Source organism: Akebia trifoliata, chromosome 15 (assembly GCF_017979445.1).
Source record: "Akebia trifoliata isolate Shusen 1 chromosome 15, ASM1797944v1, whole genome shotgun sequence".
Classification (NCBI taxonomy): domain Eukaryota; kingdom Viridiplantae; phylum Streptophyta; class Magnoliopsida; order Ranunculales; family Lardizabalaceae; genus Akebia; species Akebia trifoliata.
In genome coordinates, this window is record NC_141389.1 from 5,330,722 (window position 1) to 5,402,810 (window position 72,089).

The 72,089-nt window shown below is 35.8% G+C and overlaps 1 protein-coding gene and 2 long non-coding RNA genes across 25 annotated transcripts; 2 read left to right on the forward strand and 1 right to left on the reverse strand.

The window, feature by feature from the left end:
• The first annotated feature begins 26,284 nt into the window (after nucleotides 1-26,284).
• Nucleotides 26,285-32,757, forward strand: LOC147384064 (uncharacterized). 12 transcript variants are annotated; one of them, XR_015172765.1, is made up of 7 exons: nucleotides 26,285-27,402; nucleotides 29,553-29,622; nucleotides 30,058-30,263; nucleotides 30,993-31,079; nucleotides 31,191-31,275; nucleotides 31,417-31,512; nucleotides 32,479-32,757. It is a non-coding gene; the product is annotated as an uncharacterized LOC147384064 (long non-coding RNA). The 12 variants fall into 12 exon arrangements; XR_015172768.1 differs by having other exon boundaries at nucleotides 30,109-30,263; XR_015172766.1 differs by having other exon boundaries at nucleotides 26,285-30,108; nucleotides 30,204-30,263.
• Nucleotides 32,758-35,868: 3,111 nt separating this feature from the next.
• LOC147384065 (uncharacterized) lies at nucleotides 35,869-50,043 on the forward strand. The gene is made up of 3 exons (XM_086426284.1): nucleotides 35,869-37,215; nucleotides 46,710-49,440; nucleotides 49,535-50,043. The coding sequence occupies exons 1-3, from the start codon at nucleotides 36,589-36,591 to the stop codon at nucleotides 49,924-49,926; spliced, it is 3,750 nt and encodes a 1,249-aa protein (XP_086282410.1). The 5' UTR covers nucleotides 35,869-36,588; the 3' UTR covers nucleotides 49,927-50,043.
• A 2,160-nt stretch (nucleotides 50,044-52,203) lies between these two features.
• On the reverse strand, nucleotides 52,204-71,826 carry LOC147384066 (uncharacterized). Of its 12 annotated transcripts, none has more exons than XR_015172657.1 (6): nucleotides 61,060-61,206; nucleotides 59,345-59,507; nucleotides 58,712-58,787; nucleotides 56,196-56,262; nucleotides 55,564-55,634; nucleotides 52,204-53,018 (listed from the first exon to the last, which is right to left on the reverse strand). It is a non-coding gene; the product is annotated as an uncharacterized LOC147384066 (long non-coding RNA). The 12 variants fall into 12 exon arrangements; XR_015172661.1 differs by having other exon boundaries at nucleotides 59,345-59,434; nucleotides 61,060-61,205; XR_015172655.1 differs by having other exon boundaries at nucleotides 55,564-55,695; nucleotides 59,435-59,507; nucleotides 61,060-61,202.
• Nucleotides 71,827-72,089: the final 263 nt, after the last annotated feature.

Below are 72,089 nucleotides of genomic sequence, written 5' to 3' on the forward strand. Positions count from 1 at the left end.
TTTCGCCCTTGTAATAACTAATAATAGCCCAAACTGCTGGCATAATCAAATAGCATCTCCAATGTAACTTTCAGTTAGGTTATGTAGAGAAGAAAATGGTAACAAAAACCACACAATAATACAAGAAACCTAAGTAACAAGGAGATTGTGCTGGTACTCACATGCTGGACACATGTTTAGATACTTTGTTGAATAACCTCAATTTATCCATATTTTGTTTTCAGATATTATCTTTAGGGAGCGGATATTTCAACTGAACATTTAATGTGCAGTTGGTTTCAGCAAACAAATCAATGCATTCAATGACCGTGGCAATATAAACAGTATAGACATGTCAATTTATTGGATTTGTAGGAATCAGTGTGCCTTACACAACATCAACTAGGAATATCAAACTGATTCACCAAGTTTCTTAATAAGAAAGAAATGCATTTATGATTAAGAATATCTGTGTGAAGGAAGTCTCAGAAACATGGTTAAGGGAAAAATATAGTAATAAGTGATTCTTTGAGACTCAAGTCAGGAATTAATAACAGTAAGATAAATTACCTGACTTGTTTTCTCATTTAAGGATGCAACAGCTGCCAACTTCTTCAGCTCTTCAAAAGCATCCACTTCCACCAACTTTGCCTTTTCTTGTTCTGTGGCTTCTTTTGCAGCCTCTGTTTCAGACTCTTTGGCAATTTTTTCTGCCATCACATTCTGAAGAACCCGCTTATAGTCTCTGGGGATTACTTTAATAAACTTGAGTAGAAAACTCTCAAAGTCGGCAAGGACTTCCCTAGCTAACTTGCAAGAAGCCTTGAACATAATAGAAGATATGGATTGCAATAGCAATATGGACTCCACAGTCTCGTGATACACCTACATAAACATCCACTGTACCGAGAAGTCATAAATGAATTATCTTTCTCTTTCACATAGCAAAATAAATACTTGTTTAATAGACCTTACCATGATAGTTAGTCACAATGTATCCTTGTTGATCCCAAACAACTCCAGAACCATTTCCTTCAGGAATCTGGCCCAATTTAGAGAATGGTTAACAGATCACTATAGCATAAGCATGAAAAGATGTAAAAAGAGTTATTACGGTGGAAAAGAAAAAAGGAAAAAAATGGCAAGAGTTGGCACTTGTTTTGGCTTGTTGAAGCAAGCCAATGGTCATCCGGACTTGGGACCATTCTTTTCCCTCCTCTTTTATACAGGCTTGGGACCGGCAATGTAAAACATAAAAAGCAATAAAACAGAAACTGAAATCATGAAATGATGTATATATCTAGGGATGCCCAATTTAATCTAGTAGTTCTAACTCAACCATAATGGTGAAATGTCTGTTGTTTTAAATTTCCCTATCACTTGCTATGCAATTCTTTATTCTAGTTATTTTCCAGATCCTACTTCAACTCCCTTTGGTTTAGTGTTGAACTAGCTAGTTCTCATGTAAATGACATTCGCACATAAGAACAATTAACGACATTTTCCATCAAAGCAAACATAGTTTTAACAATAAAAAATACACCGTTTTGAATATAGCTTCTTACCTCATCCTTGGGAATATTCTTCTTCTCATAACCCCATTTCCTTGCCAATTTCAGGGTTGTTTCTACACCTTCAATACCAGTATTCATTGGTAGCACCATCTCATAACCAAACATGCTTTTCAGACTCTCCGCAAATACATGGAACTTATCATTATAAATTGTTCTAGAGATAAGAGTGAGTTTCTCTGCTTGTTTAACAAGAGCCTTTGTGACTTTCGGATGGCAATGTCCCTACAATATGTAAGTCATGGAATATAAATTAATTTCTAGTTATAATGTCAAGTAATTGGTCCCAACTCCAGCCCACCATTGATTCATGCAATTAGTTTAGCTAGAATAATGTTATGTGTATATATATGCCTAATCCAAACCTAGCCGTAAAACACGCATTTCTATTGTCTTTCCTTGTTTGACTTCAAAATCATCTAGGATGTTATGGGTCACGCAGAATGTTACGTTCATCCCAAATTGGACAAGAACATGTAGCTTTCTTGTTTTGCCATTCAGCTCCACAAGTATAGTAGAACTCATAACCACACCTGCAAAATCAATGGAGGTATGAGAGCTGTTATGAATATTGAAATACTTAAATACTTGTATTATAACTTGGGTTAATCTCCTAACCCTATTGGGATAAATGGGTTTTGGTTCCATGCTTACTCATTTGAACCTTATTATATTTTGGGAATAAACAGTTTTCTGCATTGCGAATTGGTTCCAATGGTTGGGATAGAGTTGACCAACTCATGCCAGACCCAATATGGGCCAATTTTGATTTGGGTTTGGAAACAAAGAAATAAAGACGAGCAAAATGCAAATATATCTAAAGGTGCCAACTTAGTAAGTTGGTGTTATGTGAGTAGTAACACCAAATAAATGGGCTATTACGATTTCGAGCAAGCCTTCCTAAAACTGAATTCTAGTAATAATGGGAGTATAAATGCTAGTTTTTTCTGCCTTGGTTTGAATTCCTTGTATGAACATTTGGTCACTAAAGAAAATTTGCTCATTACCTTAATCACACCACAGAAAAACAGCATCTGAGCTACTTCTTTAACAAATGGAAGCAGTCCCACATGGTGCACTCTGACAACACTCCGACAACCTACAATAAATATATCGAGATCAAATTCCTTGCTTCCATTCAAGTTCTGCTTTATCAATGTCACAATGACAGCAACCTTGTTTCACAACTGCAACAATAGATTGTTTCAATGGTGACAAACTGAACTTAAGAAAATACCCGACTAAGATTAAAAGGTGGACAACAAAATGTACCTCGTATGTAATTTGAAGTTTCTTCAAGGCTTCTACAACCTTACTAGTAGATCATTAGGCCTGGCAGATGAAAGAGTGACAATACTCAATTAGTAGATCATTAGCTAGATGGAGTGTCATCCAGAAAAATAGATGCACCATCTCTCCATCCAAATTGAAAGAGAATAATCTTGCATGATTCTATTGTAAATAAATGGACTTGACCAAATGTAACTTCAACATTGAAAACATTTCAGTATCACAGGTACATGCCAAGCAGATAATTTCAACTCCATGACACATGTAAAAATGGTTAGATATCATCGAAGTCTTTTAGAAAAAATTTGGGGTCTGCTACGTGGTTCGATAGCATGTAAATTTTAATTCAATGATAGAAAAGAAATGAAACAAGATAACGTGCAAACCTTGGTTTATAATAGATGGTGAACATGGTTCCGGTAGAGATGACATTTTTCCATTTTCACCTTTAAAAACCACAAACAATACCATATCAGACATGAATTGGAATTTGGTGCCACAGGAAGTGCAGGGTGTGGAGTAGATAACAAACCTGAGAAAAATAAATGCATCCCCTGCATTAAGCTTTTTGGAGCTAACAAAGACACTCCAACACGAAGTTCCCCATTTTCAATTACTCACTCTAAATCATCCACAATCAAAGATCAAAGCTACAATCTATTAACACCAAAACAAAAATAGTTGCAAGGGAGTCTAAAATGTATATAGAGGAAACTACATGTATAATAAAAGAATAATAAACATAGATGTTTTGCCAAACCAAAAAAAAAGAAATTTATGGTGGGAATCAAAATACTGGTACAAAGCACAATGACATCTCCTCAATGAGGCTAAAAATCATTATCTAGAACCTATGCTGGATAGTTATGCTACAGCCATGTAATAAATAACTTGAACGCCAATTATCCAAGGAATCGCAGGGATGACTCAGATTTTCTTTCTCTTTTGTTCATTTTCTTTTCTTGATATGCAAAACATAAACCATATGTTAAGACTTATACCCTTCTAAATATAGAGTTTTTATATGAACAAATGTTAGATCACATAAAGGCCTACATATTCTGTTATATAACTTTATTACCATTAAAAGGAAATAATAGTTATCATGTTATTGGCACTCCAAACATCCCAACTCTTAAATGTTTTTTTTATCTGTTCAACTTTTAAATGTTGATGTGATCGAATTTTATTGCTTGACCCTTTTTTTTAAAGTAAGATTTTATAATCGAGAATCTGCTATTATTAATCAATAATTACAAATCCAACTCTTTTCGTTGGTTATGCAATTGCAAGTTGTCATTTGATCTTTTAATCCTAGACTTCAAACATTGCTAAGATTGGCTCAAATTATAATCTCAACATTACCAACCATTACAACATCAAACAAATAATTTTAGTAGTTGTGGTGGCTTCAAATGTTAGTGGGAGCATCATTTTCCCCCCAAACCTTCACGCTACAATCATTGCACTTGATTAAGAATGCAATGCCATAGTAGATTTTATAATATAGCTTTTATGTCATAGTAGCTTACTAAGTTAGTTAGGCTATGTTTAACTCTTTAATATTGTGATATGAGTTGAGTCTACTCTATGTGTGAAACGCACTCCAACACTTCTTTAAAAAAATAATAAAAATGTAACAATTGAGCTACCCATAAAACTCACTTTGTTTGAAGTTCAGTGGGTATGATATACTCTGTTTGAGAACATGAGGTGGCATTTCTAATATCAATAAAAATCTAATTATGAGTCACTAATTTTTAATTACTTTTTTTTAGGAAGTTCAGTTGGCCCTACTAATTATCTCTACCCAAATTACTAAAAGAGGAGCACAAATCTTGAGAGAGAGAGAGAGAGAGATGTTCTTGGGCATCTAAACAGATGACAGTCAATAAAAAAATTAGAATAAACCATACCTATTTAGAATTCGATGAAGACAATGTTGAACATAATCAATCTTGGTTCTACTTATTCTAAAATTCATACATCGTCATAATTCTAATTTTGTGCTTACTTCCTTCATAATTTCACTAACTAACATACTCCAAGGTATTACGAATTTAGATTGAAGAAAAATAATCCAAAAAACACTAAAGTGGATACTTCTCATGCTTAAACGTTGGCAAGAAAAGAAAAATATATAAACAACATTGATAATAAGAGCTCAAATTTCAAGTATCACAAGTGACAAGGCTACCACCATATCCATCCCACTTAAACCCTATTGGAAACAAATAAGATCTTTCATTCAACAAATGAGAGAGAGAGGGAAATTTTTCTCTAAAATCCGTGGGCCTGTGGCCGTCAAATTTGAGTTTCCAAAATTCGTCGGGCCAAGCCCAACAAATTTTTACTTCAATTTACACGGTTTTCACGTAGTGATGTTCTACTATAAAAGTTGTTTGAAACTAGAATTTTCTAAGAAACCATAGTGTCATCAATACTGAAAGAGAATTCAATCCCCAAAGAAATAATGATACTCTTTCTTAAAAGAATGAGAAAATAATCTCAAACCCACCTTTTGTTAAAGAACAAGGGCAATAGAATCAAAACAAAAACAAACGCAAATACAGACAACACAAAGGTTTATGCGGTTCCCTAAAAATTGAGAAACATCCATGGATCACACCGATTCCATTACGAAGAGAAAAATCGTAATTATAAATTACACTATTTCACCGAAAAAATAAAATATGTACCTTAAGAAAATACAACTAGGTTTTACATAATAGTAATGAAATTACGAAAACACCATTTGCAACACCTATAATCTCAAATATCGATGAAACATTAGTAAAAGAATTGTGTTAAGTGATGAACAATACTCCTTATTGACCCGTACCATCAAACTCCACAATAATAAAATCTTTTGCAACACCCATAATCTGAAATCTATAATCTCTAGAAAAAGATTTGATACAAATTGAAGGACATGCAAATAGATCCAACCGTTTTATTTAAGAACCCACTTTTTGATGAGGCAGTCTTTGTAGTACTCTTCGCATCAAACGGTTAAGATCGTTCAATCATGGTGATTTATGATGTACTATTCCTTTATAAAGTGGGGTCAGTTAGATTAATGAAAATATAAATTATTTTAGGGTGCTTATGTTGCAGTGATTTTGAATTAGCATAAATCGGATGTATGTGATCACATCTTAACAAGACTTTCGTTCCTCAATAATTCAATATAATAGAAATAATGCCGTGTGGGGCCTCTGTTAAGTAATTATTTGCTTTATCTGAACGAGGGCACGGAACTGTTGAACTGTCAATACCGACAAATTTGATCACAGCGTACCGTTACTGCATTCTATCAAATCCAGCCTGTAAATAAGGGAGTAAAGAATAATTAATTAAGTGTGGAGGGAGGAGAAATAAATGGAAAAGGTTGGTTTGAATTAATCCGTATCTATCTGTTATTGTACACTGAAAGGACACTAAACAACACTGTCTAACTTGCCCAATCCAATTTTCATATGATTTAACTAAAGGGAAAAACAAATGACTATAGGGGCGTTAGACAAATTAGTAATAGACTAATTGCACACCACCTATGACTGGTTTCAAGAAAAAAAAAATACTTATAAAAGAGTCAATCTTGAATTTCACAAAATCTCAGATCGATCAATCACATGAATCCACTTGTATTGTACGTGGCATGCTCAATATACAAAACTATCCGTTAGGCTTCATGTGATTGGTCAATCGATAATCTATGAAATCCCATATAAATTTTTTTGTGAGTAAAAGAATCTCAACCGATTGCTTCCCATCACTTGTAACATCAAGAAAACAATTAGTCGCACTCCATTTTCAAAAATATCATTTTGATTCATTTTGAATCGATCGTTTATTAAAGTTGAAGAGGATGGTGCAAAGTTCTACCCAAAGGATGGAGTAAAATTTATGAACAATCTGTCTTTGAATCTATATTTCCTGAATATATATATATATATATATGGGAAATGTTCAGCAACAAACATTTTGACAAACATTTTGGCAAAACATTTTTCAAAATATGGGTTAGAGGTTTTGGAATGGGCTGATTTTTGGTGAGGATGATCTCTACGGTGAGGAGATCATCATCACCAAAAATCAGCCCATTCCAAAACCTCTTACCCATCAAAAATGGCTTACAAAAAATGGACGGTCCACGATTTCCCAACTTGTAAACATGGGGTTAGAAGTTTTGGAATGGGCTGATTTTTGATGAGGATGATCTCATCACCATAGAGATCATGCTCATCAAAAATCAGCCCATTCCAAAATCTCTAACCCATGTTTTGAAAAATGTTTTGCCAAAATGTTTGCCAAAATGTTTGTTGCTGAAAGGGACCCTATATATATATATATATATATGGGTCCCGTTCGCCACCATTAGTTTTACCACACACTTTAACAAACGCGTTTTGTCTTACATGAGTTAGAAGTTTCGGAATGAGCTGATTTTTGGTGAGGATGATCTCTATGGTGAGGAGATCATCCTCACCAAAAATCAGCTCATTCCAAAACTTCTAACCCCATCAAAATTGATTTACAAAAAATGGACGGTCCACGATTTTTCAACGTGTAAACATGGGGCTAAACATTTCGGAATGGGCTGATTTTTGGGGAGGATGATCTTCTAATCATAGAGATCATCCTCACCAAAAATCAACTCATTCCAAAACTTCTAACCCATGTAGGACAAAAAACGTTTGTTAAAGTGTGTGGTAAAGCTTAGGGTGCTGAACATTTCCCTATATATATATATATGAATTTTCCATTTTGTGCATAAAGTGACCAAATTGCAAATTTCCAAGCTTTTGAAAATTGGAACAAATAAAGCTTGAATAAAATTCAAAAATTAATGAATTTAACACTTTGAAATCAAAAAAAAAAAAAAAATAGAAAAGCTAATATCCCAAGTGCCCAATTTATGATTTTGACATCCAAAGAAGCAATGAATTTATTAATTGGTATAAAAAAATATGAACCGTTTGATTGCTCTTTCAAGATGATACATGATCTATTATCCCTCTATATAGTGAGGTCGTCAACTAGATTAATAAAAATATGGACAGTTGATGGTGTTAATGTCTTAGTGGTTTTGAATTACCATAGAACCTGATGTACGTGATCATATCCAAAGAAGACTTTCGTACTTAAATAATGGGATTAGTAACAAAACAAAATTAGTTTTGTTAATTACTATCCAAATGTAATATTTTTTAACATAGTACTAAAAAGGATTTAAAACGATGGAGCCTGAACAATCCAACGTTTTTAGCCACCCATCTTTTTTTTTTTTTAACACTTTCCTTACTAACTTAGTGAGATTTGAAATCTCACTAAGAGTTGTTGAGCTGAAATGGATTGTGAGATTGGCAATCCAACACCACATCCCTCTAGATTTCATTGTAAAACTCATATTCAAAAAACTTTCACGGAACTCTCAAATTTAAAATTAAAAATATTTTACGAAAAATATATTTTTTTTAATTTTTATTCTAAGTTCATAGAATATTGTCGTGTACAGACATGTTAATAGAGATAATCAGATGTTCTCAACTGCTAGACTTAGTCTTTCAGATCAGATTGTATTATTCAAATATATTTAACTATAATTAGTTGTTATCCATAGATATAGGATTCCGTTTGTAACCTTCCTAGTTTGTAGGATCTTCAACCATTCTTTGTTATCTCTGATGTATTTATACGATTGATTAATCAATAAGAAATCATCAGTTTTACATTATGGTATCAGAGCAAAACCAGAGATAACAAATTCAAAATTTTTTTTTCCATTCCCCTTCTCTCTTCAATCTCAAATAGCAATGGCTACCTCTTCCACCTCCATTCTCAACACCAATGAATCCCACAACACCCTTATCAGCATTAATGTTGCTGCCCAAACCCCTCTAAAACTCACCTCCAACAATTACCTTTCATGGAAATTGCAATTTCACACACTCTTCATTGGCTATGACCTCCTAGGCTATGTAGATGGCTCAAAGCCATGTCCCTCAGCCACTCTCACACAAAATGAAACAACCAGATCCAACCCTGCTCACACCCTCTGGATCCGACAGGACCAGTTAATCTTGAATGCAATCATTGGCTCCATCTCCCACACCATCATACCATTCATTGCACAAGCCAAGACCTCCCGTGAAGCATGGACTATCCTAGCAACCACCTACGCCAAGCCTTCTCGTGGCTGCATCAAACAGGTTAAAAGCCAACTCAAGATGATCACCAAAGGCTCTAACAGTGTCACAGCGTTCCTGCAATCCATCAAAGCAAAGGCTGATGAGCTTGCACTACTTGGAGCACCATTAGATGCAGAAGATCTCACCGACAAGATACTTGATGGCCTTGGCGATGAATACAAAGAACTAACACGTGCTGTCCAAGCCAGAGATATGCCTATATCCTTTGAGGAACTACATGAAAAGTTGCTCAATTTTGAAGCTTCGGTGCTCACCACCAAACCAGACCCCCTTCACTTTCCTGCCACTGCTAATCCCACGAGCAGGACTCCAGCACCTTTGCGATCACCTGGACCCTCAAGCACTACCAATCATTCATGGTGCTCCTCCAACAACCACCAAACCAAGTATCCTACTACACAAAACAGTGGCCAACTCACAACACCCAGTTATCGCCCATCGCAGCCATACCTGGGTTATTGCCAAATTTGCAGGATACAAGGACATACAGCAAAACGGTGTCCCTCGTTTCGGCTAGTCCCAGTTAACACATCCAACAGTCCTTCCCCTGCTTCGAACAATCACTCTGCTACCCCATGGCAACCAAAGGCTCATTATGCTTCCAACACTCCCATTAATACATCTTGGCTCCTGGACAGTGGAGCCTCTCACCATGTTACAGCTGATCTAAACAATCTCTCCATGCATGCTCCATACAATGGCTCAGATGACATTATGATCGGTGATGGTTCGGGTCTCTCCATCACTCATACCGGTTCTTCCTCTCTCCACACAACTCATAACACTTTTCAATTGAACAATGTCCTCTGTGTTCCTGCTATGAAAAAGAATCTCATTTCAATTTCTCAATTTTGTATTTCAAATAGTGTCTCCATTGAATTCTTACCAACTGCTTTTCTTGTCAAAGACATTCACACGGGGGCAACACTTCTGAAGGGCAAAACTAAAGATGGCGTTTATGAGTGGCCAGTATCTCCACCCTTGCTTGCATTTTCCAGCATCAAAACAACCTTATCCGAGTGGCATCAAAGATTAGGACACCCAGCTTTCCACATTCTGAAAAAGATTGTTTCCCAGAATAAACTTGATTTCTCTTCTTCATTATCCAATAATTTTTCATGTAATGCTTGTCTAAGTAATAAAAGCCACAAATTGTCATTCTCTCAATCTACAATTATCTCTTCTCAACCCCTTGAAATCATCTTTTCTGATGTTTGGACTTCTCCAATTATATCAATCAATGGATTTAAATATTATCTCATTTTTGTGGATCATTTCACCAGATATATTTGGTTCTATCCTCTTAAACAAAAGTCAGAAGTCAAAGAAATTTTTACAAGATTTAAAGCCATTGTTGAAAAACACTTTGATAAAACCATCAAAACATTATACTCTGACAATGGCGGTGAATATATTGCACTTGCCAATTTTCTTTCAACAAATGGTATTTCTCATCTCACTACACCACCTCACACACCTGAACACAATGGCTTTTCTGAACGTAGACATCTTCATATTGTAGAAACTGGACTAGCATTACTCTCTCATGCCTCTCTTCCTTTAAGTTATTGGACTTATGCCTTAGCCACAACAGTCTATTTAATAAATCGCATGCCCACAGCCACACTAAACCTTTCCTCTCCATATGAAAATTTTTTTACAACAGCCCCTAATTACTCAAAACTCAAAATTTTTGGTTGTTTATACTATCCCTGGCTTAGACCATATACAACCAACAAACTAGACACTTGATCCAAACCATGTGTCTTCCTTGGATACTCTTTAACTCAGAGTGCCTACTACTGCCTTGATCCATCCACTTCCAAAATATATGTCTCTAGGCATGTTAGATTTGTTGAGTCTGTTTTTCCCTTTCGTCATCTCTCTACTCCGTCCTCTTGTCCTCAATCAGATTCCATTGCTACTTGGATTCCACCACCTCTTCGAATTCCTACCTTGCCTTTGGTACCACCACTCAATACGTCATCTGAAGTGGACGCCCAACAGCAATCCCCCAGTGAAGCTTCACCACCACCAGACCTAGCCTCCACCTCTATTCCACCACCATCACATGCACCTTCAAGTACAAGCAATCCCCAACAACCATCACCACATATAAAATCACCCCAGCCTCAGCCACAACCCACCCACACCATGACTACTAGATCCAAAAATAATATTCGCAAACCCATCACCAAAATAAATCTTCACACCCAATTAACCAAAGGTGTTGATCATGAACCAACCACATTGACCCAAGCTCTCAAAGATCATAAGTGGCGTCGAGCCATGTCTGAAGAGTATGATGCTTTAGTTAAGAATGGAACATGGGCTCTAGTCCCACCAGATAGAAGTCAAAATCTGGTTGGATGTAAGTGGATTTTTAGAACTAAATGCAAATCTGATGGTTTTGTTGACAGGTTCAAGGCCCGATTGGTTGCAAAAGGATTCCATCAACGTCCTGGAATAGACTACCAAGACACATTTAGTCCAGTTGTAAAACCGACTACTGTCTGAATTGTGCTCAGTATAGCAATCAGCCGTGGCTGGTCCTTAAGACAACTTGATGTAAACAATGCCTTTCTTCAAGGACATCTATCAGAGAATGTATACATGTCCCAACCACCTGGATTTGTTGATAAAGACAACCCCTCATATGTCTGCAAACTCAACAAAGCAATATATGGCCTAAAACAAGCGCCACGGGCGTGGTACCATGAGCTCAGAACATTCCTTCTACAGTTTGGTTTTCAGAATTCATATGCTGATACATCCCTTTTTGTCTTTCATGCTGATGGTCACACTATGTATCTCCTTGTTTATGTTGATGATTTACTTCTCACAGGAGACAATGCTACCAAAGTTAATCACTTCATTGCCATTCTTGCTCAGCGATTTTCTATCAAAGACCTCGGCTTACTGACTTACTTTCTGGGTGTAGAAGTTGTACCAAACAAACATGGCATGTTACTCTCACAAAGGCGATATATTATGGATCTCCTCACTCAAACCAAGATGCAAGACGCTAAGACTGTACTTACTCCCATACCAACTAGTCCGACACTCATGTTAACCTCTGGATCTTCCCTATCTGATCCAACTGAGTATCGCCAAGTAGTTGGGAGCCTCCAATATTTACTAATAACAAGACCAGACATCGCCTTTGCTGTCAACAAACTGTCCCAATATATGCACTGCCCCACAACTGAATATTGGTCCTTTGCCAAACGACTACTACGTTATCTTGTTGGTACCATTAATGATGGTTTACAACTCTACAATGACTCAACTCTCAGTTTGCATGCTTTCTCAGACTCTTCTCTCAGTTTACAAGCATTTTCTGACGCAGATTGGGCAGGGGACAAGGACACTTTTTGCTCAACCAGTGCTTATGTTGTTTATCTTTGTAAAAATCCAATCTCTTGGAGTTCTAAAAAGCAACGGACTGTTGCTAGATCTTCCACTGAGGCAGAGTATCGCTCCGTTGCAAATACCGCTGCTGAACTTAATTTCATTTGTTCTCTTTTGACTGATCTTGGTATTTCGCTTCCCTCCTGCCCTGTCATTTATTGTGATAATATTGGAGCAACTCAGCCATGTTCCAATCCAATTTTTCATTCCCGAATGAAGCATGTTGCAATAGATTTTCATTTTATCCGGGATCAAGTTCAAAATGGTGCTCTCCGTGTAGCTCATGTCTCTTCTGAAGATCAGCTTGCTGATGCCCTTACCAAGCCACTTCCACGCCAACGTTTTCTACAACTTAAACACAAGATTGGACTTCTCTCCCGAGCTCCATCTTGAGGGGGCATAATAGAGATAATCAGATGTTCTCAACTGCTAGACTTAGTTGTACTCAATTGCTAGACTTAGTCTTTCAGATCAGATTGTATTATTCAAATATATTTAACTATAATTAGTTGTCATCCATAGATATAGGATTCAGTTTGTAACCTTCCTAGTTTGTAGGATCTTCAACCATTCTTTGTTATCTCTGATGTATTTATACGATTGATTAATCAATAAGAAATCATCAGTTTTACAATCATATTACATGTGACATCAGATCATGTTTTTACATGCCACAAGGTGAGGTCAATGATTCAACAATTTTACAAGGACCCGGACCGTGGTCATAGTTTCAAGTTTTAGATCCTTTTTGGTAAATTTTTAAAATTTAGTATTATTTTTATAATTAATAAGAAAAGCAATCCCGTTTCAGTAATTCTCCCTAAATAATTCAAGAGAACAGTAATATTGCCCTGTGGAGCCACTGAATCACAGACTGTCATTATATAGTACGATAAATGGGTTAAGTAATTATTTGCTTTGGTGGAAAGTAAAGCCATTTTTTATTCCAAAGCAAAGCCAATTGTTTAAGTGGAAAGCTCAAAGGACACTCCACGGTGTTGCGTAAAGAGTCAAATTCAGTTTTCTAATTTGTATTTACATTTTAAATAATAGATTTAAGTAAAGAAAAAAAAATTGATCATCATGGCATAAGTGTGGATGATTAGATAGATAATTCAAACCTTTTCCAATGGAGGTCCGCCGTGTGTTCAAGGAAGGCAATGGCCTTACGGATACATTGGCAAAATTAGCTGTCGCCGATTTTTTTTTCTTTTGTAAACTTACCTTTAATGGTAAAAACTTCGAAGGAGAGATAATTTGTCAGCCGTGGTGGAAACTCTGGTTAAGGTGAGGGGCTTGAAGTTATCCCCAAAACTAACGGGTGATTTAGAAAGAAGTCCCTCCCACAGTACACATGCATTAAGTAATCAAATCAAGTTTTTATTGGAACTCAATATTAAGATTCAGATCCAATCCATTAACAATCGGATTGGGCCCAAATTGTGCCAAACACGATTTTATATACAAGATCTAAATAAACTTCATACATCTCGACAAATATATAATATAATTTATATATTTTCTAACATATTAGCAAATTATATCTGAACATGATTGATCCATATCCGATCCAATAAGATATCAGATCAAAATCCGAAACATCTATCCAGACCCAAAGTTATCGGATCGGATTTTCCATTTGATCCAATCCGATCAGTTGACAACCCTAATTTAAATACCATTGCATCAATTTTGAAATTAAGGCAGTGTTTGTTTGCGCTATTTTTTAGCGCTTATTTTTGAAAAAAATTAAATTCAGCACTTCTTGTTAAAATAACGCGTTTGTTTACTTTATATTTTCAGCACTTATTACTGAAAATAAGTGAAAAAAAATCAGCACTATTTTGATGCTGAAAAAAAGTGTTGAAGCGGTTAGCACTTCGCTTTTTTCGATATGGACAAGTTTGCCTTTCATTTTTTTGAGTATGGACAAGTATACCCTTATTCTTAAATGGATATTACCACTTATATCCCATGGATAAGTATATAAGCACCCCACAAATTAATAAACCCACACCATGACTAAATTATTTTGTTTTATATGGGTTTAAAGTTTTGAAATGAGTTGATTTTTGATGAGGATGATCTCCTCATTAGTATATAAGCACCTCACAAATTAATAAACCCACACCATGACTAAATTATTTTATCTTATATGGATTAAAAGTTTTGGAATAAGTTGATTTTTTATGAGAATGATCTCTACAATGAGGAGATCATCCTCACCAAAAATCAGCACATCCTGAAATTTCTAACCCTATCAAAACAAGTTTAAGAATCGTAAATCGTCCTTTAAAAAAAAAAACTATTTTTAACGAGTTAGAAGTTACAAAATGGACTGATTTTTAGTGAGGATGATCTCTAGACCATATAAACCATCCTCACTAAAAATTTGCTCATTCCAAATACTTTAACCCATATAAAACAAAAAAAAATTGGCTATGATATGGATTGCCCTTATTAATTCATAGGGTACTTTTATAATTACACATCCTTCATTTCCATCGAAAATTATTCATCCAAAATTAAGTTCTTTTAATGTTGATTTCAAATTTTGGTTACTTGTATGACATTATTATTTTTAATTTTAAATTTGTGGGCTTTTATAAATAAAAATTATTATTTATAAATTGAAGATTTGAGTATTATTTATTATTTAAAAATGAATTGTATTTTAATTTTATAAGAAATAACATATTTTATTGTGTTTGATAAGAAATGGGCATTTGAAACATGTAAACAATGTATAATATGATTGTAAGGGTAAAAAAGACAATTTACCAGCTTCAACAATGTGTAACAAACATGATTTAGCATCTAAACAAACAACTTTTTCAGCACTTAAATTCAACACTTATAAGTTTTAGTGCTTAATGCTATTTAGCACTTATTTTTTTCAGTTTAACAAACAACACCTAATTATTTAATAGACCTGCAAAAAGATCCAACCGTCTTATTTAAGAGCCCACTTTTTGATGAGGTAATCTTTGTTGTACTCTTCACACTGAAATCGCCTCGACCCTTCTTCACTAAATAGTGGATAGGGGTCCGATTTATTAATGGGGGACTTTTGAAAAATAAGAGTCGCCACCTAGTTTAGGTCTAAGAACCATAAATGACTCCAAATGGATATGGGTCGATCCACGGATCAAAGAAATGGGTAAAGGGTCAGATTACAGGTTTTGGAACGAATCATGGACAGTACTCACAAGCCTTTGAATTCTTTGTGATCATCATTAGGAATTCACGGTAACCGGTTGATGAATTGTTAAATTAGGCAGATGTAAAAATGAGGTGTCTACAGATGCCCCTCTTTGACAGAAGGTGGAAGCAAACTAGATGGCCAATCTATTGTGATAGATAGTGCGACATCTGAATGCCAAAGCTAGTGATAACTCATTTTGCAGCTTGATTCGACAATTTGTCAATGCGTCCAGATCTTTGAAGGTAAGCTCTCATTAGACTAAAAATATCAGATCCTTGAATTTTGGAAAATTCTCCTTGACTGATACAAATGCATTGTGAGTGCATGTGTGTGCAATTGTGTAGTGATGATTTTGAAAAGGCGCATCTCCATTCTGCGCATTCATGTTGGGAGGATAACAAGCTTAACACTAAAAAATATGTGTAAACATAAAATCCGAGTAAACCCTGGGTATAATCCGAGAGAACCCTCGGCGGCATCTGAGTAAAATCTTAGCATACTCCGAGAAAACCCTCGGTGGTGTCTGAGCAAAATCTGAGCATAATCCAAGAAAACCCTCGGCGGCATCTGAGCATAATCCGAGAAAGCCCTCGGCATCATCTGAGCAAAATCTAAGCATAATCCGAGAAAGCCCTCAGTGGCATCTGAGCATAATCCGAGAACACCCTCAACGACATCTGAGCATAATCTGAGAATAATCCGAGAAAACCCTCAGCGGCATCTGAGCAAAATCTTAGGATAATCCGAGAAAGCCCTCGACAGCAATTGAGCATAATCCGAGAAAACCCTCGGCGGCATTTGAGCAAAATCTGAGCATAATCCGAGAACACCCTCGACGATATCTAAGCATAATCCGAGAACACCCTCGGTGGCATCTGAGCAAAAGTTGAATGTCTTACTGTACATACTCGGGGTGGAAGAGTAATGAATTATTTTGTGCGAAGCAACATTTTCAAATAAAAGTTGAATTTTATGAAGGTCCGGTCAACGTTTTAACTTTCTTTGAACCTCGGGTGTTTCAAAAAAATTACTATCAAGAGGGTAACATTTAATTTAGAGTGAACCTTATCCTTTGGAATCGAAATTGACCTAGCTTAAAAAAAATGCCCCTAGTTTGATGGGGAGCTTTGCATTGATGATAATTGAACATGTTTGAAAAAAGAAATGCCCCTAGTGTAGGGGGAAATATACTTCTAAAGAAGAAGGAATACCCCTCAATGTGAAAATTAGAAGTCTTAGACTACCACAAGTGCAATAAGGGTTTACTCTTAATTTCAACTTTATTGAAGACCATGAGTCGTGCTCAACTGTTGGAACCCAATATCCACTCTTGAGAATCATCTTGGAGATCACGTTCTTTTCCTTTTGGTTCGCTTAGGAAAATAAACTGTTCAGATCAATCGTAGACAAGATACATGTGATTTCTGAGTCATTGCTTGGTTTGAGCTGGGAATTGAGGCTTGGTCATTCGGATTTCTGATGTTTTAGTTCGCCTTACTCAATGGAGATTATTACTTTTTTTTATAACTCTAATTTTTGCCTAAATTGCCTTTTCAGGTTTTCAATCTAGCGAGCATGCTCTAGCTTTTGCCTAGATCTTCTTTTCAGGTTTTCGATCTAGCGAGCTTACAATTTTTTTTTGTTGCCAAGGCTGTCCTTTCGGATTTTCAACCTTGCGAGCTTGCCTTGATTTTTAACTAAGTCGCCCTCTCGGGTTTTCAACTGGCTTTATTTTCGCTTTTATTCCTTTTTGAACTTCTGGAGTTACTGTCTGATCACGCTTTGTTTCCTTCCTTGACTTTTTCGCACGGTACTTTGGAGGACTTTCATAGGTAAGCTTAGGACTGGGTATAAAAGAAAGCAATTTTGAGGCTCAAAACCCAAATGCCCCTTGTGTGGCATTTCTTTTAATTTTATTTTCTTTGAATTTTCTTCCCTATTTTGAAAATATCCTTTTTTGAATTTTTTTTTTATTTTTGGATTTTTTCTTTGTGGGGGAATCTATTTTTTTTTTATTTTGATGTGGTCGGGCCTGAAGTAACTTCTTAGGTTGCCTACGTAGCCCAGAATTTTGGGATCAGACCAAAACGTAGTTCGAGTATTCCCTCCCCTAGGTTGGGTAATCAGACTGAGAAAGAAAAAAAACATTATTATTTTTTCTAGAAATGCTGCAAAGGGCTGAGCAAGGAGATTTTTGAACTGTGTAACAGGAAAATTGGTTCAGCCAAAGATGGCCTCCTTAAATGTAGTACCGTTTGATCTGGTCAAGGGTCGTCGGTTCTGGTAATTTGACACCATCGTGATCTTGAAGTCTGACAGCTTTCCCAAGCAGTACCTCTTTAATGATGAAGTGATCTCCCCAATTTGGCTTGAATTTGTCTCTAGGATCGAAAATGGGTGCTCGATTCTCTTTAAGTACTAGATCCCTAATTTGCAAGTCGCGAACTTTAAATCTTTTATCAAACGCTCGAGCGACTCTTATTTGATAAGCTTGTACGTGGTACAGGACTCTAAGTCGCTTTTCATCAATTAAATGTAGCTCTTCGTACCGGTGATGAACCCATTCTACTTCTGATAATTGATTTTCCATTAGGATATTGAGAGAAGGGATTTCCATTTCAACCGGTAAGACAGCTTCCATTCCGTACACAAGTGAATACGAGGTGGCTCCAATGGAGGATCGTATCGAGGTACAGTACGCTTAGAGCGCAAATGGTAATTTTTCGGACCAATCCCTGTGCGATTGACACATTTTCCTAATGATCGTCTTGAGATTCTTGTTGGTTGTTTCCACTGCTCCATTAGTTTGAGGACGGTAGGGAGATAATTTGTGATGCCGGATCTTGAATTTTGAACACAGTGTAATGACTTCAGCTTTGAAATGTGACCCATTATCCGAAATCAGTTCAGAAGGTACCCCATATTGATTGATAATATGTGCTAGGATGAACTTGGCAACTTTAGATGCAGTGAGAACGGCGTACGAAGCGGCTTCTACTCATTTTGTGAAGTAATCAATGGCCACTAGGATGTACTCATGTTCATTCGATGCTTTAGGTGTGATTTTGCTAATTATATCAATTTCCCAGATAGAGAATGGTCATGGCGAAGTCAAACCAACTAGCTGAGATGGGGGAACGTGTATGAGGTTAGCGTGTATTTGACACTTATGACAGGTCTTCACCAAATGGTGACAATCTGTTTCCATTGTCAGCCAATAATACCCTTGCCTTATGATTCGTTTGATTAGCATTTTCCTATTCATGTGCGATCCACAATCCCCTGAATGTAGTTCTGACATTATCCGTTCAGCTTGATTTTCGTCAACACATGACAAATGGGTTCCGTCATATGATCTCTTATATAAATTCCCTGCACATAGTATGAACTGGGATGCGAATCTCTGTAGAGTTTGTCATTCTTACCTAGATGCTTCAATCGGGAACTCTTATTTTTCTAGGACTTTCTTGATGTCAGTATACCATGGCTTATCGTCAGGGAGTCGAGCAGCGATGTCGACCTGGTAGCAATATGCAGGTTTATCTTTGATTTCGATTGTGATGGGCCTTAGTTTCATGCCTAGAGGTAAATGGATCATTAAAGAGAGAGTAGGTAGGGCATCTGCGAATCTGTTATTTTCCCTTGCTAGATGTTGAAACAAGATGGTTTTGAATTTCCTTATCAGATTTAACGTATATTCATGATAAGGTTTCAGTTTCACATCCTTGGTTTTCCACTCTTCCAACGATTGATGTATGACCAAAGTCGAATCTCCAAATACTTTGATTTCTGTAATACCCAAATTCAATGCAACCTCAAGCCCGACGATACACGCTTCATATTCAGATGTATTATTCGTATTGTTAAAAGCCAGCTTAATAGCGATTGGAATGTGGCATCTTTCGGGAGATAACAAAACTGCCCCTATTCCATACCCATTTTGATTTGTAGCTCTATCGAAGTATAGTTACCATACTTGGTCTCGTGGTTCTTTTTCGAGGTTCAGGATATTTTCATATGGGAATTGATCAACAGGTCTTATTCCCTCTATTACGGGATGATCGGCCAAGTACTCTACTATTGCTCTTCCCTTGACAAACTTTTGTGTAACGTGCGTGATATCAAATTCTGATAACAGTAGTAACCATCGTGCAGTCCTTCCTGTCAATGTCGACTTTTCAAAGGGATATTTTAAGGGATCCATCCTAGATAACAAGATGACTGAATGGGAGAGCATGTAGTATCGAAGCCTTTGAGTAGCCCATACTAATGCTAGGCAGGTCTTTTCAAGAACTGAGTATTTCCGTTCGTATTCTAACATCTTTTTGCTGATGTAATAGATAACTCTTTCTTTGTGATTGTCTTTGTCATACTGTACCAACATACATCCCATAGCTTCTTCTGTGACTAACAGGTAAAGAAGAAGAGGTTCACCCAGGGTAGGCAGAACCAAAATAGGTAGATTCGCGAGATACTCTTTGACTTGATCAAAAACTTTTTGGCATTACTCATTCTATACTGTCGGTTCGTTCTTTTTGAGGATTTTCTTTAGTCCCGAGATTGACTAGTTCTGTTTCCTCCATTATAGGTTGAGCCCGGCGTTCATTCTCTTGCTCAAGTAATTTGATTAGTTCGATAGAGGTTTCTTCGTTAGAAGATTCCTCCTTCGAAGCGAGATTATTAGTTAAATCATTATTGCATTCGGGATAATCAGAAATTTTTTCTATTTCATTAAAGATGGATGGAGTGACAGGACTAACTACGGACTCAACGGACTTAGCAAGACTAACTTGACTAGACTCAACGTAAAGCAAAGGACTCATTACATGGTAATTAGAAAGAGACCCAACTACGGGTTTGATTACAGACTGTGGGCTTCGAGCACCACCTTCGACTGATATATTGACTTCTTCGAGGAACATTTGGGCGATGTTGAGTGAATTGATGGTTATTTGCCAATCGTCAGTTTCTTTTAGTTCTTTAGATGCCTTATCTTCTTTCTTGTCAGGCCAACTCATCCCAAAGAAGATTTCAAACCCTGGTTGGCGAGTACCCGTGAGGTGATTAATGAAAGGTTCTGGGAAACCACAGTAAGGAAAGTCTTCTCCTGCTTTCATGAAGTGCCCGTTAAGGGTTTTTCGATAGGACTTCATATTAATCAAATCGATGATATGCCCCTGTCTTTTCGCATTTGCTTTGACTCTCTTTATCTTCCAATATTATGCCCAATCTTCTTTGGTAGGTTCATACCCTAATCCAAAAGTCCCAACTACTTCTTGAATGATCGATACAGCTCTGATCCCTTGTTGTCTACGACCTAGGCCCATGCCCGAGAAGAATCTCATGTCTTTAAACATATTGGCCACGCAATAGCTGAATGTGTTATCGATAGGAACAAACTCTTTTGTAGGGTTATCCCATTGAACGACATGAATCTTTTCAAATTTGAATCTATTGAGCTGTATTTCTCGTTGCTCGGGTTGGATTTCGGGTAGCGACTTGTCCTTAGTTTCGATGTCATTGACAATTCCCATGATTTCAGCATCTTCATGAAGTGTGATCACTAAATCGTCCTTGATGAATTTAATCTTCTGATGTAGAGTAGACGGTACAACTTTGATCTGATGCAGCCATGGTCTCCCTAGTAATAAGTTAAATGATAACTGGATATCCAAGACTTGGAATTCCACAGGGAAGTCTGTTATACCTGTGGATATTCGTAGGTGCAAAGTTCCCAGTACTTCTCTTTTTGTATTGTCATAAGCTCTGACACCTTGGCTTGTTGGTTTGAAGTCTTCTGCCTTGAATCCGAGACAAGTTGCAGTCTTCAATGGACAAACATTTAATGTGCTTCCATTGTCTACCAAGACTAGAGGAACTCTCATTCCATTGCAGTCAACTATGATATGCAGCGACTTTGTATTGCTTGGTCCTTCTTTTGGGAGGTCTGAGTCTGAAAAAGACAAATTATTCTCAACATATGTTGTTCCTACTAGGTTGGACAATTGATCTGGGGAAGTATCGAGTGAAACTTGGGTCGTGCTTAATGCTTTGAGAACAGCTTCCCTATAAGCTGTGGAAGCCATAAGTAAACCCCAAACAGAAATGTTGGCACCTGCCCTTTTTAACTATTTTATTACGGCGACATCCTCTTCAATAGTTTCCTTGACATGGTCTACTTTCTCATTTCTTGCCAAGGCTGCAGGGTTGTCAACACTGAGTTCTGGTGGTTTAAAGACTCTTCCTCATTGGGTTACATGTCTGACTTCATCACAAGTGAGTGAAAATGGCTCATCCCCTTTGGCCAATAAGTAAGGGTCTTCACTTGTTAAGGATAATGCACTTTCTGGGACCATTTGTGCCAAGAGGTAACTGGTGTATGATGGGTTATCGTAGCGGGGTGGGGATAAGTAGTACGTCTCGTCCTCAGCTAGGTCAAATGGCTCATGGTTGGTGGCATAGACCTCGTCAGTGAAAGCTATTCCGATGAGGGGTTAACTGGGTGGCTTGATGTGGACTGGATAGATGAGGGAGACTGGGTCAAATGGTAATTGGGTTTTGGAGACCATATTCAGGGTAAGGGGAGGTTGATATACGGGTAGTGGATTGGTAGTGACGTTTGGTGGTGTTGAGGTAGGGACGGTGATCTTTTTGACGTCAATGAGGTTTTGGATGGCATGACGAAGGGTAATACACCGATCAGTATGACGACTAGGGTTTTGAAGAAATTCACAGAAGAGGTTAGGGTTATGCGACGTTGGTAGGGGATTTGGCAGAGGCCGAGGTTGAAGAGGAGTGAGAAGGCCTTTCCTCAATAGTTTTTGGAAAGCTACGGTGAAGGTCATTCCTAGATTCGTGAATTGTCGAAAGGGGGCTTTACATGAATTCGCCTGATTATTGGTTCGCGCTAGGGTTTGAACTATGGTAGTGGAAGTGTTGGCTATGTAGGCATTGTAAATACGTGGATTTCGTCATTACGATGACCACATCTACTAAGGTTAGGAGTTGCCACCATTCATATTGTAAGTGGGTGTGAATGGTCACCCGACGTGCATTTTTTTGAAAAAGTGACATTTTGGCGTTTAGTGACTCTCGATGGATAAGGTACGGATCAAATCTTGAGATTCGGGGTAAACGGCTTGGTTGGAGAAAAGGAAAGGTGTTAGACACCCTTTTCTCCCCGCCAAGTGGCGGTAACCTCAACTCAACTCGGTTATTTTGATTGAAAATACAAGAATAAAAATAAAGTTCCACGTGTGTGTATTTGTACCCTAAGTAGGGATTTACTTTCGGCTTGATCATAGGATCATCTCATTGAAAGAGATCATCCTAATGAATCATTTGCCTTGATGTCCATCCATCCTAAATTCATTTGAACAAAGTGAAGAGGAGAGGGGATGATAGAAGAGGGAGGAGGAGAGGGTGTAAAAGAGAAGGGTATTATTTTTGTTGCACCCACCTTGTATCTTCAATCTTTTTTTTTTTTTTTTTTCTTTGAGTCTTCTTGAGTTCTTAGTGATTTAAGAAAATACAACTCTTGTATGATTGAAGGAGTAGAGAATAGATGATGAAAAAGATGAGTGTAGTATATGATTTTTTTTTTGTGAGACTTGGGGAGGATTAGTGAGAGAGAATTGGTAAGATTTTTCTTAGTGAGAGTGGGGTTTTTTTTAGGAAGAGGAGGAGAAATGTATAATGGTATGGGATTTAAGAGAAATGTAGGGGTAAATTAGAGATGATTGAAGGGTATTTGTGTAAGAAGGATAAATGAGTTGTTTTACAACCCAAATGGGTTGGATCTTTCAACCCATTTGGGTTGAGTATTAGATGGAATAAAATAAATGAGAGTGGTTGAGAGAATGAGATTGTGTAAGAGAGTAATTAATTGGTGAAGTGAGTTGAGGGGATGTGATTTTAATTAAAATGAGGGTTGTGTAAGAGGATGGTTGATGATATTTTGGGAGGGTGTGGGAGATAATGTCATGTGTTAAAATGGGTAAAAATGAAGGATTGGGATGAATTGATGGGAGAGTATGAGTGTTTGATTTGAAATGAGAGGTGTGGGTTTAGATTGTAGGTATGGGTTTTGTAGGGAATGATGATGGTAGATTAGGGAGAGGTATAGGTTAGGGGTGTGGGTAGATTAGATTTTTTTAGAGAAAATGTGATGAATTGATGTGGGTAGATTAGGGATAGGTATAGGTTAGGGGTGTGGGTAGATTAGATTTTTTTAGAGAAAAGGTGATAGGTTGATGTAGGTAGATTAGGGGTAGGTATAGGTTAGGGGTGTGGGTAGATGATATTTAGAGAAATGGTGATGGGATAGGTTGGGGATGAGGGAGGTGAGTTGGGGTGGTGACATGTGTCCTACCTTGATGATTGTGGTGATTGGTTGTGATGTTGGGTTGGGTTGAGAATTAGACTTGGGTAATAAGTTAGGCTTGGGTAGAGTGTTGGGTAGATATAGTGTTGGATTGGGCTTAGGGGCATTGGGCTTGGGTTTTAGGAATTGGTTGGGATAATTTTGGATTGGATTATGAGGGTTTAGGTTGGTTTTAGATTTTAGGTGATGTGGGATTAAGTTTAGGTTAGGAGGGAAGGTGAGAGATTGATTTTGGAAGATTGAGGGTTTATGGGCCTTAAGGTATTTTCGAATTTTAGAAGTGGAGTGGTGGAGGGTAGAGGAGGTGGTAGGCGTCCCAAGTCTCTTTTTTAATTTTATTCATTTTTTTTAGGTTTTGAAAATCATTGGTTTGATCAGAATGCCACATGTTGGCAAATCGAACTTTTTAGGCCCGCCGGATAATTTCATTGAGATTTCGTCATTTTCAATTTTGGGAATGGCACGGCGAATATTGGAAAAGCGTAAGGTAGGCCGAATCCTTTTGGTGGGCCTCCCAAACCATTAGGAGGTCTTAGGGGCCTTGATTCGATCAAAATGTCACTTTTCAATGACTTGGGCCTTTGAGGCCCGCTGGCCCATTTATTTGAAAAATCTGTATTTTTGGATCCTTTTGAGTAATAGCCCGTTCAAATTGAGGTGTCTATAGATGCCTTTCTTTGCAGGAATTGCATGCAAAGAATAGACTAAACCCCTATTTGTACGGGTCAAAAAAATTCTGTAAAAACGAGATCTTGAATTACCGATTGTATTGAAGATTTTTGTGGAACATGGCTATTCAAGCACGGGGTCTGACAGAGTTTTGCCTTATTAATACCTTGATCTCGATGGCGCGGAGCTCGTGTGAGATATTTAATTTTATGAAATTTTGATGAATTTAGAAATTCAGATATTTCTTCAGTTGCATTTTAACAAATTGGAATTGAGTGCAACTCGAAAGTTTTTTTTTTAAATCCTTCTTCATAAAACTGCATTACAAGAAAACAGTAAATCAGGAACAAAATTATAAAACGGATTTTATCCGTTTCTAATTAAAAACGGGTTTAAACCGTTTTACCTATTAAAGCCGTTTTAAACATCTCATTTCCCGTCTCATTATTGGAACGAACCACTTATTGTCATGGTTTTAAAACTCGTCCGAGACCGAGACGTATCGCCCGAGTTAACTCGGTATCAGCGGTGAATGAGACCAACTCACAATGAGTTATGAGACGAACGCGTCTCGTGAGTTATGCGAGTCGTCTCGGACGATATTTTCGCAAAACTCGTCCGAGACAAACGAAATATCCGAGATATTACAGATTTTACATTAACTCGCGAGACAAACGAGTTGTATCGGACGAGATTTTCAAAATCTCGTCCGAGTTAACCGAGACAACCGAGTTTTGTGAAAAAAAAAGTTAAAAATGAAAATTTCTATTTTATTTTTACAAGCAATAGCTATTGAGTGATATTATTACTTTCTTGTGATAAATACTTAAATGTATTTTTGATAATTTGTTTTATTTTTTCTTTAGAAGTTTTTGATGAAAATTTCAGTAGAAATTTATACTAATCTTTAGGAAACAAGTGTTTTATTTAATGGGTAGCATTCAATGACTAACTTTTTGGCAAAACATTTTTCAAAACATGAGTTAGAAGTTTTGGAATGGGCTGATTTTTGGTGAGGATTATCTCTATGGTGAGGAGATCATCCTCACAAAAAATCAGCCCAATCCAAAACTTCTAACCCATGTTTACAAGTTGCAAAATCGTGGACCGTCCATTTTTTGTAAACTATTTTTTATGGGGTTAGAAGTTTTGGATTGGACTGATTTTTGGTGATGATAATCTCCTCACCGTAGAGATCATCTTCACCAAAAATCAGCTCATTCCAAAACTTCTAACTCATGTTTTGAAAAATGTTTTGCCAAAAAGTTAGCCATTGAACGGGACCCTTATTTAATTACCTTGAATTTGATTGATAGGTATATTATAATTTTTTTTTTAATTTTATATTTTTTGAGGGGTTCATTTTTTTGATAGGAATCAATTCTGAATTTTTCCTGATTTTTTCAGATTTTTTAAATGGTTAAAAACCATTGTTTTAATGTTGAACGAGACGACTCGACGAGACGAGACGTATCGTCCGAGTCAACTCGGTATCGGAGGTGAACGAGACGAGACCAAATACCGAGTTTAAAAACCATGCTTATTGTCTCTCTCTCAGTTACTCTCTCTCCATTTCTCGTCGATCTCTCGCGCTCTTTCTCTTCTCTCTCTCTATCTCTTTCTCTCTCAGTCTGTCTCGCTCTCTCTCGATCTCAGTCGATCGCTCGCTCTCTCAATCGCTCTCTCTTGATCTCTCGCTCTCTCAGTCAATCTCTTGCTCTCTCAGTCACTCTCTCTCGATCTCTCTCTCAGCCTCTCTCTCTCTCTCGATCTCTCGCTCTCTCAGTCGAGAAGGCACATCTCGCTCTCTCACGGGTTAGATTTTCGTTTTATCGTTTTTTACATTTTGATATTCTACCGATAATTTCTAATCTGTAATTACGAATTTTTTTTTTTTGCATTAAAAACCCTAATTTTCCTCAAATTTTTGATTTTTTTGATGATCTGTGGATGATTAGTTGTAGATCCCCACCTCATACTTCAAAGCCATATCCGCTGCATGAGTTCTCTTTGTATGCCCTTGTTGTTCCTTGTTTTGGTGGTTTAGCAGGATTAAATTCTGCAGAATATTTTTGCTAATTTTGAACTGAATCACTATCTAAGCAGTGTCTTCCTTTCTCCCAATAATTCAATGTGAATTCCTATGTGCTTGCACACCAAAATTGACTCAGACAAAAAGGTATCCTTGATTGAAGCTTCTAGGAAGCACATATCTTGGCTTTTGCTCTCATTGAGTTTTGCTTTTAATCCCTGATTGCAACTAATTTATACTTGTGTGTGCACTCAATTTTGTGGCCTTCATATTTGTAAAAGAAAATGTTATCCCTACTACTACTTTACTTAAAGTCGCTCTCATTCGAAGGATTTCTGTTTCTTTTTGAAATATTTTAGTTGGACTTGGACCCATAGCTCACGATTGGCAGTCACATTGTAATGCAACTATGAGGTAGTTGGCTTCATAGCTAGGACCTAGGACTTTTGGAAGGTGTGCAATGAGTTTTGTAGGTATGGATGGTGGGAGATGGATTGTGCAACGAAGAATAGAAACGAGCACCAAAAGGAATGCTCTTCATCCCCTTTTCCTAATTTCCTCCCACTAAAACGCGCAAAGATTGTGTTTACCATCACACTCCAGCGATGATCACTCCAAAGGCTCTCGAGAACATCCACTCTTGTGAGGTTAGTAAGAAAATTATATAATATGAATTAGAACAGACCCTTAAATTTGGTGGTATCAAATCAAACCATTGAATTGTTTAATTTGATCATAACCCTCACAGAATTTGAGATATCACTTCAAACATCTAGTGCGAATTCCACTAGAAGAATGAGTATGGATGGGCACAGCAATGAACACATTCAAACTTGAATACCACTTCAGTCACAAATCACTGTTTAATAGCTTATAAATTTGGTCGATAATTCTTTTTCTATTTCAATGTATCTAATGCAATGTATTATTGGTTGTTCACTTGATCTGACATCCTTATTACATGTAATGCGATGACCAATTAAGCCAATATTTGTTTGTTTGCTTCTTTTATTTTATTTTATTTTTTTTAATTTAATTATTATTGTTATTATTATTATTTTAATGACTAGTAATTCGGTGCTAATGAGTAATGATCTTAATTCTATGGCATTGTCCCTCATAAATTTTACCAACGAAACTAGCTGGCACCTCCAACCAAGTCAACATTCGTATGTTGTGGCTTGAGTTCGACAAAAAAGAAAGAAAGAAAGAAAGAAAAAGTTTGGACCTTAATTTATGGTTGGATTTAGTTGTTGAATGGTTGGTTGTTAGAATTTGATAGCCATCGGCATCAATAATTGGTTGTCAGATGTTAGTCGCTTGCAAATGAGATTGACTATTGGATAGTGGATCGAATCACGACATTCCAAATTTGTTTTGGAAAGTGCATTGTTTCATTAATTGGGATTAAGCTTCCATATGATGGTTGGGGTGGAACAAGGATAAGCATGCAAACTTATGGTGTTGGTGTGCTCTTAAATAATCTGTCCAACACGCCTTTATTTTTGAGGTGTAATGAAAGAGCTATTAATAGCAAGAGGTATCCCAAGATACTTGTGGCATTGGAGTAGTAACAAGAGGTAATTTCGAAAGATTGTTATGAACTCAAGGTAACTAGAACAGGAAATCGATCTATAACGTAACTAAACCTGGTTGATGCAAATGAATTCGGAAGGTGAGATGAGCTTGGAGACTCTTCAGCTTTGAGTTTCTCCTAGGAAGTAAAAGGGGTCTCTTGTGAAGATGGACACTGTAATTGGATAATCAATTAGAGTCATATGTGTTGAGTGAAGGGGTGTTAAGGGCTTGGCAAATCGATCTCTCCAAGTTTAGATGAGAAAATTGGTCACTTGTGACTCAACTATATAGTATAATTTCTCAATTATTTGTATCTATGGACATACATATACTTGATTCATGATGGCGAACTTTGCAAGTTTGTGTTCTCTTTGTTGGTATTTACTACTCTCTCTCTCTATATATTATGTTACATTAGGCACTTGTTCGAGCTACTATTGGAAAAAATCTCATTGGTATTATAGCTGGGGTACTGGAATATCAAAGCTCTAATTTGGTTAAGGGCAAGTAAATTATTGGGCCTAGGAGTGGCATTATCTCAATGAAATAATTATCTTTGGATTTTGAGTACATTTTTTTTTTAATTGGTAAACCTGATTTTTCATTCATTAGAGAAATTCAAGTTGTACAATGACTTACTTGATGCTGTTTTCTAGGATTACTTAGCAAACAATATATGACACTCTTATGCTTGTTAGATACTTCGTCCTTGCAAGTAGTTTATTCTTTTTTATTATATTTCTTGAACAATTAGTGGCTTCTATTTGCTCGTTTACCATTGTGGCTTTACCCCTTGAGGCTAATGGTGGTTTTATAATGAGTGCAAGTCATAATCCTGGTGGGCCTGAATATAACTGGGGTATCAAGGTGAACTGCTAGTCAATGCTCATGCTACACACCCAAAAGGTTCCATTGACTTTTCTGAACCATAATCATTCAATAAAAATCTTACCTTTTTTTTTAATCCTATATTGCAGAAAAGCTGTGTAAGAAGACCTCATTCCAATATTTTTACCTTTTCTTAATTTTCAAAATATCTTGCTTTACAGCGATCTTGTTTGCAAAAATTCCCATTGTTATTACTGATATTTTTTAATGCAGCCTATTTGGAAGAGGAGTCATTTTAATCTTTCAGCATAAAATGTTTGTTGCACACATATTATGGTTTCAATTTGCAGCATTGTTGTGCTGCGATAGGTAATCCATCTACTCTTTATAGGTTGGATCTGGTTTGGTTTGGTGCAAATTGAAAGCTTTAAGAAAAGAGGAAGGTTGAAAATGGCATTGAGGTATTAAGAAATGATATTAAGGAACATTCTTTGATTGAAAACATTCTTTGGGGTTCAACTTCATTGCATTTCTGTTGGTGTGTAACACTAATCTCTATTAGTCTAAACACCTCTCGTTACAGACCAAGTTATTCAAATTATATCTTTGTTTTTAATCTTCAAGAGATAACCAACAATAGTATAGCAACAGGACTTGAAAATGATGGGTTACTTTCATTTCTTTGATAAATTTCTATTATGAGCAATAGTGTAGCAACATATTGCTTTGGTAGTTATGACAATAGTATAGTAGGATGGTTTTTGACTTTGTATCCCAATGTAACTTTTTCAAGTCAAAAGACTGGACCTGGCAGGTACTTAAAAAGTTCCTCTTTTCTTGAATGTGTATGCATAAAAATTCTTGATTTTCTATAACATGTTTCCTCCTGTGTGTAGCAACAGTTTAGAAATCTCCATGTGATGCTAATTCAGGCTATGATGCAATAGGTTTGGTTGATTAAGAGCATAGTGAGGATCCAAGTTTTTGTTGTCTCTATGTGTGATTCATTCTAACATTTGGCATGAAATTTATTTGGTGCTAGACAACATGACACGCTCGACGGGTGTATGTTGGTTGCATTTCTCCTACAACGAGTGAGCAGGTCATTCACCCTTATCTGGCTTATTGTGTTTTCTTCTTGCCATCATTTATTTGAGTATTGGACTGGAAAATTGTGTTTGTGCGACGTAAGATAAGCCTCTTTATATGGATGCCTATGTTAGAGATTTGGGATTTTTAGTTTGTAGAGTTCAAAGATTTGACAAGCATGTTTCTGAATTCTGTGATGGTAACACTGATGTAGTAATCTATTATGATGAGTACATGCAGTTTTATTTATGAATTTTGTAGGCTTGTTTTATATTTCACATTTTTAGTTTGTAGCTTCTTTATAGTTTGCAGTAAACTATAAGGTCATTCACGGCACGTCACAAAACATGGGGTAACAAATGCAGGTTGTTAATCAAATTATTTTTTTGTTTCTTAATTTAAGCTCAACGTTTTTTTATCATTGCTCATGAGTCATGATCTTAAGTATTATATATGGCCAACATAATTGTGATGATGGTAGGATCCACTATAGGAGTTTAGTTTCTATTGGATCTTTGAAATGCTACCCTGTTCTATAAAGAAGATATTTCATATAATACCCTTAAGAAAAACATGGAAATCCAAGCTTGGAATGACCAGGTTTCCTTGCTTGAAACTTTTAGGGGTGTGCCAAATTTTTTATGAATTTGGCTTGGTTTTTCGAGGATAAGTTGATTTTCTTCTTGGGTTGCTCTGTTTTTATCTCTACCGTTGCTTATAGTTTTATTCTATTTGGAAACAGTTTTCTCTAGGGTTGAACTTTCAAGAAAGAATTAACAAGTAGAGGAGCAAAGAGACATAAAACAAGATAAAAAACAACTAAGATCAGGTATGACATTATCCTAAATAAAAGAATTTTTTGTTAAATACTTCCATTATTGTAACAATCATTGATTGACAACTTGGTGCTGTGATGTTTTTCGTTTTTTGTGGTGATTAGTACATTCTCAAGGTGGGCGAAGGAGATGTGGTCCAGTGCATTAGCGGATAGCTTTGGATATACCTCCTCCTTGCGGACCTCTATGGTACCGTTTCTCCTTCCTATTTCTTCCTTCGATTTTTTTTTAATTTATTTTGTGTAACGGTTGGTGATGGCGTCCGGATGGGTGGTTGATTGCCGTTCGATGGTTTTCTATGTTGTAACTAACGATGGTTATGTATTGTAGGATCTTGTGAGATGTTTTCATGGGGCAGTACCATACGGTATTTGACTATGGCAATATAAGGGTTGGATTTGCATGTGCAGTAGCATCTCAGCATTGGTGCGTTTTTTTTTTTTTTTTCTATACATAGACATGATGTTTCCTAGAACTTGGATGTTCATGTTTGGAAAGCCTTTCTCCATGTAAACTATTTCTTCTATATTTTGTGTATTTGTTGGTTTATTCTCATTCTGTTATGAAATAGGAGTGAAGGAACCATCCATGGGTTGTATAAACACCTTTTATTTTTTATTTTTTAAATCTTCCATTTAAATAAACAAACATGCATATCCAGGCCGTCAAAATGATTGGTCTATGTTTGATACAACAGCTGCTCATGTCTAATATTAGTGGGTATCTCAATCACCAAGTATCAGATTATGTTTTTTTGCCTTCTGACAGTTCATGACTAACGTTCAATTCCTTCCATTACTAGCCTATATCTAGCCCTTTGATTTGTCTCTTTATAGTGTTGTGGATGCAGCTATCTGCTTAAGATCCCTTGTCCGCCCTTTTTCTTCCTGAAGTTGTATAACCTATGTGTCAAAGTCATTCGTCAGGGTGCAATGACATGGTCTAAGCACCATGTCATTTGTGGGCCATTCTATTCGCTAGAACCTTCAATATTCTTATTTTTATCAAGGGGAACTCCAAAAATGATGTACTTGGAGATGGATTTTCTATTTCAAAGGCAACCCACTTTGATGGGTTTTAAAGCAGAAAGATTTTCTATTTACAAGCTGTTGTAGATTCGGTATGAAGTAGCAACTACCTTGTCCTTTTATTCATGAAATTTGAGTAGTCCTTTAGTTTCTTGAGGTTTTGTTTCATATTTTAGTATGATTTTGGTAATGATGGAGATTTTTAATATGCAAGCTAATTTTATGGTGGAAAACATTTGTCATTGAATGGTCTTGTTAGTTGTACTTACCGATCTTGATAAATGGCATTGGCTTCATGGTTATTGCAATTTCATGGTGTTTTAGATTTTCTTCTGACATTGTTGCCATGCTTTCTTTTCTTAAGGTTTCCAATCCCAAACGTTTCCCAATGAATAGATCTGGTTATGGGCGTAAGGGACAAGCAATTCTATTGCTAAGCAATGGTGAAGTATTTGGGAATGGCAGTCTTGGTGGCAGTGGATCTCCAAATGAGGGACAATTGCGGTTTATTTGTAGTATTATGTGACATTTTGTAATTTCGATGGTGAAGTATTTAGTAATTTTGTAAATTATGACTAATTGTAACTCTTTTTGTATATAAATGAATGTGATAGAGAACCTCGATGCTCTCTATTTGTGTCTATTTTGACTTTGGTTAATAGGCTTGTAAAAAAAAAAATTTAATTAAATTTTTTTCAAAAACGTTTAGATATCAGTTTGTAACCGATGTCTAAAGTCTCAGATTTAGAACATCAGTGTTATAGACATCGGATTTTAAATCGATGTATTATTAGTGCTCTCATATTCGGAACAGTTTTAAGCCGTTCCAAAGTCAGAATCTGGAACGGTTGTTAACCGTTCCAAATCCTACAATTAGCCAGCCGTTTAAACTCATTAACGACGCCTCGATTAGAGACGGTCTATAAACCGTTTCATACCTTTTTTTGGAACGGTTATAACCGTTCCTAATTTCTATATTTGTTGTAGTATGTTTTTGGGAAGACAAAATGAGGAACTCCAATAAAGTTGAAAGCTCAATTTTACATACGTGCTCTTTTGAAATTGAGAGTATATATTTAACAATTATATGAGATCTAATGTACTAAAAAAAATGCGCCTTATAGGGTTAATTAGTGTGGAGGGTATGACTTCTTTTTTTCTTTAGAAATACATCTGTTTCTTAACCTAAAAGAAGTACTTCACAAATCGTGACAAACGTAGGTTCAAGTTGAAACTGTCGCTGGAAAACATCCGATGACATAAAGATTATATTGCAAGTCCAAACGATATGGTGAGGGAAAATTAGAGGTTCTTACATAAGTATAGGAGAAGAAAAGAAACATGTAATGCATGTCTATAAGTTAATTTGATGATAAATATATGTTGTTCTAATTTCATGAGTACTACCGACAAGGGATTCTTATTTGATAATTCAAAACATCCCCTCTGTCCATTTTGTATCTTTCTTTCATCACCTTGAAAACCTTTTAGCCTGTGGTTTGAATCTAATGAGGTACACTGATGCTAACATTTAGGGAGTGTAACCCCATTTGAACTCCTTTTTTGCTGCCTTCCATCCAGGTAAGTTTGCAGTAGCCTCGTTCATCATCTTTATTAATGTGACCTGCAAATGTAATTAGTTCATAAAATATTAAATATAGACAGAAAAAGAGAGGCAAAGGTGGAATCCCTTTTTCGTTTCTAGCACCGAAGATAGACATAGATGCAAGGAAAAAATATACTGATCATTAAACATGTGAACGATAAGCCTAATTGATATGTTTTGAGTTTATGGTGATTAAAATCCAACTAAAATTTTCTCTTCTTTTTAATCTTCCCAACACTAAATAGAAATATGAAAGAAGAGAGAATTTTTTCTTAATTTTGATCAAAAAATAAAAAAGGGTATTTTCAGTAATTTTTTTATTTTATTTTATATTTTACTATTTTTACCGTTTTGGTAAAAAATATTAATTCCAAAAATGGTAAATTACCGTTTTTGGAATTAATTGCTACAGTTTACCGTTTTGGTAAATAGTCAAAATGTGGTGCATGTTTTGGTAAATTTGCCTATTTCCAAAGTGTATTTATTGCACTTTAACGTGTGATCCTAAGAGTACACCTCGAAAAATTGGTTCAAACGATTTTGAGGGACAAAACAACTCGAAATTCATTAACTGAGTTGACCCAGCCAATCTTGGATGACAAATACTCTAAAAAATAGAGTATGAATCACTCAAATCCAAAAAACTTTAAATTCATTAAATGAGTCGATCCAACTGATCTTGGACGACAGAAAATTCTAAAACTTAGTGTAGGAGTCTCTCTAACCTATCATTAAAACAAAATATTTCTAAATTGTTCATAATTTTCTACACAATGAGCTGTCCAAGTGGTGTGGAAAGAAGTCTAGCCCTATCGCAATCAACTTGGCATTGAGCGGAAACTTGAAAAGTGGGTTGGACATAAGTCAAGTCTTCTATTGATAATATAGGAAAATCTTTGTTTTTCATTAAAAACCATCCACTTCACATGAAAAGCGGGCCCTCCGAATTTTGGTGAATATTTCAAGGTCGAAACCCCACTCCCACTCCTCAAATATTGACATGTACCTTTAACGTAGGGTACGAGTCGCTTGACTTTTCAACCTGATAATGAAAACAGAATTTGAATTGAATAATGATGAATGCAGGCGATTTTAGTATGCGACTGACTGACGTGGTAAAAGAACAAAATCACAAATATTTTTCACAGGAAAAAAATGTCCGATTCTGCGTCCTTACCACATTGGCTGGATACTAAACTGCATGCATTTATCACGATTCAAATTATTTCCAATAACATCACACCAAGTAATGTGCACTGAAGTGGTGTCTAGTTTTATCCCAATCAATTTCGACATTTTAACACAAAATTTGTTGAAATGGTTTGCACATACTATTCAAAATATAAAATGAAAGGATTCCGAATTATGATTTCTTAACAGATAAAACATCCAATCAATGTCATTCACATTTGCATCCTTATTATTTTTATATTATTTGTGATTTAATCGAGAAATTCATAAAATTCATGTACTAATAAAAAAAAATTAAATTAAATTACGATAGAAAAATATCATGATTTAGTCCGGTCGAAGACTTTGATGACTTTGAATATAACCACAAAATGAGCTAGCAGTCCAAGTCATGTGAGCAAAAGTCCAGTCTTTTAGTTTATCCGAATCACACAGCATCTTAGCCCACCATTTGTCAAAGTGGTTGTCACAAGTCAAGTTTCCTGTCCACAACTTCGTTTTGCAATACACTTGAGAAATTGTATTTTGTGCTAAAAATACTCAAAATACCCACAGATGCTTATTTCCAAGTGTATTTATTGCACTTTAACGTGTGTTCTTACTATCATACGTTAACAAAAACCCAATATTTGAGATTCATCCTTCTATTATTTAACTTGATTGCATGTCCTCCTTGACCTTCGTATTGTCTTATAGACACAAAATACAAAATCCTCAATTTTGAGGATCAAACTTTGAAGGGGCCTGCCCACTTCAAAATTTTGGCAAAACCAGTGCCTTTAAATGACACAAAATACAAAATCCTCAATTTTGAGGATCAAACTTTGAAGGGGCCTGCCCACTTCAAAATTTTGGCAAAACCAGTGCCTTTAAATGACATGTAACCCCATAAATCTTGAAATTAATGATATGCTGTTCACTTTTGTTAATATTTCAGATGCATCGTTCTATGATTTAAATTGACGGTATGTCCTCCTTGACCTTCATATTCTCTTGAAGACTAATGAAGAATGACCTAAATGCTCTCATCAAAATGATCTCAATGCCATAATCATCAACATAGTTGTTATCATCATCATCATCATTTCCATCACCATTATGACTAGTTTTGAAAAAGAAAAAATCAAGGATTCTAAAATCATTTTCTATTAGTCTATATGAGAAGACTGAGGTCAAGAGACACATACCAATTTGAATATATTGGAATAGTATCTCAAAAATTAATCACAACGTGGAGGGAAGTGGATGCTCTGCAGCAGTTTTTCCTGTAAAGTCCCTGTAGCACTATGTCTACAGTCAAGAGGTTGTAATATTACGGAGGACACAAAACACCTTGAAAATGGATGGTCACTAAATCTCCATTTTTCAACAAATGTCAGCAGTGTAGGTTTTCTATGTGCTTACGTGGCATTTTGATAACCGTCCATAAGTGTTACAGTGGCTCTACAGGAAAAGTTACAACAGATGATCCGCTTTGAACTCGTATCTCGATGAAAATATCTATGATTCTGACACTCCATCTACGTCAGAAATATAAGCCCACTATGTACATTTTAATGTTACTTAAGCGTTATCCTTGCTAGACTCACTATTCACCTTTTTTTTTTCTATATATAGTTCACTCACAAAGATAACCTCGCAAACCACTCACTGGAGAGATTAATTACATTGTTGGCCATGATGAGTGTACTTCATTTCTTTCTTCTACATTCCCTCATTTTCTTGTGCATTGGTTTACCAATAGGATTGGCCAAATCTAGCACCTTAGGGAATGAAACTGATCGACTCGCCTTGCTTGCCTTCAAGAAGGATCTCATTCATGATCCTCAGCAAATTATGAGCTCGTGGAATGATTCTCTCCATTTCTGCGAGTGGACAGGTATTGTATGCAGTCGTCGACATCAAAGGATAGTAACATTGGACCTACGATCACTAGGGTTGGTAGGCTACATGTCTCCCTCTATTGGAAACCTCTCTTTCCTACATACTATAAATCTCATGAACAACAGCTTCCAAGGTGCAATTCCCCAAGAAGTCAGTCGCTTGTTCAGACTTGAAATATTCATTATGGAAAACAATTCCTTCGGAGGGGAAATTCCAGCCAATCTGTCCCAATGCTCAAACCTAAAATACCTCTATCTAGTTGGCAACAAGTTTGTCGGGAATCTACCGACTGAGATTGGGTCTCTGTCAAAGCTCAGTAAGTTGTCTCTTGGTGACAACAATCTATCAGGAGGGATCCCAACTTCCTTTGGGAATCTTTCATCTCTCACCATTCTTTCTCTAGCAGGCAATTGGAAGAGATAAAAGGTCATTTGTCTAACAATAGGATAAATCTAACATATCATACATGTATTTTTCTTGGAGAAGAAGTTCCCAAAAAGGACATCGATGGGTGGAAATATACAACAATGCAGTTGTAAGTTGGATGTTCAAAATGTAGCATTTGAAGATGCTAACGATACAATTGAGATGGTGAAAACGACATACGATCCATTTACAAGTAATCCTAACAAGTTTCAAGAATTATTATATCTGAGTTGCATAAACTTTACAAAGTTATAGGCATTGGTCAAACTATGGAACTTGAAAATAGGAAATGGTAGCTCGGATAAATACTTTTCAGAATTGTTGAAATTATAAGGAGATATGCTCTCGAACCCTAATGAAATCCTTATAACATTTCATGAAGTAAGAACAATTGAACAATTGATAGTGTTTATTAAGTTAACCCCCAAGATTTAGAGTCTTTACTCGATGAAACATTCTATGTGAGAAATATTACATGAAGATGATTTCTCGATTGATCAGGAATCTTAGAAAATTTTGAATTACGATTAAAGGTTGTATGATTTTCTAAAAGTAAAATCCAAATTGTGCTAATTGGTATATCTCTTAATATGATTTTTTTTACTGATCCCAATCTTATTAAATATAAATCATTCAGTCCATTTAATTAAACTGGCCGATACAAGGTAATTGGGACTATGTACCCATTTGAGTTTGGGCCGATTCGATCTAATAGATCCGAATGTTTTACTTGAATCACTTCATCTAATATTTTTAAGTCAATTAGTTCAACCGGTCTATTTGTTGATCTATAAAATCCATTTACCAAATGGGCTAATTGATATTGATCGGCATGTCTCATTAATTAAGTCTAATGGGTTGGACCGGTATTGCTGGTTTAATTGTAGCGGTGTGGACCAATCCACCCACTTACCTTTTAATTAGATTAAATAGAACAATCCGGGAATACCCACTGTCGGTTCGGGTCATGACCTATAAGAAGGCTTTTAAACTATAGGTTTATTAGATGTAATGCAATTTATTTGACTACTCTTACCCAAGTACACCTAAATACCTCTCAAGTATACTCAATCAGACAGTACATGGTGACTTGGCTTGATATACCGTATAGGTACAAGTCTAGGATTGTAACTTTTATAAATGGTTTAGCATCCCATAAGGGGATCGACCACATACTAGTACTACGTTGACAATTGGGATATGTGACTTTGCGACTTACAATAGGTCATAGGCTCAGGTTGCTCTAACGTAGGCCATTGATATACATTTCATGGTCACCTGATCAAACGGTACTGATGCCCTAGTTTTATATATCATAATGGTACGTGAATGGAGTTATGATTTTTATGAATGACGTCGCGTCTCACGTGGAAATCGGGCCTCGCATTAATGCCACGTTGGCTATAAGGAACATGCAAAAGTGCAAAACATTGTAATATAAACGTGCTAGTGGTGTGTGCAGAATAAAGTGGGATGTACCCGGGGTATTTTCAAATGAATGGGCCCGTGGGCTAGATAAAACTATCAAAATATGGACATCACATTAACAATGATATAAAATCCATAGCATTGAGATTCATATAAGGCATGCACATCAAAATGTATAACAATTAGGATCATGGCATATCAAATAGTTAAAGAAAAAAAATTATAGTACAAAAATAATCAATCATCGGACAATTGGTGAAATAGGTACAAGAAAAACTTTTTTATCTTTTAGTTTTTAAAACGAATTAGAAAAAAAATGACTCTTTTTTCTATGGTCTAATCAATGATCACTTTGGGACAACTTAGAACAATTCGAGATTTCAAAGAATATTAGATTGAGGATAGAATGATAGTTGTGAACATAAGGAGTTATGATTTTTTTTGCCACGTGGTGAGGTCCATGACCATTAGCAAGATTTAAAATTTCACTAAATTAGTGATGATAACCTTACTTATTTGAAAACCACGAATTATGTCATATTAACAAAACTTAGGGTGCAACCCTCATGAAATTTTTTTTTTCGTGTAACCAACAAGTGAGCTACTATTGCCACACCAATTTATAGTAAATTACTAAGTTAATTGCAAACAATTGAAGTAACGTTAGTAAAAGTTGGTGTGCCAATTGTAACTCTTAATCAACAAAAGAAATTATTCACTTCTTTACAATTATGTGTAACCAACAAATGAGTTACTATTACCATACCACCTTTTATTAATGTCACACTAATTTATAGTAAATTACTTAGCTAATTGCACACAATTGATGTAACGTTAGTAAAAGTTGGTGAGCCAATTGTAACTCTCAATCAACAAAGGAAATTGTTCCTTTCTCTACAAGTATGTATAACCAACAAATGAGTTACTATTGTCATACCACCATTTGTTAATGTCACACCAATTTATAGTTTGTAATAACAAACAGAATTAGCCAATATCTTAATGTGATGTGGGAAAGGTTAAAGTTGGTGTGACAACTTTTTTCTTTTTTTCTTTTTATTTTTTAAGAATTTTATATAGAAAAATTATGTTGCTGCCAGCAACAATCATGACTAAAAAACCCTCTTTTTTTTTCTTTTAAAAAAATAAAATAAAATAAAACAGATTTTTTAAAGTCAAACAGATTTTTGACCGAATGCTTGAGAAGTTAAAGTGAACCCAAATGTCAAGAGTGCTAAGTAAAAGATGTGGGGGACAGAATGCGAGTACTTTACATGATTTACATTTTACTCTTATTGAAGTAAGATGTTCAACTTTTCTCTCTGTAGTTGTCAACTGACCGGCTCCCTCTAAACATATGTACCTCTTTTATCATAGCAAGTTCCAACACTGTCAACTATCGCTTGTGCAAGTGTTAAATCAGCTTCAGCTGCAGCTTGCAGTGCATCCCATATCCCTTTCTCAATCAACCAGATGGAGACAAATAGAAACGAAACAAAGAATTTCAGATATTCGCCATTAACGAAGATCAAATTAAGCTCCTCTGTGAGATAAATGCATCAGATTTCCAACAAATTCCTATAGTGTTAACTTGTTCTTATTCTCTGAGAGAGAGAGAGAGAGAGAGAGAGAGAGAGAGACGAAACTGGTAGATCTGGGGAAAAAGAGAGTTCGCCTCTGTCTCTGGTAGAAGACGAACCAGGTTTGGGACAAATTGTCCACTCGACTTGAGATGGGGACGAAGACAAATGCCAAAGAATTCGACAATGGTCCGAGTCGAGATCTCCAATCATTTTGGGAAGAAGACGTCTTGTTTTTTTTTTTTTTTTTAAAAGAAGAAAGAGACAGAAAAACGCAAGAAAGAGAGAGAGAGAGAGGGAAAAAAAAGTAAACTTTCTTTTTGTATTTATATTTTCTTTAATACCTTCATCACGCACAGTTTGGGAAGGAAAAAATAAATAAATGCATAAAAAGATAAAAAGAAAATTTTTACTAACAGCACACATCGCACCCAAAAAAAGAATATTTGTTGTTTTACTAACAGCAGCACTTCACTTACGCACAAAAAGAATATAAAAGAAATTATATATATATTTTTTTAAACATCACACCCTACCTCGCAGATTCATAAAGTTTATATCTAACGGCCTTATTCCATCTTGTCTCATTATTTTCTTTTAAAAAAATTTTAGATTATTTTGGGTCTTCAAAATTGACCTCTTAATTGGGATCATCTAAAAATCACTTTCAAGAATAGAATTTTCAATAATTTTAATGCCAATCATTCAATCCAACATCATTCCATTCTTAATTTTTAAAATTATTATGGGTCACCAAATGTGAGCTTGATTGCACCATAAAAAATAAAATTCTAAAATAAAATATCCAAAATCCAATCAAATGATCCACAATCGAGCTAAAAGAACAAATTAAAAAAAATGAATAAATAAAAAAAATAATTAAGTCGATTTTGTAATGCACTAATATTTGGGACTTTTCAAATTTAATCCTCAAAAGATCCCAAGCGGTCACCACTGAAAGTGCCCCGATCCACGGGTTGCGGATCCGTTTTTTGTGTTTTGAGAGTCGTCACCTAGTTTTACGATCTAGGAACCGAAATACGACTTAAAACAGATAAAAAAGTATTGATTTACGAAAAGAATGGGCTCAGAGATCACGTTACGGGATTGGAAGGAGTTAGACATTAATCCTGCCCGACGAACGCCGGTGTCTACTTTTTCCAAAAAATTTACATTTCGAAAAAATGACCTAAAAATAAAAATAAAAATAATACATTTTTTTTACTTGGGTGATTACGATGGTTGATTCCCTCAGAACTGTCAAAGAGTGTTTCTCGTGTGAGTCTTCCTGCTTTTATCTCTGTCACTAGATGCTCTTCCAATCTCCGAGATGAGATATTCTCTTCCTAAATCTGAATATTTTCTAACTTTTCTAGGTGTTTTTTAGGTAAAAGAATAGGGTTTGGGTGTTAGGTATAGACCTGGGATTTAAGATTTAAGATTTTGGGAAGGCTTGGGAGAGTTTTTAGCCTCTCTTACCTATGATTTTTCTTGACCTACGAATTTAAGTTGTGGAGGCTCTTTTTTATAGAGTATTTTGGGAAATTAGGGTTTGATTAGGTCTCTTCAAAATAAGGTTAAGTTGTTTAATTAGGGTTTTGAATCTTACGTAGAATGAGAAATTTTTTTAGTGTCTAGAGTACCCTCTAATGGAAGGTTCTTTATTAAATTATATTTTAATTCTTTGGGACCATCGGTTGATGGGTCTTGTTTAATTATCATGTAGGCCCCACTTAAATAAATAGGCCATCACTTAAAATTTGGCCCGTGAGCTTAATTAATTGATTTTACTTGTTCAAAAATTTTAATTTAATTTATTAAGATTTTATTTTATGTTAATTAATATTTTAATTATTAATTTCAGATTTTTATTTTTAGTGTTCGAAAAATTACTATTTTGCCCTCAAAGAGGGCTTTTGAATTGAGAGGTTGATTTTTGACATTTTAGAATGTCTTAAAATTAGTTTTTCGTAAGGAATTCAATGAGAGTATCAGTTTGTGTCACTTAAGGGTTTTTTGCGTGAAATGATCGTGGCCCTAAGAAGACATTTTTGTAATTTTGTCAAATTTGGTGGAAATTAGCGAAACAACTTATTTGATCTTAATTTATTGCAAATAAACTCTTATCCTAGTCAATGTAGGACTAAAATTACACAAGGCAAAAAAAAAAAAAAAAAAATACTAACAATTAAAGCTAAAAAAAATAATAATAAATAAAGCATAAAGTTGGGATTGAGTTTTTACCCTATGGTTTAAATCCATTGAATATTTAAGGGTTTTTTAATTCAACCCTCTAAATTCCAACACCCTCCACGTTGTGTAGAACATAAATACATGGTGTAATGTGATTGAGAATAAAACAATTTCAATGTAGACATTTTAAGTTTCAATCTACGATTGAGGCTAAATCTCCAGCAAACAGACGATTGATATACGGCAAGGAAAATAAAATCTTCTTAATTTGTTTTAAATTTATTTTTCTTGAGAATTCCTACTATCTCCATCGTCAATTTGATGGAGAACCTCAACCCTTCAAAATATGTTTTTGTTGGTTAATTTAAAGAAACTCATAATCTTATGTTTTAGAACTTGTTGAGTCGCGTCCTTAAATAAGGCTGACTCAATCCAAATTAATTTCAGGTTGTTTTGGCCCTAAAATATTTTTTGAAACAACTTGTGGAGTCATAACAAACTTAGCCCAATCAATTAAAAAAAATACACCAACTCTTGTCAGAAATTTTATTTAAAATTTTTTTTTTTTTTTTGACGTGAGTGTCTGAACTTATGTCCGAGTCCCACTATAGGGACTGAAAGAAACAGGGCTGGAGCCAAGGTATATGGGTCCCTACCCCAAGCACATGCAAGAACCGCACATCACACGCACTGGGTAAGTGAGGGTGTGCCCTCGCATATGGTCCCGAGGAAATACTGCTCATACCTGGTATCGAACTCACAACCTACGAACTCTCACCGCTTGTTGGATCCAAAATTTCCATTGAGGCACCCCCTTAGGGTTAAAGTTATATGTTATTTTTAATGTTTTTCAAAAAATAAATAAATATAACTTTGCATTTGAAAATATTAATAATTATTTTAAAATATTTAACAAGTTTATTGTCGTGACCTTGATTTTTGGCCAATATTTATTTATTTTGTGCCTTAGTAGTCATTAAAAATTATCTTGATGGGTATATAGGTACGTCATGACATGTTGGAACACATTTTTGGTTACCCTTGAGGAACAGAGATTTGTTGTTTTGAATTTTATGTGCTAAGTTGATGAACCAATGGCATATTACTTGACTTGTATTGAAAAAACAAGGGTTATTGGTTAGTGAAGAGAAAATTACGGGAGGAAAATTTTGAACGGTTTAAGTGTTTAGATTTTATTTGTTTTTTTCTTAATATATGTGGCGGCTACCATTGGTTGATCGGCTTAGCACATAAATTCGAGACAACAAATCTTTGTTCACCCTTGACAACATTTTTTTTTTTTAATTATTTGGCCAATTTCAAGACCAAAAGGTATTTGACCTTGTAAAAATATATTTATTTTAATGTCAAATTAATTATTAATGTGTTGGCATACACAACATGAAAAAAACTCATATTCGACAGTCCAAGACTATCGAATTTCATAAAATTCGATGGAACAAGGTGTCAAATTTTCATTTTCATTTTTTTTTTTTCAAATTATATTACTTCTATTTTTGAAAAAATTGGCAATTACTTCGAGTTGACTCGGCAAATTGGTTCAAACGATTTTGTGGGACAAAACCACTCGAAATTCATTAATTAAGTCGACCCAGCCAATCTTGGATGACATAATATTCAAAAACATAGAGTACGAGTCACTCAAACCCAAAACAAATTGAAATTCATTGAGTGAGTCGATCTAACCGATCTTGGAAGATAGAAAATTCTAAAACATATCACTCAAACATATCATTAAAAAAAGATATTTCGAAATTGTTCATTATTCTCCACACAAGGAGCTGTCCAAGTGGTGTGGAAAGAAGTCTAGCGGAAGACTTGAAAAGTGGGTTGGACACAAGTCAAGTCTTCTATCAACGACATAAGAAAGTCTTTGTTTTTCATTAAAAGCCATCCACTTCGCATGAAAAGTGCCCCCTCTGGACTTTGGTGAATATTTCAGGGTCGAAACCCCGTTCCCACGCCTCATATATTGACACATACCTATAACATAGGGTACGAGTCTCTTTACTTTTCAACCTAATAATAAAAAACAGAATTTAAAATTGAATAGTGATGAATGCATGTGGTTTTGGTAGGTGGCTGACATGGTAAAAGAACAAAATCATAGATCTTTTTCATGGGAAAAAATGTGTGGTTCTGTGTCCTTACCACGTCAACCACATACTAAACCGCGTGCATTTATCACGACTCAAATTATTTCCAATAACATCACATCAAGTAATATGTGCTGAAGTGATGTCTAGTCTTATCCCAATCAATTACGACATTTTAACTTAAGACAGGGGCGGAGCCAATAAGGAGCTGGTGGGGGCAATTGCCCCCATAGAACTTTGAGACACCCTTATATTTTCAACTAATTACATATCCCATTTGTCCCCACTCCCTCACCTCTCTCCCCATTTGCCCCCACACTCTCACCTCACTCAAAATTTTGCCCCATAGAATTTTGAGACACCCCTATATTTTCAACTAATTACATGCCCCTTTTGTCCCCATTCCCTCACCTCTCTCCCCATTTGCCCTCACACCCTCACCTCCCTACAATTTTTGCCTCCATAGAACTTTGAGACACTCCTATATTTTCAATTAATTACATGCCTCATTCGTCCCTACTCCCTCACCTCTTCAATTTTTTGTTGATGACATTATCTCTTGACTAGGACTTCTCAAATATTAATTTCAAATACCTAAATATCATTTTCTTCAACTTCTAACTAAAAACTTCTTAATTTCTCCCTAAAACCATTCATCTTCATTATACAACTAACCATAGTTTGCCCCCACTACAGGAAAATCCTAGCTCCGCCCCTAACTCAAGACTTGTCCAAATGGTTTGCACATACTATTCAAAATATAAAATATAAAGATGACAATTATGAGTCCAAATTATGATTTCTTAATTAATAAAACCACCAAATCAATGCCATTCTCATTCCTTATTATTTTTATATTATTCATGATTTAATCGTGAAATTCAGAAAAGTCACGTAATAAAAAAAAAATTAAGAAAGAAAAATATCATGAAAAGCTAGCAGTCCAAGTGATGTGAGCAAAAGTCCAGTCTTTTAGTCGATCTAAATCACACGGCCTACCATTTGTCAAAGTGGTTGTTCAGAAGTCAAGTTTCCTGTCCACAAGATACAAAACCCTTCGTTTTGCAATACACTTGAGAAATTGTATTTTGTGCCGAAAATATCCAAAATACCCTCATATGCTTATTTCCAAAGTGTATTTATTGTACTTTAACGTGTGCTCTTAGAATCACATGTTAACAAAAACCCAATATTTGAAATACATCCTTCTATTATTGAAATTGATTACATGTCCTCCCTGACCTTCGCATTGCCTTATAGACATAAAATACAAAATCCTCAATTTTGAGGAACAAACTTTGAAGGGGCACCTGTTTCAAATACATGTAGCCCCATAAATCTTGAAATTAATGTTATGCTTTCTACTTTTGTTAATATTTCAGATACATCCTTCTATGATTTAAATTGATGGTATGTCCTTGACCTTCTTATTCTCTTGAAGACTAATGAAGAATGACCTAAATGCTCCCATCAAAATGATCTCAATGTCATAATCATCAACATAGTTGTTATCATCATCATCATTTCCATCACCATTATGACTAATTTTGAAAAAAAAAATCAAGGATTATGAAATCATTTTCTATTAATCTGTATGAGAAGACTGAGGTCAAGAGACACATACCAATTTGAATATGTTGGAATAGTATCTCAAACATTAATCACAACGTGGAGGAAAGCGGATGCTCTACAGCAACTTTTCCTGTAATGCCCCTGTAGCACTATGTCTACAGTCGAGATTGTAATATCACGGGGTACACAAAACACTAGAGCCCAATTGTAGTAATGGTTTAGATCAGATTTTCAAAAAGAATTTGAAAAAAAAAAAAAAAAAAACTGTTTTTTTAAGATGATCCAAGACCTTGAAAATGGATGGTCACTATATCTCCATTTTTCAACAAATGTCAGCTGTGTAGGTTTTCTATGTGCTTAAGTGGCATTTTGATAACCGTCCATAAGTGTTACAGTGGCTTTACGGGAAAAGTTGCTACAGATGATCCGCTTCCAACTCGTATAGCGATCCGCTTCCAAGTCGTATAGCGATGAAAATCATCTATGATTCTGACACTCTATCTACGTCAGAAATGTAACCCCACAATGTACATTTTAATGTTACTTAAGCGTTATCCTTGCTAGACTCACTATTCACCTCTTTTTTTTCTATATATAGTTCACTCACAAAGATAACCACGCAAACCACTCACTGGAGAGCTTAATTACATTGTTGGTCATGATGAGTGTACTTCATTTCTTTCTTCTACATCCCCTCATTTTCTTGTGCATTGGTTTACCAATAGGATTGGCCAAATCTAGCACCTTAGGGAATGAAACTGATCGACTCGCCTTGCTTGCCTTCAAAGATCTCATTCATCATGATCCTCAGCAAATTATGAGCTCGTGGAATGATTCTCTCCATTTCTGCAAGTGGACAGGTATTGTATGCAGTCGTCGACATCAAAGGGTGGTAACATTGGACCTACGATCACTAGGGTTGGTAGGCTACATGTCTCCCTCTATTGGAAACCTCTCTTTCCTACATACTATAATTCTCGCAAACAACAGCTTCCAAGGTGCAATTCCCCAAGACGTCGGCCGCTTGTTCAGACTTGAAATATTCAGAATGGGCAGCAATTCCTTTGGAGGGGAAATTCCAGTCAATCTGTCCCAATGCTCAAACCTCAAAAAACTCAATCTAGTTCACAACAACTTTGTCGGGAATCTACCGACTGAGATTGGGTCTGTGTCAAAGCTAAGTATATTGGCTCTTAATGACAACAATCTATCAGGAGGGATCCCAACTTCCTTTGGGAATCTTTCATCTCTCATCACTCTTTCTCTAGCCGACAATTCTCTACAAGGAAGTATTCCAGACTCCCTAGGTCAACTTAAAAATCTAGATTTTCTTGGTCTTGGTCCAAATTTTTTTTCTGGTACCATTCCTCCCTCTCTTTACAATAATCTCTCATCTATAACAATGTTTTCTGTACCAGTTAACCAACTAACTGGCAATCTTCCACTTGAGATAGGCCTCAATCTTCCCAATCTCGAATTTTTTTTTATTGAAGAAAATAACTTTTTTGGATCCATTCCTGTATCATTGTTCAATGCTTCGCAACTTCAGAAGTTGTCGATTAGTGAAAACAATTTTTCTGGAAAAGTCCCAATTGAGATAGGAAACCTAAATGGCCTTGAGTATCTAAGTTTGGAATTCAATCATTTAGGAAGTGGGAAAGAAAATGATTTGAATTTTCTAAATTCCTTGACCAACTGCACTAAGCTACAATCGTTGTTTATCGATGGAAATCATTTTGGAGGTAAGCTACCCAATTTTATAACCCATCTATCCAACCAACTCACTTCACTAGATCTATCAGAAAATCAAATATTCGGAAGCATTCCTTCTAGAATTGGAAACCTCACTAACTTAATTGAACTATCTATGGGGAATAACTTTCTCACCGGTAGCATTCCCAATGGCATTGGGTTGCTCCAAAAGTTGCAAAAGTTGAATTTAAGTGGAAATAAATTGTCAGGATATATTCCTAACTCCCTAGGGAACAATACTAATGTATTTTCTCTAGATCTATCAAACAATTTCTTAGTAGGAAGCGTCATTTCAGATTTTAAGAATTATCGTCTTTTACAGACTTTGGATCTTTCAAAAAATAACCTTAACGGAACCATTCTTGGTTTATCGTCGCAGTTACAACATCTCATCTTAGCTGATAATTCTTTGACTGGGTCCCTACCTTTGGAAGTGGGTAACTTGAAAAATCTTGAAGTGCTAGATGTTTCTGAGAACAATATGTCTCAAGAAATTCCTAGCACACTTGGTGGTTGTTTGAGCTTACAACAGCTTTCTTTGTCAGGGAATTTCTTTCAAGGACCCATCCCCTCATCTTTTAGCTCTCTGAAAAATCTTCAAGATTTAGATCTTTCGCGTAATAACTTATCTGGAAAAATTCCTAAAGATCTAGATGACCTATTCTTTCTAAAAAAATTAAATCTGTCTTTCAATAATTTTGAGGGTGAGGTACCAATAAAGGGTGTCTTTCAAAATGCGAGTGAATTTATATTTTCTGGGAATAATAAACTTTGTGGGGGCATCCCAGAACTTCAATTACCTGCATGTCCCATCAAGAAATCCAAGCAAAGAAGAACATCTCTTGCTCCAAAGGTGACAATTGGTATAATAATATCTGTATTGTCAATTGTGGGAGCATCTTTTCTTGTTATTTATTGGATGAGAAAGCCAAGGATGAAATCTTCTTTCACATTTTCCTTGGGTGACTTTTTTAAAAGGATTTCTTACAATGGACTCCATAAAGCAACAGATGGATTTTCTTCAGCCAACTTGATTGGTTTGGGAAATTTTGGGTCTGTGTATAAAGGGGTTCTTCATCCAGATGAGACACTTGTTGCAGTGAAGGTACTCAACCTTAACGTGCGAGGAGCTTCCAAGAGTTTCATTACTGAGTGTAAAGCTTTAAGAAAAGCTCGGCATCGGAATCTACTCAAAATCATAACTGCATGCTCAAGTATGGACTTCAGTGGTAATGATTTCAAAGCTCTAGTTTTTGAGTTCATGCCTAATGGGAGTCTAGAGAATTGGTTGCATCCAAATTCAGACGAGAGGCCTCGATCGAGAGACTTGAACCTTGGCCAGAGACTTAACATAGCAATCGACATTGCTTGTGCAATGGACTATCTTCATAATCGTTGTCAAACACAAATTATTCATTGCGATCTAAAGCCAAGCAATGTTCTTCTCGACAATGAAATGGTAGCTCATGTGGGTGACTTCGGCTTAGCAAAGATTCTCGCTATAAATGCAAGCAATTCCGGTAAAATTGAAACCAATTCAGTACTTGTAAAAGGATCCATTGGATATATCCCTCCAGGTATGAATTTCATTTATGTTAAAAAATTCAAGTCTTCTATATATATATATATATAATTTTAATACTTGACTAGATAATACATATTGGATTGCAGAGTATGGTATGGGTACTGAGGTCTCTACACAAGGAGATGTGTACAGCTACGGAGTACTTTTGTTGGAGTTGTTAACAGGAAAAAGGCCAACTGATGCAATTTTCAATGATGGTTTAAGCCTTCATCATTTTTCCAAAATGGCTTTGAATGGGAGACTGATGGAAATTTTGGATCCACACTTATGCGTACAGGAACATAATGAAGCTATCAATGATTTTGAAAATCAAAGATACAATACAATATATGAAATGCGAGAATACTTGCTTTCCATGTTCAGAATTGGAGTTGCATGTTCTGCAGAGTCGGTACGTGATCGAATGGAAATCAAAGATGTGCTCATGGAGTTGCAAATGATTAAGAAAATGTTTATTGAAGATAGAACCCATCAATAGATAGATGAACACTCTCCCGTTGAGTTTAGATTTATGTTTCGCTTATAGTTTGTTTTTTTTTTTTTTTTTATTGTAATTTTCTCTACAGTTATCATTGGTTACTTGTGTATGTAATATAGCTTAAAGGGCTTCCTTTACTGATTTACATAGGAAATTATTACTTTAAGAATTTTTTTTTCAAGTCTCTAGTCTCTTTTTGCTTAAACTTGAATGGAAGAGTGCTGATTTTGTAATTCAACCTGACAGGGTAAGTCAAAAACCCGCACTGATGGGTACCCATTTTTTTTTTTACTGTTACGGTTCCATTTATTTTGAAACCGGAACCAAAACCGACAAGAATCAGAATTGAAATAAATATAATGGTTAGAAGTTCCTTGGGAACCAAACCGGAACCGACCCATTGAGACCTCTACCTACATGAATCTCCAAAAAATCCCACTATAATAATTGGGTAGTGCTTTCCAAATAAATCAAGCCTAGGCCTGGCCCAAGATCCTATTATATATATTCCAAGTTATTGACCTCGGACTGAGGCTCACTAAGGCCTTTTTTTTTTACAAGTCATACAAAAAACCAAAAGAATTAAAAACAAAACAAAACAAAACAAAAATAAAATTTTATGAAAATGAATCTAATTAATTATGGTTATGAAATAAGAAACAATTGATTACAATCAATTTCTGGCGTTTTAGCCTACTCGTTGCTAAATCCTTAGGACGAACATTGAGGTAGTTATACACCACTACACCGAGGGGAATAAGAAGAGCTAGCTATTAGATTTGTAACGTCGGATTTAAAATAAAATGACATTACAAAGCTAGAATTTTCGTAGCAATCGCACAAAAATTCTAAAAAGGTATATAATGTCGTTTTTTGCAAAAGCCAACATTGGAAGATTAAGGCTTATGCTAAGTTGAAGACTTCCAATTAATTGGTTTTTTATACAGAAAAAATTTCTAAAGACAAAAGATTGTAAAGAGAGGGAGGAAAGATACCAGACAAAATATTTGGACCAATTCCTATACCTTGTAGATTTTTAAGTTGGCCAACGGAATCTGGAATACTTCCTTGTAGACTATTCACTACATCAAAATACCCGAAACTAGACAGCCCAAAACCATCGAATTGTAAAAAATTTGACAACCTCAACTGTTGAATGGGCCTTATCGAAAAAAAAGTCAAACTACAAACTATAGAAAAAAATTTCATCGATCTTGAAAACAGTCGAAAATAATAAATTTGACGGCTTTGAACCGTTGAAAACAATAGATTTAACAGTCCTGGGCCATCAAATCTGGATTTTATCATACATTCAACGACTTTAAGTAAACAACTAAGACCAAGTAACGAACATGGATTCTAAACTGAAGAAAACAAAGTAGTAGTGAAAGACATCCTTTAAGTGAGGTTGTCTTGTTATATGGTTATAAACTTCACAATGCTACTTTGGCACATTGAAAATCATATATGTGCACCAGAAAACCGAAAAAGAACAAAAAAAATCAAAATAGTACAGAAAATGAAAATAAAGAAACATTTAACTTCCACAATCTACAAATACAACCTACGTAAAGATAAACATGAGATGAAACAAAACATTCATGCATTTATCGTGAGACAAACCCAAACATTGCATTTGATAAGTAAATAAGCTCAACAAAATATGTTTGAAACAATTAAATTGGAACCATTTATACTGAAAATTTTTAACCTTTTTCACACTGATAAGCAAATAATATACTAAGTTCACACTCAAATGATCATTCAAAAACAAACAAAAAAAAGATATAACATTGAAATGTTTTAATGGTTTATGGTTAAGCAAGTCGCCAAATACCAAACCCCCCCCCCAAAAAAAATAAATAAATAAATAAAAATAATAATAATAATAAATAAATAAATAAATAAAAAGAAAAGAAAAACCCAATAGAGAGGGCATTTCTTATTCTGTGGTCAGAACTATACTAATAAAAAAAAAAAAAGGAATCACACCCCCATCATAGCATACACACAAAGGAATCACACATACACACAAAAGGAATCATATAAAGCAGATGTCTCGTAATAGTAAGGTGGCACTCTCATTAACTTCTTCATGAACACAATTGCATAAACTTTAGCAAGACAACAAACTCTCGTTGTACATTAGGGGATACAAAAGAAAATCTATAATTAAAGATCTATAGCCATAAAACATTGGTTCAACCCCCTGAATATTCTAATCAAAACTCAATTTGAATCAACAAGGAAAGTCACCAAGTTTTCAAATTCACAATAAAAGAATTAATAAAGCAATTATTTGTTTGAATCAACATCTTAATTAATAAAGAAATATTTGAAATAGAGTAGATAAATTAATAATTAGATTAATACTTACTATTTCTTCTGCATTTTTTACTATACCCTTTCTACCGGTTGTGTGGAGAGTTATTTTTCTTACGAATCTCTTTCATTTTCTCTCTTTTCTTGGTCAACCGATGTCGATTTTAAATAGACAAACTTCTCTCGATTATCTTGCTTGATCCATCTACTTTTGGGCTTATTCAATTTTTTGCTTTGCATCCATACTACCAAATCTGCGATAATGCTTCCCCAATCAATATTTTCAATCTCTCCATGCACGACCTTTTTTCTATTGGTAGAACTTCTTGTAGTCCTCAGAAGTGTTGTAACGGGATTGTCAAAATATCAAATCAATTGTAATATAATAAAAATATTCATCATTATTACAACTAATCAATAGAATATTTATACTACCTGGAGAAGACGCCAAATAAGCTCAAGCAACTTTGTCGATACCTTCCTCTAAGAAGAATAGAAGGGTAACACATGTGCCATCGCATAATGGCCTATATGTGTCGATGGGTCTGTCGAATTATCCCCAATACATTACCCCATAGAATTGAATTCTAGATGAAAGCGTGAATCAAACAATGAGTGTGGATCTAAAGCTGAAGCACATGTACCAGACGAACTTTGATGAATTTCTCGTGTAGGAATCGAGGGTGCCGAGCTATCAGAATCCGATGTCGGCTAGCTGTCCGAATCCTCCATCGATGAGCCATCAGAATCTTTTGTCAACGACATAATGCCTATATGGAATAACATTAAAAAAATAGTATAAATATTTGAAAGCAATAAGATTAAAAATAAAACCAATAAATCAAATAGTGAATTAAATAGCAATCAAAGTAGAAATATTACACAATATCAACAATGAATTTGCATTTGAAAGAAATAAAAGTATTTCATTACAATTATAGCACACTACTTGTCATAAATAATATATACATAACATACCAATATCATCATCATTTTCAAAGATATCTTCTTTAAGGACAGATGATAAATTATTCACGTTACTTATTGCAAATGCTAGAGGATCTTCATAAACGTCTGTATCTTTATTCAATCTCTTCGAAGCTTCTAAAACCACGTGCCAAGCTTCCGTAAGCTGACTTTGATTCTTACAATAAAAAACTTGAGTTGCTTGTGAAGCAAGAATAAATAGTTCATCGTTCACTTTTGTATTTCTCATCAATCTCTCTAGATTAACATATCGTAAATTTGTCTCTCGATCAACCACATACCCAGTTGAATCTTCTATATACACCCAATCACAATAAAATACTATTTCTTTGAAATCTAGGTAGTCTAACTCAAGTATTTTCTTTACATACCATAATAGGTAACTTCTTCATCTACATAATTAGTATCTCTAGCATTTTCCTGGAAACTAGTTACAGCTTTTGTTGACACCCAGAGTTCTGTGTTGATAAATTAATTTCATATTCTGCTGAATAGAAAACATACCCATTTACCACATCTGCGTTATATGAAATTGCATAAGCATTTGGGCCATTAGTGTCCATCAAATGGATCTTAGTAGTGTTACTAATAAATATCTTATTTACTAGCAGGATGAGGTACTATATGATCATCACACCCACCAAACTCACCCCACACAATATCTTCAAGCAAATACATGGCCCAATTTGACATCACACCAATACTTTCTGCCCTACACTAAGAAGCGAACAATTTTTTTAATCTGACCTCATTGTTGGGGTGTCTCTCCTGTCCAATTTGCAAAGCACAGGGTGTAAGCATGGAAGAAGATGTCCAAGAAGTGGGGTAGCTGTTATTTTGGCTTAATGCATTGATAGCAGGTGGTGTAGGAAATGTGAGTGAGGTAGCAATTGTGTCAAAAGAAGGTGACAGCTGCTTGGAGTGACTGCAAATTGAGTGGGAACACCTGCTTATTTCAAATGGACTATAAGAAACATGGGGAAGTAGAAGGCGCATACATTAGGTGGCAGCAAGACGGTTATTATAGCATGTGAAACAAGGTGGAGGTGGGAAGTGAATGATGTGAGAAGGTGTATCAATGGAGTGTTGGCTACTGTCAAAAAATATGAAAGAATGGTGAACAGGCAGGAGAAGAAAAAGCTTGAGATGGCACGCTACTGGCAATGAATAGAAAATTGCAGACGGCTCTTTTTTTTTTGGTTATATTTAAACTAAACTATAAATAGCAGCATGAGATGAGTTATTAGGAGTGGGACAAGCTGCTGCGACTTGCAATAAGTATCCACCAAAGCAGGTGGTGGCATGAGGGGAGTTGCTATTGTTGTGGAATTAAAAGTGAGCAATTATAGAGTGTAAATGAGGTGTTATTTGCTTCAGCCACATGGATTTTGAGAAGAACATGGTGGTGAAACAGCTACAGCGAACAAAGCATGAAGTGTCATTGGGTGGTCAATGACAAATTTTTTGCTAGTGTTGCTGGAAAATGATACACACATGGATGAAAGAAATGACGATGATTGTTTCCTAATGTAATTACATAGCCACTTTATCATACACCTTGCCTGCATGACATTATGTTTTTTGCAAAAGAAATAAAGATTGGATTTGGCCATCAAAATACCATCTAACTCGACAAGGCACCTAAGAAGGGTAACGGAAGTAAGGTCATTTTGGAAGACCTAAAATTCCCCCAATCCTTGGTTAATGTTACAAGAAAAAAAAAGCCCTTATAACCCCACAATCCTTTTATTATGCTATCTTCTAAAATCCCATAGTTAATAGTTTATTTTTTTAAGAATCAAACTTGTAGAAGGTGAAAACTTAAGCCTTTTGGGCGTAGTTACTGCCAGTAACCAGCACTCAAGCTGAATTTAGTTATGCACTAGATTGGAGAGGTCAAATGCTTAGTTATGTATTTCATCTTCCTCTAGAATTTCGGCGATTGAGAAAGAAAGGATTTCGAGATAGATGGCGTGCTCTTCCCTTCATCAGAGTCATGAGACGAGAGTAGTAATACTTGAGACTTTATGGTGAAATCATAACTTTCACCTCTAAAAGACAAATATCCAATGTTCTATTGAGTTCAGATTTAGATCACATTCAGTCCACTAAGAATCGTTTACAAGGAATCAATTATCAAAGAAACTCTAAACATGTAAAAGCCACCTTTTTCCTATCAATGTATGTTCAAACTTCAACATATCTATTTCATTTAATATACCTATCCCTTCTTAAAGACTATATAACGTCAATCATGATGAATAATGAGAGGAAAAGAATTCAATGTGGAAAAAATGAGAATTGTTAACAAATTGAAGTAAATAATACCTGGCGATAAAGTGGTGACTGAAACTTAAAATCCACCAAGAAATAAAGGTCACAAGTTCCTGTAACGGGCCCTAGATTAAATTCCCAAATGTTAATTAAATGGTCGAAAAGACTACTTTGTGACACTGTTGTCTGCAAATAAAACAAATTGAAGGATAAGTTCGCAGAAGTAGTACTGTCAATGAGAGCACCCATCACAAAAATAAACTGATACACAATGTCTATTAACCTTCAATAAATAAAGAAGGGATAGATTGTAATAAAAGAAAAACGTTTTTCTTTAGCTAGCTAACATTTTTATTTTGTTTTTTCATAATTTAAATGACCATTAAAGAGTCTCAAAGACAAGAAATGAGTAAGATAGAGAAAAATTGATAACTTTGAATATAGTTTTTTTCCTCTAAAATAATCTCACTATTCTAAACTGAAATGTCCCAAATCCTAAAATGCATTTTTGATAGCCTTAAAAGTAGAATGCTCTATGTGAGATTAACTATCCTGTAAATTAATCAGATCAAATCAAACAGGTTAAATGCCAATGGCTATCTGTGTGATGTGACCTTGTCAGGGCTCATCATAACGAAAAAAAGATAAATATAGAAAAAATAAATTCAGCGTGTCAAGAGTTAGACCTGGTTTTTCTTGCTCTAGTAACTAGAAAAGGGTACCAAATGCCACCAATATTGCAATTCTTACTGCCTATATTGCAAACAAAGACATACGAATTATAAAATGCCTCATATATGCCCATACTAGCTTGAATAACTATCAATGATAACTGGGATTGAAGAAAATTAATGATTGTTACGAGCAATAAATGCATGAATAGAGTGGTACTTTGTGTAGAGGCAGTTTGCCTAAGTAGATATATTTCTTGTTGAAAAAAAATGTAGAATCACAAAGTTACGACAAAACTCCCGTACCACATTCGACTTCTAATATATCCCCCATTCAGATAAAAGAAAATTTTCAATAATCTGTACAACACTTCAATGGATTCCTATGTGACGAGTTTCAAATGTGTAGTTATTTGGTTTATCATGGTACACCTACATAACCCTATGACTCTAAATTTACCATATCTCATGTGTTACACACAATCACTCTATGTTTGATTCATTACTAGATAAATAGAATGTTAATTAGACTTAAGAAGTAACGATTTTACCAATTAACGACTAACAGAAGTACAGTATGATAAGGTCCCAATAACTTGACTTTGGGACCGTAATTTCTCGGATTCTATCACATTATAAATACTAGTTCCTTTAAATAATTATAAAATTAAATTATTTATCCAAATTAATAGAGCTAATGAGATTTTATTGTTAATTGTAGCGCACGTGGAAGTTATCAAATCGCGAAACAATTTACGGTTACAATACGCGGGCCGAAAGGAAGTTTCCAGAAAAATCTCGATCGATTTGGGCGCTACGTCACCGCGGCTAGCCAAGACCGCGCCGCGGTCATTTCGAGGAATTTGTCCTCGAGATTTTTACAGAAGCTTCTAGAAGCTTCGGTGGTTGTAACTGATTGGGTCACTCGAATCGAATTATCCGCCAAATCACTCCGATTACCCGAATACAAACATTATAAATTTGAGGGTTGATTTCAAAGAAGGGGTCCCCTCTTGGGTCCCTCTTAGGCTCTTTTCTTCTTTAATTGTCTTTAGTTTCTTCTTAGAATTCTTTGTAATTTTCTGTTGAGAGACCTCTTGAGTGTAGTGAGAACTTCAAGAGTGATCCATTCATACTTCTTGTAATCCTTTGGAGAGCTATTAAAGGAGCATTACTAATCAATCATCATCTTCTTCACCCATTCTCTCTTTTCTCTTTTATTAATTTATGCAATTTTAGTTCTTGCGATGATTGGCTAAATTCTCATTAGAGAAGTTAAGGAAGCCATAGCAAATTAATCCCTCTAGTGTAGATTTAAATTCTTGTTTTGCTTACATGTTCTAAATCTGACAACTCTCTTCTGATTAAGGTAATCCAACTTATAATTCTGATCCAACTTAGATAGCCATTACTTAGATGAGTTCAAGAATGGCTATGCTATGTGAAAAATTAGAAGATAAGTTGGGCAATCTCAATCATGCTAGTGTTTTCATGATTATCTTTTAATTACTTTCAAGGATTTAATTGTTCCACCATCCGATCCATGAGCAATGACTTGCTCCATGGATTGAGTTATATTTCGAATTTATCTACATTATGGATTAATTGCAAAGGTTTGATTAACTTCTCTAATCTCTCTTTCTTAGATTTTCAATCTTTCTTTTCTGTTTAGATTTCAATTTAGTTTCTACTACAACTTTGTTTTGTTTTTAAAACTAATCTGTTTTCCAATTCTGTTTTGGCATTTTTATCCGAATGAATCCGTGAATCCTCATTGTCCCTGTGGAACGAATTCGACTTACCTAAAGTCAATTTCTTAATCTTAATCTCTGCATTTATTTAGCAAGATTTACAATCGATCACAGTACCAAAAATAGAGTGGCTATCTGGATGAGATCTTCTTAATGTGTGAATTCCTTCATAGAAACTCTGCAGCTATATGGTACATGCTATCCTCACAAGGTAGGGTAGAAATCAATCATCTATAGTCATACAAGTTGTTTAAAGAGTCCATAAATTTCCAGAAACTATGTTCAGGGTGTCTAGTAATATTAGTGCATAAATTCCAGTAATACTAACATTTTTTTATGTCACACCATGTGTAGGATGTTAAATCAATGCCCCTTCTCTCATCATTACCAAAGAACGAAATTATTAATCAGAAAAAGGAAATATATGCAGAAGCATTCCCTATGCACAATGAAGGCCTAAGAGAGACTCATCTCTAAGTTGGTGTTTCTAAGAATCACCATCATTTATCATTTAATCACTTAAGATAAGGCAAGTTTTGACAAACAGAAACAGAACATAATAAACCAAATAATAGGACAAAAATTTCAAAGCACCGGACATAAAAAAGATGATTCAAGCACATGAAATGCATGCAACGGACATGCCTTCTTACCATGCAGAAGGCCATACTAGAATCTTTTAAGATTTTAAAGCTAAGTACATAACACGAGCTTTGAATTTGAAACTAAGGTAAGATAGACGAGGGAGTAGGAGTTTTGAGAGTTTCCCATCCTACTTACCCTTATATGTCTTTTGGCAACCGTGAACTTGAACTTCTAATTCACTTATGGAGTAGAGTGTGATGGTCCCTACAAACTGCAAATTCAAGTTGCAAACAAAGCATGGTGAAACATACCCAATCTTATTGTTTAATGTAAAACCAATAGCAGTAGAATTAATGCATATTTTTTGCTTGAACTAAAAAGTAATTTTATTTAGGAAACACCCACATATATTATTTGAAAATGGAGTGAACTTACTAAAAAAATCCCAAATATTATAGAATTGTTATGAACTATCAGGCACAATATTCTACTTTAATATGGGTAGTGGTAATAAATTAATTAAAAGTATCCATGTTTTATACAAAACATTGGAATTAGGAAACTTCATCTAGTGCTTCTTATTCAAACACAGCAGAGTCAGTTTTGTAAAGAAAGAGGTCATAGTAGATTTGAAAAAAAATATCTCTTTATATGTATAAGTTGATATAATCATTTTTATAGTTTATTACTATTCGACCTTTACATTTCATTTTTCGGCGGCCAAGACCAAAACTAAACATTGACCCCGAAACATTTATAATGTCTCGGTCTAAAATAGTATTTGTATTTCTCTCGACCAAGACATTGCATTGAGACAAGCTTTTAAACCTTAGTCATAACTTATAAGGTGCTCCTTGCCCATCATGATCGGTCCAGAAACTAGGGTAATTGTTTCCAAAAGCCTTCATTATCCAATACCTTGTTAACAGAGGATGTCAGCATAGAAACAAATCTTACCAACTACTCCGCACCCAACACTAATTAGCGTTACCTGAACCCAATTAAATCAGAGTATCAAACGAAATCCAACCTTATAAAGATTAGGGAAATACCCACTATTAAGCAATTATGGTCTCTAGGTTTCACTCTTTATCAGTAATTGTTGTTTGAATTGGTTTAGTAGAACAACTACACAACATGACTCAAAACAATTCTACCTTATCTCCATTGAGCACATAAATAATCCTAGATAAAAAAATTGATAATTAAAAATTAAAAAATAGATGAGTTGAAAATAATACAACCACACTATCAAAACAAATAAATTGAATGAATCATGTTCTTTCATTCAATTCTATCACTAAACTAAGTTACCAACACGAATGTGAACAAATTTGAAAGCCATAACCTAAATTAATTGATTGGTAAGGTTTTCTACAATCCAAAAGATTTTCCCTGAAAGAAACTAACATGTAATGATTCCAAGAGCAGAGAAGATCCACATATCAAATCTAATTTTCTAGTTAAATTGATGAATCCAATTCAAAAAAAGTTGAATCTTTGACACTCAACAAAATGAGATAAATCTAAAAAATGAGAGATAAAATAGAAACAAAATAACAAATTAGGGAAAAAATAAGAAACCTAAAAAATATTGACAAAAAAAACTCACCTGGGAGCTCCGTTCTTAGGGTTTTCAACCAAAGAAACTTAGGGTATGTTTGATTGCATGGAAAGTCACTTTCCATGGAATTTGAAATCCATGGAAAATTAGTTGTGGAAAATAGGTAGGGTTGGAAAATCAAATTCCATTGTTTGATTTCACTTGGATAAAATCATGAAAAAAATATGAGAAAAAATAAGAAGAGGAGAAGGAGGATGTGGCGATGACGAGGGCGACGGGTGGCGGCGACAACGACGGCGGTGGCAGTGGCTGCTACGACAACGATGGTGGAGGGTGGGGTGGCGGCGACGACAACGACGGTGGCGACGGCGACGACGATGACGTGGCGGCGGCGACGACGGTGGCTGCGGCAACGACGGTGGCGGCGGCGACAATGAAGGTAAGTGAGAAAAATGGGGGGAGAACTTGGTGGTGGTGGTGGCGGAGGAGGTGAGGGATGGAGAAGAAGAAAAATAAGAAGAGAGAGAGAGAGAAGGTGGTCGGAGACGGAGCCGACGGCGACGGCGATGGCGATGGTGACGACGGCGATGACGACGACGGCAAGGTTAGTGTAATGGTGGTGGTGGTGGTGGTGGTGGTAGTGGTGGTGGTAGGGAATAATTTAGATGGAAAACATGGGTGGATTTCATTTTCCCACCCATATGGGTGGGAAAGTGAAATCCATGATTTAGTGGACTTTTTGAATGGGGTGGAAAATGAATTCTATTTCCATGTGCAATCAAACACTTGAAAAATGTCATTTTCCATGGAAATTGATTTTCCACCTTATTTTCCATGTGCAATCAAACATACCCTTAGGGTTTTTGAGATCAACGATTAGACGCAGTTCTTAGGGGTTTTTGAAGGATTTTGAACAGATCAACAGTTTGAGCTTCGAAAATATTTGACTGAGAAGAAAATATAAAGGATTTGAGCTTACGTTCTTCAATTTGAGGATGACTCTGTGTCACAGAAGACGATCAACGATTTGATTAATCGATTGTAGCTTTCGATTCCTCAATCTGTAAGAAAACGAGGTGAAGAGAGAGAGAAAGAGAAGAGTAGAGGAGGTTCTTTTTTTTTCCCATTAAAGCAGTAGCAAATTCGGTGGGCTAACGCCACCAATTTTTTTATTGGGCTGGACGTGGGCTTTGGGCCGACAAAAAATAAACAAGTGGCCACAGCCATCGAATTTAACACTATAGTGAATTTAACTTTTTTGAGGTAGTGATTTTGTTCTAGAGAAAGCATGTTGAGAGATGAAAGACGACCAAATGAAGCAGAAAACCCTTTGTTCTAAGAGACAATAGAATGAGGTTCGACAAAAAGATTTGGTCGTCAGAAATCCCTTCAGATAGATTGCTGGAACTAAGAGACAATAGAATGAGATTCGACAAAAAGCCAAGCTCGATGGGTATATTACCTACGAGCATATTGTGACCTAAACAGAGATTTCTGAGGTTGGAACAGACGGACAGATTGACTGGAATTACCCCTACAGAAGAATTACCATCCATAGCAAGTTCTTGCAGCCTAAATAAAAGGCCAACTCTTTGGGGGATTTCACCTTGAAAGGTGTTGTTCATTACGGAGATACGAATATAAATATACAAATGGCAATAAAATAGTTTCTTTTGTGTTAAATCTGTTGGGTTTTTTTTTTTGAATCCAACAAAATGCAATCGACGATGACGATTTGATATGAAACAATCAACGCCGCACAGCCCTTCGATCTAGGTCTGAATACCTGCTTAAGAATCACACACGGTATGCAAGATAACAATCACACACAAGCACACGACACAATGATTTACGTGGTTCGGCTATGCCTACATCCACGGGCGGCAACGGTCTGTTTTATTATATAAAGCAAAGTGAAAGGTTACAACTCAGAAAACCAACGTTTCTGTGTTCTCTAGCAGCCCCAAAAAAAAAAAAAACTCTACCTATTTTTTTTTTTTTTTTTTTTTATTAATCTATCTCTACCAAAAAAAACAGCAACCCGTTACTTCTCCTGATATCTCGGCAGGTTAGGCACCCACGTTTTTTCTCATGTAAAGATAAGAGAGAGAGAAAGATAAGGGAGAAAGAGTTGTGTTGTTGTTGGACTCTTCCAACACCAATCTTTCCACCGTTTCATAATTCGAGTCAAACTCAACAATCTCCACCTCTTGACAAAGAATTACAAGCTACTACCAATCACCAATACCATTACCACCATGTTCCAAAGAACCACATCCTCCACCGAGGCAACTATACTTCACACTAGGAGTCAAAACAAGACCATACAAGGTCACTATGTCCCGAAAGACCCAATACCCCTTATGGGGTCATCAACAATGAGAAACACGAATCAAGTTCAAGCAATGAGAGAATTTGATCCCAGATACAATTTTGGTCAACATGTCCGCTGGATTGTCCTTGGTGTCGATTTTTTCTAGTAAGACCTCACCATCCTCAATGATATCACGAATGTAATGATACCTCACATTGATATGCTTCGTTCTGGCATGATACACTTGATTCTTGGCTAGATGAATAGCACTCTGACTGTCACAACTGACAGACACAACTTCTTGTGAAATGCCCAAGTCACCAATCAAGCCCTGAAGCCAAACAGCTTCCTTTACTGCCTCAGTCACTGCCATGTACTCAGCCTCTGTCGTAGACAACGCAACTGTAGCCTGTAACATAGACCTCCAACTGATAGGAGCCCCACACATAGTAAAACAATACCCTGACGTAGACCTCATCCTATCCAAGTCACCAGCATAATCAGAATCGACGTATCCGTAAACCTGCATCTTCCTCTCTCTCTGGAAGATAAGACCAATATCTATGGAGCCACATAGATAACGGAGAATCCACTTCACTGCTTGCCAATGCTGCTTTCCCGGGTTACTCATATACCGACTAACAACACCAACAGCTTGAGCAATGTCTGGACGTGTACACACCATAGCATACATTAAACTCCCCACTGCACTAGCATAGGGTACCTGTGACATGTACTCTCTTTCTCCTTCTGTAGTAGGAGACATCTTCCCTGATAACTTGAAGTGGACAGCCAATGGTGTGCTAACTGCCTTAGAATTATGCATCCTAAATCGGTTAACAACCTTTTCTATATATTGTCTCTGTGAGAGACACAATCTGCCCTTCTCCTTGTCACGTTGGATTTCCATCCCCAATATCTTCATGGCAGCCCCTAAATCCTTCATCTCAAACTCCATGCTCAATTTAGACTTCAGTAAGTCAATCTCATGTTTATTCTTCGCAGCAATCAACATATCATCAACATAGAGTAAGAGATAAATATAAGAAGTATCATTGAGTTTCTTGTAGTAAACACATGGATCGTACTTACTACGTGTGTATCTCTGTTTTTTCATGAATGCATCAAAACGAAGATTCCACTGCCTTGATGCCTGTTTCAAGCCATATAATGACTTCTTGAGCTTACACACTAAGCTCTCTTTCCCAACAACTCTATAACCATCGGGCTGTGACATATAAATATCCTCATCCAAATCACCATGCAAGAAGGCCGTTTTGACATCTAACTGCTCGAGCTCCATATCAAACTGCGCCACCAATGCTAAAAGGACCCGGATGGAAGTGTGTTTCACCACTGGAGAGAAGATCTCATTATAATCCACACCTTCCTTCTGTGCATATCCCTTAGCCACTAATCTTGCCTTGTAACGTACACCTGAAATTTTTTCATTGGGATTTGGAGAACCATCTTTTACTGTATAAACCCACTTGCAACCGATCGCCTTCTTCCCATGTGGAAGCTTCACAAGCTCCCATGTATGATTCTTATGAAGAGATTTCATCTCTTCATCCATGGCTGCCCTCCACTCCTTACCATGTGTGTCTGACATAGCAAGCCTATATGAAGAAGGCTCATCACCAACCGCCATTGATACATATGAAACATAGTCTTTCAAATAACTTGGTTGATGCTTATTCCTGGGTTCCCTCCGTTCTGCTAAAGATGGCTCACTTTCTTGTTCTTGTTGTTGTATAGGTTCATCTATAGGAACACCCACCTCGACATCTGTATCAGCCCCATCAACATTAAAATCACTATCATCACCCCCTGTGGATGAAGAATCTCCTACATCTGTTGTAGTACCATGATCTAAAGTATCTAAGGGCTTAGATGAAGATGGCTCTGTGACATCATGAGATGGTGTCTTTGGAGCACCAAACTCCACCTTCAAAAAATCATCCACTTTATCACCACTGCTCAGACCCTCCTGAGAATCCCATCCTGTAAATCTGTGAACACTGATCATAACCTTTTCATCAAAGGTAACATCACGACTAATCACAAATTTATGTTCCTCGGGGCACCAAAGCCTGTACCCCTTAACTCCATCTGGATAACCAAGAAATATCGCCTTTTTGGCTCTCACACCTGTCTTGTCATCCCTGTCATGGAAATATGCCGGACAACCAAATACATGTAAATTAGAATAATCTACACAATGACCAGTATATACCTCCATAGGCGTTTTGAACTCAATGGCTGTGGAAGGACTTCTGTTCACGAGATAGCACGCCGTAGTAACAGCTTCAGCCCACCAAACTTTACTCAGTCCTGCATTAGACAACATGCACCGTGCTCTCTCTAGCAAAGTACGATTCATCCGCTCTGCTACTCCATTCTGTTGAGGTGTGGACTTCACTGTGAAGTGTCTGACAATACCCTGCTCTTCACAAAACTGTTTGAGAGGATCTTCTTTGTATTCTCCACCATTGTCAGAACGTATGCACTTCACCATTTTACCTGTTTGTTTTTCAACCATGGCCTTCCATATCTTGAAAATACTAGTGACTTCATTTTTATGCTTCATGGTGTACAACCAAACTCTCCTCGAGAAGTCATCTATAAAAGTCACGAACCACCTCGCACCGCCCTTAGAAACAATCCTATTTGGGCCCCAAACATCCGAATGGATGTAATCAAGAATACCTCTAGTGCGATGAACACCCGTGCCAAAAGAAACTCTGCACTGCTTCCCAAAGATGCAATGCTCACAAAAGTCCAGCTTGCACGTCTTGTCCCCGCCAAGCAAACCTCGTTTGCTAAGGATGTCCAGACCTTTAGAACTCATGTGCCCTAACCGCATATGCCATAACTGTGTCTGGTCCATCTGCTTCTGATTTACTGCTTGAGCTACCATAGCTTCACCTGTTTCTGCACTCCCACATAGAAGATACAAAGTCCCATGAAGTTCTCCTTTCAAGATGCATTTGTCGCCCCACATGATTCTCAGGAAACCACCGCCCCCTGCGTATCTGTATCCCATGGCATCAAATACACCAACTGAAATCAGACCTCTTCGCATGTCTGGCACATGCCTAACCTCTGTCAAGGTACGAATAGCCCCATCATGACATCTAATCCTTACTGTCCCTACACCTACAGTTTTGCAAGCACCATCGTCTCCCATCAAAACTGTACCTCCATTCACTGCCCTATATGTAGTGAACTGCTCACGGTATGGACATATATGAAACGAAGCTCCCGTGTCTAGAAGCCAATTCCCTGCACGAAACTCATTCTGGGTAGCGGTCAACACCTCAGAACTCAAACTGCCAATATCTGTTGCAGCCACACATGAATCTATCTCTGCGATGGATGCGCTGTCTGAAGAGTCATTTGCCTTTTTCTTTTCTTCCTTAGCCAAACGCTTAGGACAATCTGCAATGTGATGACCTGGTTGCTTACAAAAGAAGCAATCCCCTTTCTTGCCTTTTCCTCTAGACTTGGAACGATTCCTGTTACCTTGGACCCTTTGTGCAGGTCTACCTCTACTGACATACATACCTTCATCAGGCTTCTCATATGCAGAACTCCTTAACGCCTTATCTTGTAAGGCAGCCACAACCTCGTCATAAACAAGCTTGTCTTCTTTCTCTTTGGTTCCACAAAGATTGTCAATAAACGCATCATAGGAATGAGGTAAACCACACAACAATATCATGGACTTGTCTGTATCATCCAACTTAAAGTCTATATTCTTCAAATCAGTCAAGACCTTATTGTACTCATTGATATTGTCGATTAGGGACTTCCCGGGGTCTATACGGAATCCGTAAAGTTTCCGTTTCATGTATAACTGTGTCAATAAGCCTTTCTTCAAGTAAATCTTTTCTAGTTTTTCCCAAAGATCTTTCGCCGTCTTCTCATCCTTGTACTGTTCTGCCAAGTCGGGTATAAGACTCAAACGTATGGTGGATCGAGCACACTCGTCCAACTCCACCCAAGCATCCTCATCCCACTTCTCGGGTAAAGGATCGGGTTTCCCACGTAAAGCCTTTGATTGCTTCACGTTCACCAAGATGTCTCTTACCACAGTCTGCCATTGTGAAAAACTGTTCTTCCCATTGAATTTGACAATGTCAAATCCATGAATTCTTGCAACCTTCGATGAACCCGCTGATTCAGTCATTGATTAAAAAAAAAACAAATATCAAACACACCCCGGAAGTGCTCTGATACCAATTGTTGGGTTTTTTTTTTTGAATCCAACAAAATGCAATCGACGATGACGATTTGATATGAAACAATCAACGCCGCACAGCCCTTCGATCTAGGTCTGAATACCTGCTTAAGAATCACACACGGTATGCAAGATAACAATCACACACAAGCACACGACACAATGATTTACGTGGTTCGGCTATGCCTACATCCACGGGCGGCAACGGTCTGTTTTATTATATAAAGCAAAGTGAAAGGTTACAACTCAGAAAACCAACGTTTCTGTGTTCTCTAGCAGCCCCAAAAAAAAAAAAAAACTCTACCTATTTTTTTTTTTTTATATTTTATTAATCTATCTCTACCAAAAAAAACAGCAACCCGTTACTTCTCCTGATATCTCGGCAGGATAGGCACCCACGTTTTTTCTCATGTAAAGATAAGAGAGAGAGAAAGATAAGGGAGAAAGAGTTGTGTTGTTGTTGGACTCTTCCAACACCAATCTTTCCACCGTTTCATAATTCGAGTCAAACTCAACAAAATCGACTAAACAAAAGCATTTAAATAAAAGATGAAGTGACCATATAGAATGGTCTCAAACCTTTTCATTTTTATATTGGTTCAGAACATACACCAATACAAACGAATTAAAATGGCTAGAATTTTAAATAAAAACGGCCTTAGAAATTAAAGTAATAAATGGCCATTCATGCGCACCCACATGATGTATAAATCCGAGATTTTGCAAGTTTTAATCTGTTCTTTCTGCTTTGTGTCTCTGTAATTGACTTTGTTATAATGAGGTAAGCTTTGCTCTTGCTCTTGCTTTCAAACTGTTGTTTGATGGTTTTAGTCTTCAATGGCAAAGGCTTGTAAACTAGAAATCTAAGCATTTGAAAAAAAGGATTTTCCTTACTGATAACAAAAATTATTGATAACGTCCACTTTCGCTTATAGTTTGTTTGTTTTGTTTTTCAGTGTAATTTTCTCTACGGTTATCATTGGATACTGATTTAAATAGAATGTGTTTTACTCCATCAAATAAACTAAACGTGTAATGATTTTGTAATTTAATCGACAGGGTAAGTCAAAAATTCAAGTGACGCGTACTCATCAGAATCGTATATTTTCCCTCGCATTACGTTACTACAAAAACTACGAGGAATAAAAAATACTACTCTTACACTGTCACGTCAGTGAGTTTTTGAGTTGGCCCGTGAAGTTTAACTACAAAATAAGCGTTCAACTTAAAAAGGAGTAAAAATCAGTTCTGGTAGTAAAAACAGTTCTGAAGGCCTTGGGAATATTAAAATACACTTTAAAAAGTTACAATCCAAAAGATTACATTTATAAAAAAAAAAAAAAATGCTGATATACAAGCAAATTTATAAATAAAAGAATAACTGGCATAGAGATTCGACGGCATACCATTTACGTTATATTAGCCAAAACCAGAATTTGCACGACCTACATGTATGGGTGTCAATGGGTACACATTTAATTAATCAAAACCAAATCAAAATCATTAGGTTCTATCTAACAGGTACCTACGGATACCTAGACATGATTTATTTGTCATTTCTTTTTATATTATAAATTATTTAAGATTTTTTATTTTTTTTAAATTAATGCATGTTATATAAAGTTCTTCAATTTTTCATATAAATTATCGATTCGAGCTTAAAAAGAGCTACCTTTCTAAAAATTTAATACTTTTATTTTGAAGAAAAACATTTACTTATATCTTCATTGTAACAAATTGTAACTAAGTTAATAACTTTGTAGATAATATGTTAATTTTTTGAAAGGGAAAAAGTTTTATAATGCATTGAACTTTTCCATCTTTGGCATTACGAACTTCCCAGGCAGACATATCTTAGAGATTTGATTCAAAGTCTCGATACCTGCTACGATTTCATCAATCCCTTTTATATTTTCCAAGGTTATTTCCAACTGAGTTATTCTGTTGGCTAGCATTGAGCTCCTATTAAAGACTTCTTCATTTCCATCAAGTTCATAAACCTCTTGCGGATTTCTATTTGCGCTGCCTTCTGGTTCCTTGCCTTTTTGATCGTCAGAGGGTGCTGATTCAGAGATTTATTCTACCACTTCTATTTTGCTATTTTATGTTATTTATGTCCATTGCAAAGACTACTAGGATTTTGCGGATCTCGACGAGTTCAGATTCAGAGGTCATTTCTAACGGTTCACTTGATGCTGATGTCCGCCTTAATCGACCTGACTCTCGATTCCAACTAGGTGGTGGACGCTTAAGTTTAAATGCAATGGTATCTTAAAACCCTATCAAAGGTGGATTATTGGTTGTAGACCCGAGAATAGGTTTTAACAATTAGAAATAAAAAGTCATTCTTGATAGTGTTTATTAAGTTAACCCCCTAGATTTATAGTCTTTACCCGATGAAACATTCTAAGTAAAAAATATTACATGAAGATGATTTGTCGATTGATCAGGAATCTTAGAAAATTTTGAATTACGATTAAAGTTGTATGATTTTCTAAAAGTAAGATCCAAATTGTGCTAATCGGTACATCTCTTAATATGATTTTTTTTACTGATCCCAATCTTATTAAATATGAATTATTCAGTCCATTTAATTAAACTGGCCGATACAAGGTAATTGGGATTATGTACCCATTTGAGTTTGGGCTGATTCGATCTAATGGATATAAATGATTTACTTGAATCACTTTATCCAATATTTTTAAGTCAATTAGTTCAACCGGTCCATGTGGTTAACCCATAAAATCCATTTACCAAATAGACTAATTGATATTAATCGACATGTCTCATCAATTAAGTCTAATGGGTTGGACCAGTATTGCGGGTTTAATTGTAACGGTGTAGACCAGTCCACCCATTTACCTTTTAGTTAGATTAAATAGAACAACCCGGAAACACCCATAGTCAGTTTGGGTCATGACCAATAAGAAGGCTTCTAGATTATTGGTTTACTAGATATAATACAATTTATCTGGCCACTCTTACCCAAGTGCACCTAAATACCTCTCGAGTATACTCAATTAGATGGTACATGGTGACTTGCCTTGATATACCGTATAGGTACAAGTCTAGGATTGTAGCTTTCATAAATAATTTAGCATCCCATAAAGGGACTGGCCACGTATTAGTACTACGTTGGCAATCGGGACATGTGACTTTGCGACTTACAATAGGACATAGGCTCAGGTTGCTCCAGCGTAAGGTATCGATATACATTTCATGGTCACCTGATCGAATGGTATTGATGCTCCAATTTTTTATACCATAACGGTAGGTAAATGGAGTTATGATTTTCATGAATGACGTCGTGTCTCACGTGGAGATCAGGCCTCGCACTAATGCTATGTTGGCTATAAGGGACATGCAAGAGTGCAATGCATTGTAATATAAATGAATGGGCCCGTGGACTAGATCAAACCATCAAAATATGAACATCACATTAACAATGATATAAAATCCATAGCATTGAGAATGTATAACAATCAGGATCATGGCGTATCAAATAGGCAAAGAAAAAAGATTATAGAACAAAAATAATCAATCATCGGACAATTAGTGAAATAGGTACAAGAAAAAACTTTTTTATTTTTTAGTTTTTAAAATGAATTAGAAAAAAATGACTCTTTTTTCTATGGTCCAATCAAGGATCACTTTGGGGCGACTTAGAACAATTCGAGATTTCAAAGAATATTAAATTGAGGATAGAATGATAGTTATGAATATAAGGAGTTATGATTTTTTTTGCCATGTGGTGAGGTCCATAACCATTAGCAAAATTTAAAATTTCACTAAATTAGTGATGATAACCTTACTTATTTGAAAACCACGAATTATGTCATATTAACAAAACTTAGGGTGCAACCCTTTTATGAAAAAAATCTTTTCGTGTAACCATCAAGTGAGGTACTATTGCCACACCAATTTATAGTAAATTACTAAGCTAATTGCACACAATTGAAGTAACGTTAGTAAAAGTTGGTGTGCCAATTGTAACTCTTAATCAACAAAAGAAATTGTTCCTTTTTTTACAATTACGTGTGACCAACAAATGAGTTACTATTACCATACCACCTTTTATTAATGTCACACCAATTTATAGTAAATTACTAAGCTAATTGCACACTATTGATGTAACGTTAGTAAAAATTGGTGAGCTAATTGTAACTTTCAATCAACAAAAGAAATTGTTCCTTTCTCTACAAGTATGTGTAACCAACAAATGAGTTATTATTGTCATACCACCTTTTGTTAATGTCATACCAATTTATAGTTTGTAAGAACAAATAGAATTAGCCAATATCTTAATGTGATGTGTGATAGGTAAAAGTTAGTGTGACAAATAGAAAAGAAAAAATTTATCTTCGACACCATTGTAACAAAAGGGCTACAATAACTAGTAAGTTCATCTATTTATTATTATTATTATTATTATTATTATTATTATTATTATTATTATTTTTTAAGAATTTTATATAGAACTATTATGTTCCTGCCAGTAATAATCATGACTAAAAAACCCTCCGTTTTTAAAAAAAATAAAAATAAGAAAAAAATAAAATAAAATTTGAAAAGTCAAACAGATGTTTTGACCAAATGCTTGAGAAGTTAAAGTGAACTCAAATATTAACAGTACTAAGTAAAAGATGTGGGGACAGAATGAGAGTACTTTACATGATTTACATTTTACTCTTATTGAAGTAAGATGTTCAACTTTTCTCTGTGCAGTCGAAAATGGTAGAGAGAGACGAAAATGGTAGATCTGGGTAAGAAGATGAGTTCGCCTCTGTCTCTGGTAGAAGACGAACCAGGTTTGGGACAAATTGTCCACTCGACTTGAGATGGGGACGAAGACAAATGCCAAAGAATTCGACAATGGTCCGAGTCGAGATCTCCAATCGTTTTGGGAAGAAGACGTCTTGTTTTTTTTTTTTTTTTTTTTAAGAAGAAAGAGACAAAGAAAAACGCAAGAAAGAGAGAGAGGAAACTTTCTTTTTGTATTTATTTTCTTTAATACCCTCATCACGCACAGGTTGGGAAGGAAAAAATAAATAAATGCATACAAAGATAAAAAAGAAAATTTTTACTTACAGCACACATCGCACCTAAAAAAAAGAATATTTGTTGTCTTACCATGGTTTTTAAACTCGGTATTCGGTCTCGTCTCGTTCACCTCCGATACCAAGTTGACTCGGACGATACGTCTCGTCTCGTCGAGTCGTTTCGTTTAACATTGAAATAATGGTCTTTAACCATTTAAAAAATCTGAAAAAATCAGGAAAAATTCAGAATTGATTCCTATTAAAAAAAATGAACCCCCCAAAAAAATATAAAATTAAAAAAAATTTCATAATATACCTATCAATCAAATTCAAGGTAATTAAATAAGGGGGCGGTTCAAGGGTCATATGTAAAAACATATGAAAAAACAATGGTTTTTCAAAATATGGGTTAG

Coding starts and splice junctions, on each gene's coding strand:
- LOC147384065 (XM_086426284.1), top strand. CDS start 36,589: ATGATGAGTGTACTTCATTTCTTTCTTCTACATTCCCTCATTTTCTTG. Junction 37,216..46,709: donor TAGCAGGCAATTGGAAGAGA/TAAAAGGTCATT, acceptor TTCTATATATAG/TTCACTCACAAAGATAACCA. Junction 49,441..49,534: donor CATTGGATATATCCCTCCAG/GTATGAATTTCA, acceptor ATTGGATTGCAG/AGTATGGTATGGGTACTGAG.